Below are 59450 nucleotides of genomic sequence, written 5' to 3' on the forward strand. Positions count from 1 at the left end.
GGAAGCTATGAATGCCCTGCCCTCTGCTATCCCCAAGGATAGCCCCCAAGCAACAGCTGCTTGGGCCTACGTCTGGAGTGTTGCTGAACGTCCTTCTGTCATCAGGCCTTCACTCAGCATGGCCACAGAGGGGGACTATTTACAGCCCAACACATCTATTTATACCTCTTTCCCCTCCACCCTCTTTGCTGCCCCTTGGCCGTTTCATTCCTTCTCACAGCTCCTGGAGACGTCACTGGGAAGAATGTCGCTATCTCCTCTGCAATGGGACAGGGATGCCAACACCAGCTTCTGCGGTACCCAACAGGGGCCTCAGTGGTACCCACACAGGAAACCTTGGCCGTACAAGGCAAAGATTGCCTCTTTGCAGGCCCTGGTGAGAACAGAAAGCCAGCAAAATTGACAGGTTGGGCATACAGCTAATTAGTCATTTGCTACTCTGCTAGGGATTAAGAGCAACAATTGATTGACTTCAGGAATTCAGGCCCCAACCAAAGGATTAGGAATCTGGACATTCCCAGGAAATGGCAACATTTGCCTTGCATACTCATGTATCTTATTATCAGGGGAGGGATATATACCATTATAAAGTTGGGGTGGGGGCAGGCCACGCATAATCTTTACTTTTAGTGAAGTGTTAGGATTTGAGCAAACACAAATTCATGAGTTTAGCAAGGGCTGGGAAAAATACCAGCTAGCTTCCTCATGAGGCCAGCCTGGCATTGGCTGGCTGGGGGTGGGTAGTTCATAGAATCATATAATAGTAGAGTTGGAAGGGACCCTGAGGATCATCTAGCGCAACTCATGAGGAAGCTAACCCACATTTAGTTGGATAAATGGATCTTTGCCACATGTGTCTACTCTGTTACGGTTTTAGACTTGCTTTATTTTATTTTTTTGCTGTATTTTGAGTTTTTCACTGTTTTAATCATCTTCTGTGTGGCTTGCCTTGAGATGCTTCTTTAGAAGATGATTAATAAATCAATGGTGTTGGTATTTAAATTACGGAGGGGCAGGTCTGTAGGCATTTATAGCAATGCAAAAAGATCTTGTGAGATTGTTGGGAAAGTTGCCATTTATGTCATCATATGCATAAACTATTATTCTTAGTTAAAATGGGTTTAAATAAAAAAGAAGTAAACCAGTAGATCTGAAAGGTCAGGAAATGTATAAGATAAAATCTTGGTTTCCTTTGCAAACCTCAAATGTATAGTGGATAAACACAATGACTATTCAACCAAAGCAGCAATACTCTGTTAAAATCTTTTGCAATCCATTTGTCCCTCACAACCAGCTCCACTTTATCAATATGTAATGGTTTCTTCTGCCTCAGGTCCTAAATGAACCTGACTGATCTTGGGTGCTATACAGTGGTACCTCAGGTTACATACGCTTCAGGTTACATATGCTTCAGGTTACAGACTCCGCTAACCCAGAAATAGTACCTCGGGTTAAGAACTTTGCTTCAGGATGAGAACAGAAATCGTGCTCCAGTGGCGCAGTGGCAGCGGGAGGCCCCATTAGCTAAAGTGGTGCTTCAGGTTAAGAACAGTTTCAGGTTAAGTATGGACCTCCGGAACGAATTAAGTACTTAACCTGAGGTACCACTGTATACCTTGCATTGCACTGGGGGATCCATTTCTCGTTCTGCGTCCATTAGCAAGATGTATTGACAGCTAGGAATGCACACACCTAGGTTGTCATGCAAAACATGTGGTAAAATGCCCGGCTGAATTCACTTCATGTATTGTTTTAATTTGGGGACACGGGTGGCGCTGTGGGTAAAAGCCTCAGCGCCTAGGGCTTGCCGATCGAAAGGTCGGCGGTTCGAATCCCCGCGGCGGGGTGCGCTCCTGTCGCTCGGTCCCAGCGCCTGCCAACCTAGCAGTTCGAAAGCACCTCCGAGTGCAAGTAGATAAATAGGGACCGCTTACTAGCGGGAAGGTAAACGGCGTTTCCGTGTGCGGCTCTGGCTCGCCAGAGCAGCGATGTCACGCTGGCCACGTGACCCGGAAGTGTCTCCGGACAGCGCTGGCCCCCGGCCTCTTAAGTGAGATGGGCGCACAACCCTATAGTCTGTCAAGACTGGCCCGTACGGGCAGGGGTACCTTTACCTTTTTATTGTTTTAATTATCACTGGAAACAGGACTGCAGAGTAAACTCATCTATTTGTCTCTTTTGGGTACAATGTTATGTTAGAATGCCTACCTGTATCAGCCCTGCTGTTAGGTCGTGTGAGATGCTCCTCTCAGGAAGCTGACTTTGAGCATAATGGAAGAGATGGCAGACTTTGGGCTCTCTCACTCCATTCTACAGCATTGTTGTGGCACCCCCTGCAGCCAATGTCATGCTACTCTAAAACCACCTCTGATAGAAGGGCAGAAAATTGTTACATTTTAATTTATTATTATTGCTGTTATTATATTCCCAGGGACAGGCATTTGTGGGATTTTCTGCCTCAGGTGCCAGTTTAGGACACTATGCATCTTGACTTGACCGGAGATGGGTGCCATTTGTTGTTCCACCTCAGGCAGCAAAATGTCTTGGACCTGCCCTGATGCCCAGGTTGCTTTGTTTTTAACTCTGTAGTTGTCACAACACTGTAAGCCTCTTACATAAAAAAGGAGACTTGCCAGCGCCAGGCCGTTTGAGTGAGTCACTGAAGATGCTCCTCATGTTGGGTTTTTTTTTAGGCTGATTATTGCATGCGGTTTGATATTTTATTGCTGCACATGTTCCTACTAGTTTTACGGTTGAATCTATTTTTAAATATTAGATTTGTTCTTTATTTCTTATTTATGGGCACCTAGGCCTTTTTTGTGATAGTTCTCACTGACACCGATTAGCAGCACCTCTATTTTCTCTGTCCATGGCGGCCATTTTGCACTGGAACCCACAATGCTTCTACCAATAGCGGGACCTAATTTGTTTATTTATTTATTACCTGAAAGAACACTGAGTATACACTTACAGGGTTACTGGTTTTATTTCTAATCTAACAAGGCAAGGCTTTTTTAAAAAAAGAAGCCCAGAGAGGAATCTCACATGATCAGCAGGATTCCATGAGCCATACAGGTTCCCCACTGGCCAAGGCAGAACGAAGGGCAGCAACCCCCAACAAGTAGCTCACCTCCCCACCACTACCGGGTACCTATGGTTACTTGAAGGAAAAGCATTTTCCACATGCAATTAATACATTAATAATAGATTAAATTAAAGCTGCAGACCTAAGCATTCTTACTGAAGACTCAGCTCAAACCAATAGGACTTACTTCAAAGAATATATTTAGGGTGGGCCTTGCAACTTGGCCCTGCCTGTGCCCCCATCATTTTTCCTCTTGCACCACCACTGCTTCATAGCTATTGATGCCACATCTTCTGCATGCTGAAAGGTCGCAGGAAATGACCTACATTTCTGCAATTTTTAGACAGGCTTTCCTTGCATGCTAGCTCATGTACACTCTACACATGCTCCAGAAGCCTCCTTTATTTGCATTAATAGATATTTCAAGGTTGAGCCACAGCAGTGAAAACACATTCTAGGACTCATGTAGAGTCTACACACATAGAAAACCCCCGTGAAAATGCTTTTAAAAAAAAGTTTTGAAAAATACATTTGAGTTTTGCATAGTTCACTGTCACCATTTAGGGTCACATTTGTATATTGCACTTTACAACACATTTAAAATGTATTTGCAGCGGTGTAGATGAGTCCTGAGAGGAGATTTGATAGACATCTTCAAATATCTAAAGCAGGGCAGTCCAACTATTCATACCAAATGGGCCACAAAAGTACTTCGAAACAGTACCCACGGGCTGCACACTATAGCTTTGCTCAGGAGGGGGTGGCAAGGTCAAAATTTGACACACACCCCTGCCACCCTCATGCTGTCTTCCCAAAGCTGGATAAGCAAGGCACCAGGATTTGGGCAGGAGGGACTAGGCTCTGTCGAGGTCAAATGTTGCCAAGGGCTGCCCTGACCTAAGGGCTGTCACATGGAGGATGGAGCAAGCTTGTTTTCTCCTGCACCAGAAGCTAGGACTTGAACTAAAGGCTTCAAGTTACAAGAAAGGAGATTCCGACTAAACATCAAGAAGAACATTCTGACAGTAAGAGCTATTTGACAGTAGAACAGACTCTCATGAGAGGTGGTGGACTCTCCTTCCTTGGAGGTTTTTAAGCAGAGGTTGGATGGTCATCTGTTATGGATGCTTGAGTTGAGATTCCTGCATTGCAGGAGGTTGGACTTGATGACCCTTGGGATCCCTTTCAGCTCTACAATTCTATGATTCTATGAGCCCTGGTTATGGTTACACTCTTAACAAGACAGGAATACTCATGACAAATGGCACATATGGAATGCCTATTGGGATAACACTGTCTGATAGTAAGCTTTATGGAGTTTATTGCCTCTTTAACACATTATACCAACAAATCAATCTACAACTTAAACTGCAAATTCTGTCCTCCAGAAGGGTTCTCCTCTGTCCTTTCTGCTCAGCTTCCCTCTCACTCTGGGAGGAACCAGCTGCAGGGAGATAGCCTGACCCTCCTGGCCTCATTTGGAAGGTAATTAATACTTGACACCACATTAGCAGCACCTGGGCTTGACGGAGGGAAAGGTCAGGCATGCAGCCATTTACCCGCAAAGACTTCCGAGCAGCCGCCTCTCTTTGCCTGCCTGCTTAATTTGTTTACTCACTAGGATGAGATTGATGGTTGAAGGACAGATTGGAGGAAGATGCCTCCAGAACAGGTCCAGGCATGAGAGACAAAGCATTCCATGTGCCCACTTGCATGCTTAGAGTATAGGTCAAAAGATTTCAAGACCATTTCTAAGTGCCAGAGTGATGGTTAGAAGAGAGCAGTGCCTTCAATCATGTACCTTACTGAGCCTCAAGCACTGGTGAGCCATGGCTTACCCACCTCTATAAATGAACTGGGACAAGTTACACAATAGACTTTCAGGTGGACATAATATATTTGGCCTTCCTCCTCCCACCCCCCAAAAAATCAGGCACTGCTTCTGACCACTACATGTCATGCAACATCTGGGGAACATCTGGTCTGACTTCTGTTCCAAACTCTAATCTGTAGATACCCAAAGTTGAAATGTCAGATGGGCTGATTCAAAGCTTTGTGCCCTTTCTGCAGTTCTAAAACATATTCATACAACTCAAAAGATGTTGCTATAGAAGTTAGGAATCAGAATTCCTAGCTCATGGCTCTTCCCACTGACCCCAATATACTGTATATTCATTTTAGCTACAGCGAGGAGCCAGGAGTCTTGGTTTCCAACAAAAGTTCTTCAAAAGGAACATAAGAATATATGAAGGACCCTGCTTGATTAGATGAAAGACCCATCTGTCCAATATTCTGTTTTTAGTGACCAGCCTATGACCCATGATAAGCCTACAAGTAGTATATGAGTGCAAGAGCACTATCCTTGCTTGTGCTCACCAGCTTCTGCTCTGGCATTCAGAGACATAGTGCCTGATACTAGATGTTGTGCACAGCCATCATGGCTAGTAGTTACTTGTAGCCTTATCCTTCATGAATTTGTCTATACCATTACTAAATCGTATAGCACATGTAGCACTGTAAAGCACATGCTATGCTTCCTATGGAGCGAATGCAGGCTTGTGCCATAGCCGCGCGCAACCCCTCCGGCAAGGAGAGGCTGCACGGGGCTAAAGGGGAAGCCAAAACAGCGAGCGGGATCCATCCCGCTCGCTGCCTTGCCTTCTTCCATAGCTGCGCGCAACCCCTCTGGCAGGGAGAGGTTGTGTGCAGCCTGTACGCTGCTCTTCGGGGCTGGGGGGGGGGGGGAAATATTTTTTTCCTTGATTTTCCCCCCTAAAAACTGGGTGCGCCCTACGGTTTGGTGCGCCCTATGGTGCGAAAAATACGGTACTTCTTTTGCCTTTCCTGGATCTTGTAACATTCAGCTTCACTGGATGACATCAGGTTCTAGTACCACGAGAAAGGGAGGAAAATCCCCCCCTCTATCCACTTTCTTCACACAAGGCATAATTTTATACTCTTATATCATGCTCCCCCACCCCCATTCACCTTTTTCCTAAACCAAAGAGTCCCAAATATGTAATATTTCCTTGTAGGGAAGTTGTTGGACCAAATGAATCTCAGGATCCCTTCCAACTCTAGAATTCTATGGTTCTGTTATTTCCTTCCTCTAATACGTTCTTTGATTTTGCTTGTTTGTTTTTTTTATAATTTTTATTAAGGTTTTCAAAATATTACAAAAAGAAAAAAGAAAAAGAAAAAATACAAAATAAAAACAGTTAAAAACAATTCAATCTTTCCATGTCTTATCTTTCATTTGCCTGTTCCCCGGACCTCCTCACACCTCCCTTTTTTTGTATCCAGTTCAATTAGTTGGTTCAGCAAATCCTTTCCCTCTTTGTTTTTATCCTAATCTTTAGTCTTAATATATTATGACTTTAAATTATCACCTATTAACAATCCATTTTTGCACATCTTTTTAACATTGCTGCTGAAAACCACTTAACTTCAATCCATCATCATTCTAACATTCATTAATTTTGCAGTATTTTTGTAAATAGACTTTAAATTTCTTCCAATCTTCTTCCACCGACTCTTCTCCCTGGTCTCGGATTCTGCCGGTCATTTCCGCCAGTTCCCGTTCTTTGATTTTGCTTGTTAACCAAGCTGACGTCCTCTTGGCCTTGGTGCTACATTCTGGCTGAACTTCGGTTTATTGTGGTTTTGAAGAATGAACAAGAATTCTGGGGAGATTTGACCCTGTTTACTTTCCCTTTCAACTTTCTTTTTACCAATCCAGTTTTCAAAAGAGAAAATTTCTCTTTTGAAGTAATGTGTGACTGTGTTTGACTTTCACTGTATATGACTTTTTTATATATAAAAAAGCAATTGTCCACTTAATTTGATAAAACTGTGGTCTCTGTATTGTCTTTATATCCAGTCCTGTGCAAAAGCCAAGTTTATATATTTATTTATTACTTTTGTGTCCCATGCTTTTCCAAGATAGAATGATTAACTGAAAAGCAGCTATGTAGAAGTGAAATTTTCATAATGTGCAGCTTTTCTTAATACTGGCATGACCAAATTCCCTTTTCCCCACTTCTGTGAAAGGGACAGAAATCCTTCCCTCCTTTGCGTCTGGCTACCCCAAATAAGCCACACTACAGTCTATCCACCTTACCGCCCTCTCTGCCCTCTGGGGGTGGGTCTCAGTGGAACTATCAATGTCTGTTATTGGGGTGCTTTGCCCGTAGAAACTAGGTGCCTCCTCTTTTTGACATTAAACAACTCAGCTCAATACAATAATACTCTCCTGGCAGGACACAAACTCTGTGTGCTGCCAAAGAGCTGTTGACAGAGCATGGCCTCCAGAAATAGACCCCAGGAAATTTCCATTCCTGACAAGTCCAGATGTGAACAGGAGTTGTTGGGTTAGCATGGGGATCCATCAGTGCGTGGATGACCAGAAGCAAAGGTGAACAAGGAGCTTGTTTGTCATTTAGAAATTGCATATTTTGCCCAGGTGTACAGGTGTGAAAAAATCTGCACCTGCTGAAATTCTCTCTTCTGCACAGCTCTAAAGGCTGTACTCCTCCAGTCACCATTGATTAGACATGCAACTGGGAAGTGGTTATGTAGGCTCTCAGGCCTTGGCTGGCAGCTTCATTTTCTCTCTTCCATATTTTCTTCTGAATTTTGAAGCGACTAGTAGATTTAAATGTATGTGGGTGTGTTCGCACACTTGTAGATTCCTAACAGTTCACCTGGGTCCTCTCATCACAGCCAAGACATGGGTGTGTGGGTGGAATCTATGCATGGCACCTCAGTCCCTTTGCCAGTCACACCTAGCACTGAAGGAAACAGTTACATAAACATAACAGTCATTATCTCAACATAGCCCTGTTCTGAATGCAGATTAACTGTTCCAGCCGCAACACTCAGTCCCCTCCAGGAGGTGCTCTTCTTAAGGCACAAACCCATGATCCCTAGAATGAGCCTGGAATTTGGCAATGGTAGTTCCTTTTACATGGGACAAAGAACAAGGGAGCATTTATGTAGAACAATATCTTCTTAATTTACCTGCTGAAAGGGGGACAGAAAGCATCAGCTGTGCTTCCTGCTTTCAAAGCAAGTGGTATAAGATTCAACATGGAACTTGCATGGAAGAAAATCACTTAATGCTTTCCAAGATTTCCTATATCTGTTTGCTATCATTACATCAAATACATGAAATGGGAAGCATAACTCATGCTTTCATTATCCTGTAGGCAGAAAACATGCAAAAGAATGCACAAAGTACATACAAATGTGCTTTACAACAGGGTGATGCATTCCTGCAAAACAGCCCTGACTTTATTCTGCTGACCTTTACTGTGAAAAAGGATGGATCTTGTGACAGAAGCACACACTTCCACATCCCTCTCTTATGGATGTTGAGTTGGATCCAGACAAAGGGCTTATCCACACTTATCTATGTTTAAAAGCTCCACTTTCAAGTGCTTTCCTTCCTTTCTTTTTGCCCCAGAGCTTTCACTGTGAAAACTGCTCTTTGGTGCTCAATCGTCACAGTTGTCGATTTGAGTTTTCAAAGGATTGCCATTTGCTCCGATTAAGCTTTAAGGAGAGGGTTTTCATAGGGAAAGCTCCAGAGTAAAACAAGTGGGGGTCATTTGGAAAATGGAGTTTTAAAGCACGGATGGTACCTGGAAAGAGCAGAGCAAAGGTAAGTGTGGATAAGCCCTTAGTTGCATTTAGGTCCCACTGAAAGCAATGGGCTGCATTAGTCATGCCTTAAATCCTATATAGACTTCAATCGACATTTTCAGTTCAGTTCTATAAATGTCCAGAAAGTGTGCATAGGATCCAAACCACTGACCTCTTCTTGTAAACAGGTTTCAGCAATTAATCTTGTGAGCAAAACCCCTATCCACATAAAGACTAGAATGAGATGAACTGTAAAGCACATGCTATGCAATTACTTTAAAAATAGTGTGTGTTTGGATTTAATGGCATCAACCTGCTTTATTTACTGTATAAATACAAAAGCCATGTATTCAGTGTCAGTGTTTTTCAAGCGTTATCACTATTTTAAAATGACCATTTGAAATCACTTTATGTGGCTCATTGCTGTGGTGCTAATGCCTGACTATTTTTGTAATTCTTGCTTCAAAGCTTAAAGCCCCCCCCCCCAAAGCTTGCCTCCCCAGCTGTTCCAATTTTTAAGTAACCATGAAAAGGAGTGCTTAAGCTTGGTTCCAGATGCATAAGCCAAGCAGTTGCGTACTAAGAAAGTCTTTCAGCAGCTGTGGAATTTTAAAAAGCACAAAGAGATCCGTTCAAGGATTTTTACTAGACCGAAATGATGGCATGCGTTAAGTGATTAGCTCATAACCATCTCATCACTGGCAAATGATGACATTTGATTTGAATACCTTGCTCTCTTGAAATGCCTTGCCTACAATGTAAATCAAATAGTGATGAAATGGAATGCAGAACATTGCAGGGAAAGAGGTCTGTCATCTGCCCATAAACCCTGAGATTCCCTTTCGCCTCTATTGAACTAGTTTCCCTGGAGATGGCAGTTGTTGCCTAGTGAAGGGCATAGGAAAAGCGGTAGCCACAAGAGTTTTAAACCTTCTGCTGTTTGAAGGATTGGAAGCAAGATTAGGTAAGACAGAGGAATGGAGGACAACTATGGAAGCACCTGAATTGATGGGGAAAGGAAAAGATGGGTTTAAAAAGGTGGACTTTGAAGAACAAATAAAATGAGATACAACTGCGCAAATGAAGACACATGGAAAAAGTAGTCGCTGACTGTGAGAGGACTGCTTGAAGATTTGCCAGAAGACCAAGATTGTCACCACAAACAAGTCTATAAAAGGAGCTTTGGAGAGCAAATAGGCAAAGTCACAGAGGATAAAACGATCACTGGCTCCTAGTTTTAACAGCTATATTACCTCCAGGATTAGAAGCCGTATGCTCTGAATATCACTTGCTGGGGATAAGGAGTGGGAGAGTGATGTTGCTCTCATAAGCTACTTGCACGCTTCCCATAGGCATCTGGTTGCCGCTGTGAAAACAATCCTGGACTAGATAGGCTCTTCATGTGTTCTTAAAGTTCTGATATTTATTGGGAGGAGATGAATGATTGATATATAAATATATACAGTCAATCAAATATTCAAGTTGGTAAGAAAGGCAATACAAGTTACAATTCCTCCACAGAATTCAGGAAAGACCATTAGAAAAAGTAATGTATAGATATCCTGCTGTTTTTCCTAGAATTTTGGCAAAGCATACATTTATTTAATTCGATTGATTCGTACCCAACCTTCCTTCTAAAAGTACACATATTTACGCAGACAGAAGCGTTGCCCTCAAAGGCTCAGGAATTCTGGTAGGTCATGGTGAATCACTTTATGTAGCAGGATGAGGGACAGGCAGACCCTGAAAATCCTTAGAGAAGCACAATCCTTAATTACCTGAAATTCTAGGCCAAGTTACTTTATTTCTTACTGTATTTCAGTACTACTTTATGAACTGCCTTGACAATGGAAAGGCAGTATTAAAAAAACAAAACCTTTTATGTAAATGATGTGGATTAGCCACTGCATGACATGCAAAAATCAAAATTTTTCCTTTCCATGAAGAAATGTCAGGGAAAGCTAGACCTGGTCATGAAACCTCTGGTCATAAAAAAACGGGTTGCAACCTTAGGCTCAGTATTGCATTTAAAATATGCTTCCTGTTCATTACCAAAAAAATTTTATAGGGTTAATTAATTAATTAATTAATTAATAATAACATTTGCCCCCTATAAAGTAGAGAAAGGTATGTTCACATGATTCTCTCTTCTGTGCTGTTCTTTTGTCTGTACAATCTGGATTGAGGGTAGGATTTTTTGGTGTTGTTTAATTAATGTGAAACAACAAAATCATATTGTGTATATTCTTTTGAGGCATTTTACTAGATTTGAAATTTGTGGACACAATTTGCTTCTTTGTTTTAACTTTCATATGGTGCCTGAGCTATTCGGGATAGTAATAATCATCCCTATAAACAGCAAACTTAGCGGTCCCATGCTTTGTTAAAAAAAGAAAATGACAAAGACAAAAGGGGACAAAAGTTTCAAAAGAGTGATGAGGAGTGGGAACTCTCTTACAAGAAACAAATTCTAGAAACACTAAAAAGCCTTGACAGTTATGAAAGGGGAGGAACTGGCAGTTGGTGACAGTTGAAATAAACAACAGTTGATTTGAAAAACTGCAGCTACCTCTTCAGAGCCATTGTAGATTTTATGAGAGAAAGAGTGTTACACACTGAACTTCCATCCAGTTTCTAACATGAGGAAAACATAATTTCAGAAAGTAACTGCACAAGGAAGAATGACTAATGAGAGACAGAATTTGGAAAATAGTTGAAACCATTGTACATCTCAGGAAAGAAGAAACATAAGAGAACTAGGCACCGGCACTTAGAAAACTATATCTGAAGAGTATTTTGAGAGTAGCAATTGTTTGGAAGAGAAATTGTAGAGAACCAGACTGGATAAAGAAAATAAATGAATGCAACTGCATAAATAAAAAATATGTGAAGGGGGAAAGTATTGATAGTAGAGTATAAACTGAAGAAAATTAATAATTAAGAATTGAGAAAAATCACATAATAATTTCAGGGAAAGGGAGCAGCAGGGTATCTTGGTACTCTCCTCACAGTACCATGGCAACCATTTTGTGGCAGTACCCACAGCATTTTTATCAATATATGAATACTGGCACCTCAGGTATTTTTTTTACCACCCCCCACCCCATGGGGGTATTTTTAAAAAACATGGAAAGGTGTTCACATAGTTCACTATTCCACGGTAACATCATAAAAAAACAATTTAATTATTTATATTTGTTTTTAGACTTCATTGATTTTATATGCATTTCATACTGTTTTACATTAGCAGTATAGATTGTTTTTCTTTTTTTATTAAGCTGTCTACACATTTTGTTAAATAAAATATAAATAAAACAAACCCAGGGATAGAAAAGGACAAAAAGTGCTCAGTTCAAGTCTAGTTAACAGACACTGATGATATTCTGATGAAAACTAGCATAAAGATTTGGGAGTGGGGCATTTATTTGTGGGGAACGTATTTATGAATGTTTTTCAAAATAAAAGTAATTTGCCAAGCATAGAAAAATATGAGCAGTTGTCAATGGTTCATATAATATAGTGAAAGGAAACAGAAGGAAGTAAAAGGAAACAGAAAGGAATCAAAATGAGGCATGAGGAGAAAAAAAATCATGTAAGTATTCCTGAAAAGTATAACCAAATCTATTTCAATGCATACCCACCCACCCTACCAATAAAAGGCAGGAACATAAAACAAAGGGGAAACAACCCTCAAGTTATTAATAACAGACCAAAGGAATGCCATAAAGAGGTGTGAGGGGAAAAATAAAATGGGAGGATTTCTAAAATAGATGGAGGAAAAATATGAAACTCTAAATGAGCACAGAAATGCTAATGATAGACAGTTTGTACACTACAGTGAAGGGAACTGAGGGAATTAAGGCAGCTTATAAACAGAAAACTGAAGTATAAAATTGGCAGGAAAATACCAAAAGCAAAGAAGAAGATACTCAAGGCACCAAGTAGATAAATCAAACAAACAAAAAACCCAACAGTTTAAGTTTAATTATACAAAAGATACAACAAAAACATCTGAACAGATTTGTGCTCATTGGGCAGAGCTGAGAAACAAACATACAGAAAATAGCAGCATGACCGTAAAAACTTGAGTGTTCCAGAGCCCTTCAGTGTGCGAAGGACATAATGAGTTTTCTATAGGCAACTTGAGACACATGTGCCAGCAAGGCTTAGCTCACCCAGGAGGCATCTGTCTCAGACAGCACAGGATCCATAGGGGCAGCAGATCTGGCCTCCAAGGATGCATTGCTTGCAGCTGACACCATGGCAGCAGCAACAGCTGTGGCGTGCTCCTTGGAGACTGGAACATTTCCCCTATGAGAACAGTGGTGATCGGATGCTGTCACCATGGAAAGGTAGATAATAGAGGTGTAACATAGCATTTGGTCTCTCTGGGAATCCATTTCAAAAACCCTTTAATTACTTTCACCTTACTTTTCAGACAGTTATTGTCTCCCAAAGCAATAAAGAGAGAGAGGTGCTGCTACTAGGCTTGCAAACTAGAAAGACACACAAGGGAAGGGAGTGGAAAGAAAAGGCAGAGAAGAGAAATCAGTCCCTCAAGGCCAGAACAAAGCACAGGGCTAAAAGCATTTATATCTAGTTTGGGCCAGGCTCATCTTCCCTTGCCAGTGTTTTGCCTCTAATTAAAGTTAGTGGCTCTTTTTCCTTTGGACGATGGCTGGGGCCAGTGTGTTCTTTCCCCTTGCCTCTTGAAGTCCGAGGGCAGAAGCAAGTCCTTTGCAGCTGCTCCTTCTCTGGACGATGGATGGAGCTAGGATGGTCCCCTTTTACAATGATGTTCTTTCGGGAGGCAAAGAGAGCAGCCTCTCAGTAGCCCGTTGTTCCCTGACCATTGGCATAACCATAGTCCCTTCAGCTCTGAGGCTTTCAGGCAATTGTGTCTCAACACAGAGATCAGCGTGTCATAACATAACAGGCTTATAACCTGTGCTATTTGATCACTATTTGAATGTTCTGTTAAATTAATAGTAATTTAATTACAATTACTATTTAAGTGGCAGCTGCTGACCACTGTGAAAACAGGATGCTGGACTAGATGGAACTTTAGTCCAGCATTCTCTTTCCCACAGATGCCATTGGGAAGCCCACATGAAAGAACATGAGGGTAACAGCCATCTCCTACTGTTGTTCACCAGTGACTAGTATTCAGAGGCAGCACGGAGATTGTGCCTAGTGGAAGATGATAGCCTACCCTTTTGTGTTTTATAGCTGTTAAGTGTGCAGGAATAATCAGATGAAACTTTTCACAGCACGGAAATCAGCATTTACCCGCTAACATCTGCATGTCAAATTCCTGTTAAAGCTACAACAGCAGGTCCTGGGCCAGCCTTTGGGAAAGGTTTATATACATCTTTTATCCATAAAAATAATGATGATGATGAAAACAACTGAAATGTGAAACCATGGAATTTGCAGTGACACTGTAAAATCTGTCAGAATAGGCACAGATTTTTTTGACCTACTTGATGAGGTTGGACTCATCAAGGCCCAGTTTTAGCACTTGTTTTGAATTACATGGCGTACCTTAGAACATGTTAAGTAATATTGAAAAATGAGCATGGACAAAGTGTTCTCCTTCATCATATTTATGAATCAGATGCATCTGATGAAACAAGCATTACCTACTAAATCCCATAAATCAGTCAGATTTTAAGGGGCTATCATAGGACTCTCTCCTCTCTTGCCTACAAGTAACCACAAACATCACATCTCCATCTAGGTCAGAGGCTGCAGCTTCTCTCCAAACTCAAATTCCCTATCTAGAATCTAAGCATGCAGAATAGGTTTTAATTTCTAATTCTCTGTTGCTGGCTTTGTTTAGTCCTACAATGAAAATGATTAGCTCTACATACAAACCTGAGCACATGAACCTGGTCTCTTTAACCACATACCGGTAATTAGAAAGAAAACTAGAAGTCAGCAATAGGCAGGAACTTGGCACACATTTTCCAGAAGGTTAAACTGATGTCTTTGTTTTATTGCAAAAAAAATTAAGGCTTCTAATTCTTGGTGCAAACATTTTTCTTATTTTTGCTTGTAAAAGGGAGAAGCAGCTAGACTACCTTGTAAAGTAGGGCATGTCCCAAAGCTGCAAATGAGCAGGACCTCAGCCAGCCATTGTAAATAGTTGAGGCAGCTGCTGGGATGGGCTGGCCTAATGTTACAGGGCGGGTTTATGGGATGATCCCCTCTCACCACAAATATCTCAAGGGGCCACAGAATAGGTCGCACTAGGGGGTTGGCTCTTAGCCCCATCATTTTTGCAGAGTTAACTCAGACACCACATCCTGACCTTTGCTTTCACTCCTTGACTCTGCTTGGATTATGCTGGGCAAACGCCAGGTTCATTAGCTATTTATTTGGGGAACATTTGGTTTTCTTTCCTCTGGTTCAGTTCCAGCCAATGCTTTCCCCGGTGGTCAAAGTCATTGCACCAGTTCTGGGACATGTAAATGGTAAATAAGAGAGTGCCTTGGCATATGTGACTACTTTCCCCTCATTACCAAGTAATCACTGCCAGTTCCCATTTCTGGACTGAAACATACAGTACTTGTTCCTGACAATTCTCTTTTGTGTATTTTGATGTCGAATATTCTCTGTGATCAAATATATGTTGAATATTCTCCAGATATTTGTTATCTATATTTGGCACATATTGATTTCAGTATCTGATATCTGATGAGTGATAATTTGATAGATGACATGCACTGGTATTTAAAATCTGATAGTATTAATATTCAGTGTTGTGTCACAGTGGTTTTCCATTTTCTATCTCAAGGGAGCACTCTCACTGCCAACTTGTCTGCCAAATCAACTGCATATTACTAAGGATTCTGGGACTTGTTTTAATGCTGCCAGTTAACGTAGACCAGTGATTTGGGCCTTACCATTGCTCACTGTGAACTCATTGCTCACTCCCCTATATGTATTGCTGAGAAATATCAGTAACATTAAGTATGCTGTCTTTCAAGAAAGCTTATAGATGTTGCTAGAGCACAACTTCCATTATCCCTGACTATGCTGGCTAGGGCTGACAGGAACTGGAGTCCAACAACATCTGGAAGGTGGCAGTTTAGCTACCCACTCCTGACACATAGAGAATCTTCAGGTGTAAGTAGTTAGACATGCAGGAATATCTAGTGTATTGCACACCCACAGCTGTATGTCATGAATTAGGAGTTTCATAGGAACCAGCCAATCAGTGTTGTGCATTGCCAACTTCTGCTGCAGTCTCACAAAACAGTCTGCTCCCTCTAAGATCAGGCCTGGAGAAAAAAAATGTTTGATTGACTAGAAAAGGACAATGTGCTTTCAGAGTAGCCCCACCACACAGATAAAGAGCATATCTGTGGTTGAAATTACATCTGAACTGCATATTTGCTTGCTCCCAGTCTGTTGTCACTATACAGTGCTGTCTCTTATTACTATATCATTCTAGAAAACAAAGTCCTCTCACTGTAACACAATTTGAGTTTCTCAGAAGCAGCTCATATATATGGACAAAATAATCTTTTACAAATAAGAATGGTTTTCTGTTAGATAATCCAACTTTCTTTCCTAGGATATAAGTTTTCTGATGAAGCGTTATGTGGTTTAAGGAGCATTGAACTAAGATGGGCTAGCTAACCACAGGGTGAAGTAGATGTGATTTTCAGTAAGGCACTTTCAGAGTCAGACCAACATTTTCCAAAATAACTAAATATATAATGGCAATTCAGCCTCTTTAAATGCAGATCTGCCCCAATCACATCGGTAATTGATTCTTGTGAGGATCTCTACCCCACCCCCATCAACTGCTTGCCTAATTGCAGCCCATTCCTCAGATACTATGTCCAATCTGGGCTTATTTCCAATACTGGAGTCCAGTCAAGAGGGATTCACCTCTGCTCTGAAATCTCCTTTGCTCTTCCAATCAGTCTTCAACTCCTTTATATTTGATTGGGACAGGTTCACATTTAAAGAGATGTGTTTGTCACCATCCTCTAGTTTGATAACTTTTCTCTATACAAATATTTACACACACACCCCTTTTTGTGCATATTTAAGTAAAGCCCAGAGCTCAAGGCATAGTTGCTGCATGGTGTAATTGTCAGAAGGCCATGGTATAGTCACCCAATACCACTTTCTGAAACTAACCCTTCAGGAAGCAACGGAACTTTTGTGAAACAGTGTCCATGATTCCGCATGTCACAGAATTGGTCTAGAAGGATACAATGGTCAATAGTATCAAAAAACACTGACAAATCCAGCAAGAATAAAGGTCCTCTATCCTGACAAAAGCAAATTCTATCCCAAAACTCAGCCCAGACTGATGACTGATGATAATAATCAATTTCCTCCAAAAATGCCTGGAGCTGCCAGAAGTTAAATACCCCCTACACAGCACCTTGCCCCAAAAGCGGGTATTTGTGGCCAGATAGTCATTTTTAAGTGAATTAGGATTCAGGAAAAAATTATTAAGAAGTAGCTGTACCACTACTTATTTTAAAGTAGCAGTCCCCCCTCTGTACACCTAGAACTGCCCCCTTCCCAATCAGCATCCCCATTTAACTCATATTAGCCATGATGAGCAAGTGGCTCACTGACACCATTGTTAAAACATACGCACTTTCTTTCCCATCTACTGTGAATCCAAGGTCCTTGCTTTAATTTATAAAGCCCTGAACGACTTACACTAGGTCTAGGGTACCTCGGCTGCCTGAACGCTTACATCCCAGCTCAATCACAGAGATAATATGCAGGAACGTTGTTGGTGTCTTGAGTTGTTGAGACTCACTTGATGACAAGTAACTGAGTCTCTTGTGCCATCAGCCCAGTATTGTGGAATGGAATAGTATTGTCAACAGAGATTCAGCAGCTGCCTTCTGTTTCAACTTTTAAACGCCTGCCAAAAACATTTCTTTTCTGTCAAGTTTTTGCAGGCTATTAAGAACACATCTTTCCATAATAGTTTGCTGATTTCTGATTTTCACATTTTTATATGGATATTACCATATGATTTTAAAACATTATTGTTGAAAACAGCTCTGATATTTATTATTATTATTATTATTATTATTATTATTATTAATACCCCGCCCATCTGGCTGGGTCTCCCCAGCCACCCTGGGTGGCTCCCAACAGAATATTAAAAACACACTAAAAGTTTAAAAACGTCCCTAAAGAGGGTTGCCTTTGGATGTCTTCTAAAAGTCAGATAGTTGCTTATTTCTTTGCCATCTGATGGGAGGGCATTCCACAGGGCGGGTCCCATTACCAATTTTTTTTTTTTAATTTAGTTATTTTTTTAAAAAAAACAAAAATAAACTAAGTAAGTTTAAGAGGTACAGCTATAAGCACCTTGTCCGTGGACCTCAAAAATGGAAACTGATCATGTACAACTCCTTATGGTGGTGAGCCTAGAAAATGTCACAGATAGTGAGTGATTTGCACAAGAATTCATTATTTGATGTTTAAAAAGGTAAAGGTACCCCTGCCCGTACGGGCCAGTCTTGCCAGACTCTAGGGTTGTGCGCCCATCTCACTCAAGAAGCTGGGGGCCAGCGCTGTCCGGAGACACTTCCGGGTCACGTGGCCAGAGTGACAAAGCTGCATCTGGCGAGCCAGCGCAGCACACGGAAACGCCGTTTACCTTCCCGCCAGTAAGCGGTCCCTATTTATCTACTTGCACCCGGGGGTGCTTTCAAACTGCTAGGTTGGCAGGCGATGTTTGATGTTTACTTATCATTTAATGACATCATTTAATGCTGAATGTTTGAAAGACTTCCAGTTAACGTACTGTTTAGGAGATGATGTATCAGATCTAGCCATTCAGTCTGATCTATGGTGGCTCTTTTACAAATACAGTAGAAGCCACCATATGGTTTTGCAATCACTATGTGAATGTGTGTGAATTCATTCAAACTCAGACTTATATCCTCTGGGTGTGAAGTTAATTTGTAATCTTTCATGTCTAAAATCATTTTATTTTTATCCCCATACCTGTCTACCTTCATCCCCATTGCCAAAAGTTCATCTCTCTACCTGGGCTGCTCACCTCTTTGGGCTGAGGGTCCTGGGCCTGAGCAATACCCAGCCTCTCCTTGCCCACACAGGTGATGAGCTTGGAGTTAGTTCTGGCACCGTGAATTGTTGCCATCACCTCGCTGCTCTCCCTTTGCTTCCCCTGCCTAACTTTGGAAGCCTGCCCGGCTTGTGTCTGAGCCTGTGACACATGTTGCCTTCTTCTCACAGTGGGAGAGATTAGAATGAGCCAGCTCTCACAGGCACAACTGACAGGCTGAGCAGAGCAAAAATCTGACTGTTTTGCAACGCTCTGCCCACCCAGTGTACACAGCTTGGGCCAGAGAGGAAACAGCTCAGCCGGCACCAGAAACGATGACACCTGGGCAGATTGATGCCATAGGACACGAGAAACAAGCAACAACAAGAGAATGGTCTGTTGTTGTGTTTCCACAAAAGACTTCTACAGCACCAGCTCAGAAGTGCCTTCCAGATCAAGGTAAGCTCTAGGATACAAGGGGAACATATACCTGCCAGTCCATGAGGTAAAACCAGCATGAGCTTGCAAATGTTTCAGTTGCACAGGGCTTTAGATCTAGCAGGAAATTGTTTTGTGCAACTCAACAAATTGCATGTTCTCAGAGTGCTTGCAGAGGCTTAACATCTCAGACAAGTTCTTCAGATATCACTAGCAACAGTTGGGCCTATTTTAGCTTATCAGATTTCTCTGCAGAAAGAGTAAAACTGGGTTAAATTAAGGGTGAGGGAATTATGAGCTAGTATTTTTATGCCGATGTAACCGTCTGAATGCTGGAAAAGACTTAGATGCACGAACAGCACCAATCCCACAATAACATCCTCTGGAAGCACATTTAAATAGACATAATTCAGGATTAATTCAGTGCTATTCATGTTTGAATGTTGTAGGGTAAATGGGGACACAAATGTGTCTTTGCATTTCCTGCAAGAAAGACTGTTCCTGTAGAAAATATTTGCATGGTGCTTTTGTGGTGCCTTTTCCCTTACTGCTTTCTCACCAGTGTAAATGGTTTGCAAATGGCTCATAATTTTGTAAGTGTTGCAGAACACATTGATCATGCATTATGTTCAGCGTGTTCATATATGTTCTCACATTCTGTGCATGGCAGAGATAATCGTGATTACACTGTGGAAAACCTTTGGAGCTTCCCAGAAGTGATGTTTCATCAACCGTCCTTGCAATGTACATTTGTTCAAATGACTTCTCCAGCGTTTTATACAGATACAGCTCCGTGGCCAAAACAAATGCATGTTTACTCAAAGAAACTCCAACTGAGTTTGATAATAAAAGCTCTGAATATGTAACAGCATATCAGTGGGAACATTTGATTGTATGAAAATTAGGTAACAGATGCTGCTTGATTATTAACACTATGTGACTCAGAGTCATTTTAAATAAGTAAATTCAATGCAAGTTCTAAATTCTAAATTTCAACTGATTAAGAATATCGGTGCTTTCAATCTCACAATTATGATCAAAACAGGGCTTTTAGAACTCCAGCCCCAAACAGCATCTGGACTGTAATTTAAACAGAATAATTTAAAAGTTCCACTGAATGAATTGGTTATGTTAAATGGTCTTTTATATTTCTCGTCTGTGACCATAATAAATCAGTTCAATCCAATGGTCATTTAAACACCCCCTCTCTCTGCAACGGTCACTGTAATGCAGGAATATCATAAATATTATTTTAAATATCACGAATTGGTAAAGTATATGGCAGTGCAAATATATTTCACACATGCTACCTTTATCTCTCAGCCTTTATTTCTATACTTTTATTGTCTCTTTTACAATAAAAACTCCCTGAGGCAGAGACCTGATAATTGTTTTTCCTCTCTCATAAATTGACAGTGAAGGACCTGGGTGGTGCTGTGGGTTAAACCACAGAGCCTAGGACTTGCTGATCAGAAGGTCGGCGGTTTGAATCCCCGCGACGGGGTGAGCTCCCGTTGCTCAGTCCCTGCTCCTGCCAACCTAGCAGTTCAAAAGCATGTCAAAGTGCAAGTAGATAAATAGGTACCGCTCCAGAGGGAAGGTAAACGGCATTTCTGTGCGCTGCTCTGGTTTGCCAGAAGCGGTTTGGTCAGGCTGGCCATGTGACCTGGAAGCTGTACGCCGGCTCACTTGGCCAATAAAGCGAGATGAGCGCTGCAACCCCAGAGTCGGCCACGACTGGACCTAATGGTCAGGGGTCCCTTTACCTTTAAATTGACGGTACATAATAATCATTAGCAGTAATAGTAGCAGCAGCAAGAGTTTGGCCTTGGGGCATACAGAGGGAATCTTCCTTTCCACAGCTCAACATAGAGCTTGTTTTCATATTACAGTTCTAGTGCAAATAAACTATTAGAAAGAATCATATGATTTCTGTGGAGCTCTTGTCAGCAACAAGTTTAATAACCATGGCATTTTTAGTGGTGGTGATTGACGGTGGCAAGCAAAGCACCCACAGCAACTTCGCAGAGGGATTTATCACTTCATACATCTGCTTTCAAGCTCTTTCAATATTATCTTTCCCAATGGTTTAATGGTTGTGTTTTTTTAAAGTAACTCTTTATTTGAACTACAGTTTATTTTCATCCTCCCCAATTATTAAAATATGTGTACAACACTTTAGAAAGTGTTTTAGAGCAAATTTGAAACTTGCTCTTTCTAGTGGGTACCATTTCAGCAGTCTTCCCCCTGCCAATTATCATTATTTATATTATTGAATAAATATATAACTAGATAGATAACTAAATATATAGGTTAATACTGTAAATATCTGCAGCCCTGTAACATTATTTGTAATGAAAGTGATTCAGTGGCTTACATTAAAATAAAATAAAATATATCACTCTGACTTACATAGGTTTTACATCCTTATATAGACACATCTTGTTTGATCTCCAAATCATGATATATGAAGACGACAACTAGACATTAATTTCTAAAAAGAGAGGTGCTGTGACTGAAGACTTTTTGGCTATTCCACCTTCTTAACTTGAAAGCCCTTGTCCCTAAAACCAGATGCATCAGGACTGATTGAGGCCTGTTTGAAATCTGCCAATATTCAGAGCTTTTCTCTTCTAATTGATTACTTCACATCTTCAAGGGCTGAGCGCCAGCATTTAAAACAGAGTCCATGGCTTAAACTAGATGAAACTTGGCTCAGAGAACTCCCATAGGTAATAGATAGCTTGAGACTATGCTCAATCATCAGTTGACCATGTGTGCGTTTGTTTGCATTCCTATGTACTGCATTTTTATCCTGCACTCCTCCAAGGACCTCAGGGTATTAAACATGACTCCCTTCTTTATCCTCACTACAACCTTTTGAGGCAGGTTAGGCAGGGGGAGAATGAATCAATGAAAGTCACTCAGCAAGCTTCACAGCTCAGCATTAATTTTCCCGTGTCATGGTTCAACACACTAACTACTACTAATCCAGACTCTGTATTTTCCAGTGGAATTCATTCACATACCAGCAAATTCAGGTTGCCTTATTATAGTTGACTGGGAGGTCTTGAGCAACAAACCTTCTTCCCCCAAAGATCGAACTTTTTGCTATAAGGAAAGTGATGAGGAAACGCACTGGAAAGTGTGAGGCAATACTTGCTTTGATGTGTCATCAAACCTCCCCCAAAACAAATCAGAATGAATGCTCATTAAATAACCTATGTCATCTAATTTCCTTGCAAACAAACAAAAACCATATTTATTTAAGATATTTATATTCCACTTTTCGGGCGAACCTCACAAAGAGCTTTACTTTAGATTGTTACTAAAATAAACATCTTTTTCTAAAAACAAACCGCTTAAAGTAAATATTACTGTCTGTTCAGAAGAAGTTGCAACTGCTTCTTCTCTGCTCCCTGCAGGGCAAGATGGTCTTTCAGAAGCTGCTGTGGTGACAGGTGGAGGCCACCACTGGGAGCCGGATGGAAGCAGTTCACCAGGCTCTTTCCTCCTTAATTGTAATCAACCCTTTGTGGCTGTGCATATTTAGAAGCCCAAGCAAAAGTATATCCATGGCGTTAGGCATTAAGTTTCTGCCTTAAGCACAACAGGACAGAGAAGTGGGGATGGAATTGTTTTTTTGAAATTTACTCCCAATTGAATGTTTAACCCCCCCCCAAAAAAAACACCCAAAAGCAAAAGTCAAATTGCATGGAAGACTCCATCAACAAGAGAAGATTGCAGGGGAGGAGAATCCTGTTGCTGTGGGACGTTGTCAAAGCTAAAAAGATAATTGGGATATGGGAGATGGATTAGAACTTATTCACAGAGGATAAATCTATCAACACCTACTAGCCATAGTGGTTAAAGCGTAATTTATCCAGTCGTTTGACCTGAGACAGCTGAAAGCTGAAAGGGAACAATGGTAGAAGGGAAAACTATAAAGCAAGAGAGGTGATATGTTTATCTTGGAATGGCTAAGCTATTAAAAAACACTGAAGAGAGCTTTCTAATTACAGCGATATCTTGTTCAGGCTAAAGAACAAAAAGGTTCGGAGCAAAAGAGAAGTTTCATGTTCAAAGAACCACAAGCTGGCTCTCCTGTGGTTCTTTGATCAAAGGAAGGAGGGGCTATGTTAACTGAAGTTATAATACAGAATCAAAAATTAAATACAGAATCACAAAATATTTAGGAGTAGATCTTTAGTTCTGGCTACGCAAAAGGTAAAAGAGCTCCGTAATCCCAACCTTAAAAGAAGCAAGTTATGAAAAAGTCTTCTCATTAAAATGTTAAATATTATAATATAAAAATTATCTTGCTCATTTTTTCACTGCTTTGACTTGAAGGAAGGGTGTGTCTTTTCTGTCTGTGTGTATGGCGGAAAAAAGCCATGCTATTTATAATCCAATTAGCACAGTCCTTAAATTTGTTCTAAAAATGATTGTTTCAGATTGAAAATATGAACACAAACCTCTAGCATCTTTCCATTTTGTTATGAACACCTTCACCCAAGCCACAAGCATCTTGTATGCTAGAGAAGAAGGAATATTTCCTCTCCAAGGGTTCTACTCTGTTTACGCAAATGGATCGAAGAGAAGAGCTGCAACTGAGGAAATCATGGAGGAGAGAAATTTTGTTCCCCCTACAAGAGTTTATCCAGTCATTACAGTTTTTTCTGTGGAAAGTCCCAGCAGACTTAAATTGTGAAGGGGAAAGGGAACCTCAAACTGGAAAAATTACATGTGATGCAATTATGACTCTTCCCCCTTAATAATTTTTTCTGGTTAGTCTACTGCTCCTGGAAAACTGCTGCCCTAGGCAGCCATCTGTGTTATCTATAGGGTTGGGGCAGTCTTTGTTTATTGAGTGGTGTGAAGAAGTCAGGGCTCCTAACTTCAGTGGTGGGAAGGTTGGTTCTACTTGTTCATTGGTGAAGGGGAAAGCATGCTGTGCAACTCAGTGGTATTCTAGTCATTATTATTAGTTTTGTGTTCCAGTGAGCCTTGGTACTGAAACACCAGGCAAGGTTCTGGTGAGTCCTGGATGATAGTAAGCCCGGATCAGATCCAATACTTGGTTAAAAAGCAAGGTGGATTAAAAAGAGCAATCCATGGCAATAGATTTTTCAGAATCATTTACAGACCTATCAGGCAGTTTGCTTGCACTCCCCCCCCCCCAGTGGCCATATATTTTCCCTGTGGGCTTCAGAGCTGGGCCCACTGAGTGTGAGATTCTGTCTCAGCAGGAGCTCTAATATCGCTGTGCAAGGGCAACCTGGCACCCAATACCCTATCAGCAATTTCTCACAAGGAAAGAGCAAACACCTGCCCAGGTCTGCAGGGCATTCCCTTCCCTCCTCCTGCACCATGTTTGCTGAGTGAAACTGAAGCTAGTGCCCTATCGAGATCTGCACTGTCTATCACTATCAGTTTCTTAAAGAGAGAAAGCTAAGCAAGGTTTAACTTCTAAAACCAGAGGTGGTGGGTATTCAAGCCGAGCTGAACTCCCTTCTTGATTTATAGGTGTGAATGGGCTGCTCAGAGGTGAGGGAAAGGCTCTCAGCAAATTCCTGGCTTACAGCTTGTTTATTTCCTCCCCCCCCCCCCCCTTATCTGAGTAGCTCAGGGCACAGTACTGTACTTGGTTGTGAAGCACCTACCACACAGCACAACTTAGAGTGAAAGACAACCCAAGATCACCCAGTCAGTTTTAATGCTGACTGGAGATTTAATGTCCTCAGGCCACCTAGCTTTCTAGCCACTACTTACAATGTTGCTACCCTAGTTACAATTTTTATGGTACTGATTGCAATGTGGACTACCAGAGCTGAGGTCCTAGCTTGGAAAATTTTTGACTCAGGATTCCATGGCTGTGCACAGACACACATAATCTGAGCAGTGTAAATGTACACTCAAAGCATTATATGCAATATAATCTCTCCCTATATCCATTTCATGGGAAACCTGTACTTCAGGTATGCAGCAAAGGCCAAATTTGCAAAGCCCTGGTTGACTGAATTCCCTTTCCGGAATATTTTTCAGCTGCTTTTAAAAAATGTTCTTGACAGAATAAATATGCAAGAGAGGCTAGTGGTGGGGAACACAGAACACAGACTGTCCGAAGCATGGCAAGAGAGGGCAGAGAACAGGAAAAGACCATCACCATTTGATTTAGAGGCTGGACATGTGTCATTTGAAGGGCAAAGGCAAAGAGAAGCAGATCTCGGAATGAAAAAAAGAAGAAGGAACCTGCTTGTCTTTCTAGCAGTGCATAATAATGTAGCAGTGCTCTGTCAAGGAACATATGAAATAATAAAAATGTGTCTGAATATGTCCAGAGTGCCTTTTAATGACTTTTTAACAGCCCAGGTTTATTCCCATATATATTATGACTTCCAGGAAATTGGAGTCCCTTCTGTTTTTAGAATTTAATAACAGATCAATTCCCCCAAAATTACAATGCTTCTTTGCAACCACATTCCATTAATGATAGCTTAAAATGTATGCCACCCACCGAAGGAGTATTTTGGCATTTGAATATTAGAGGTTGCTGCTGCTGTATTCTTAGGGTTCAAATTGTTCAGTCCTTTCAGGCACCAATCAGCAGCTGGGGGAGTGGTGCAGGAAAAACAACTTACTCCTTAACTTAAAGAAAACAAAAGAGATTATTGTGGACTTTAGGAAATGTAAATTGAATATTCAGCCAGTGCGTGGAACAGGTCTCGGTGTTTCGATTTCTGGGAATGGAGTTGAGAGATGACCTAACCTGGGGAGAAAACAGCAAAGACCTGATGAAGAGAGCACAGCAGAAGTTATATTTTCTGAGAATCCTCCGGAAAAACAATCTCTCAAAGGACCTGTTGATGGCATTTTACCATTGTACTGTGGAGAGTGTATTAACTTATGGTCTGTGTGTGATTTGGGAGCTGCACGGCCAGGGAAAAAATAATGCTGTCCAGGATTGTAAAGACTGCAGAGAGAATAATTGGGTGCACTCTTCCCACCTTAGATCAAATCTATGCTGTCATGTGCCATGAGAAAGCTGCAGAGATAGCGCAGGCTAGTACGCACCCCGGAAATGATCTCTTTCAGCTTCTGCCTTCTGGAAGAAGGTACAGGGTTATAAAGACTAGGACTAGCCGCCTGAGAAACAGTTTCTACCCAAATGCAATTCTGGTTTTAAACACAGTATAAGGAGTCTCTATAGGGGTATATTGTATTTTAAAATGGGGGTTTCAGAGTTTTTAGGGGGTTTTGAATGTCTTATGTAGATTTTTCAATTTCATTGTTCCGTATGGGACAATGACAATAAAGATATCATATTGTATCGTAGGTGATGCAGTGATCGATGGTACCCAGCAAAGCATTGCCAAAAACATTTTTTAAAAAAACAACAACCCAAAACAATCCTGTCAACAGAAAGAGTTTCAGTACATCCCCAGTTGGGTAATATTTCCCCCCCCCCCCTTACTACACTGTCTGTGGATCAAGAACATCCAAATTAAATTGGGGGTGGGGGAGCACAGGCTGCCACTTGAATGAGAATGTCATCATGTGAATGAAGCGAAAAACATACACACAATGGGATGCATCATATCCAGTTTAAACTGCTGTGTTCACCATCTTTCTGCTATGAGTCACACCAGACTGCTCAATGAACAACTTCTCTATAGCTTCAAAAACAACAGGGAATTATTTACTGGAAGATGAAGAAGAGTTTGGCTGTGAAGGATAAGGTGATTACTTAAGGGAGGGTTTTCTATGCCATATATGGTTTCTTGGCTGTTGATGAGTTAGCAGCAAATCCCTGTGCGATGCATGCCCATGCCAATGTGTTTTACGGTGCCTAATATGCAAACTGACTCACCGCTGTCTCTCCCATGTTTATCCTCCTAAACAACGTATTCACCAGAAAGCTGGGGAGAAAACACTTCACCCCGCTGACTGATGAATCTCCCCTCTATTTTCTAAAAGGTGCTCGTTGTTCCTAGTTGCTATCTCATGATGACCAACAACTGTGAGTATCTAGTGCACTGGCCCCAAAATGGGCCTGCTGTTTGTGTGCCTTTGGTCTCATGAGAAGCATCCCTGATTTGAGGGGGCCAGGCTTCTACCCAGAACACCTGGTTGCCCCAAATATTTTCCGTTTAAGTTTAAATTTATGATAGACAGCTTTTATTAAAAGAATGAGGCCTTGCCCACCACCTTGCAAGCCATACCTTTTCAAACTCCTGACCTGAATCGCTCAGCTTGCTCATGATTCCTGCTGGTTTAGGGTGGATCGGAAACTAGCCCTTATCATACTTAACGTGTGTGAGTGTGTATCTGCTTTATTTAGTAATCTTGTAATTATGTTTTATTATATTTTTAACCTTCTGTTTGCTGCTTGAGCTTTTTAAAAGGAAAATAATGATGAAAACGTTTTAAATCAACAAACTAAATGACCGGAGGAGTGGGACACCCAGAGACCGCAATAACACAGCTGCAATAACTGTGAGCATGACAGGGGCTTTAGCGGGGCAAGGGTAAGGCAACTTATTTAAAGGTCTTAAATATAAGCAGGTAAAAGCTTCTAAACTTAGGGGAAAACACCTGTATTTAACTCACACATATGCGGTAATGATGATTCAGCGGTACAGATATTTGATTTGGGGTTATAAGAGCTTACGCTAATGATGTTAACTGTGGTACCGGCACTTTACAAACACCACATAATATTCATTATTCACCTATGAGAAATCAATATTTTAGTGCAGCAGCACCCATTCTCCAGAACTCCCAGAAAATTAATATTGGTCAGGTACCATCTTTGTACTGTTTTCAATGTCTGCTAAAAACTGTTTTTAGGCAAGTCTACCCAGACGTACTTTTATTATTTACATTTGTTTTTAAAACTGGTTTTATTGACATTTTAATAATTTTATTATGTCTACTGTTTTTAAAGTCTGTTTTTATTGCTATTTTAATTCATATTTTATATAATTTCATGGAAACTGTTAGATATCTACACATAAGTTTTGCTAAATAAATAAAGGAAAGAACTGAATTTACTGTTTTGAAGAAAATTTTTGAAAATCAAAAGATAAACGGCTAATATGCAAAATTTGTACAATTTTTTTTAAAAAAACCTGAATAGAAGCCACTATTCATAAAATGTGTTGAATCTTTAGATTGGCACAAAAACTAATGAAAAATATTTTAAAGTTTTTGAACTATGACAGTTGTGGGGGAGGATAAGAAGGATCTTAGGCTGCTGGGAGCCCAAGTATTAGAAAATAATAGTCTCCAGTGAGAGAAAACCAAACCCAGGTAAGATATAGCCCTGAAACTTCCCACTGTGTGGGATAGTGGGGGAAAAACACATTTCATTCAAAAAACCAAAACTCTAAAGCTGATTTGAATTAGTGTGCAAGTTTAGCATGTCGTTAAACTTTCAGAATTCCGATTAGAAATTTCGAAATGCTCAAATTTCAGTTTTAAAGCCAGCTGTTGAAAACCTCTTAATGCTGGCCACTAAATCTTTTTAATATTCTCACTGGTAAACCTTTTAAAACAAAATTGGCTTTCATCTTAAAAATAAGCAGTTTGTAAATCTTTTCATTCAAACATGATAGTAAGCGCTGCTCCAGGTGTTCATTTTGTTATTACCCTTTTCTATAACAAAACGGTCCTATGTTCCCATGTTTTTCTCATCAGGGGTCAGCAGAAGCAACTTCCATTTTATCCCTGTAGTTTTGATGGTGCTATTTAAGTAAATTTCAAATGTGAAATTGCATGTGCTCAGAATATTCCCCCTCCCTCCCTCCTCCTCCTCCTCCTCCTCCTCCTCCTTGTCAAACTCCTTTTGTTTATTTTTTCACTCTATACCATATCACGAATGCAAAAGCAGATGTAAAGTACAGAATAGCTGGGAAGGGGAAATGTTAAATGTGTGTGTGCTTCGTATTCGTAATCGAATGAATACCTACGGCTGTCTAAAAAGCACAGAGGAAGGTGGGGGCTTAAGACCATAACACAAGGGTCAGATTACCTAGCACCGCTTTTACCTTTCTTACTGCGGTCCCAGAGCAACAGAGCTTTGCATTCAACACAGCACCCCCACCCCGGCCAGTTTTCCCTAGGCACTGTTCTGACTCCCTGAGAAAGTCTTTCTGGGATCTCAAACTGCAGAGTCATCTGCTAACACACAGGCAAGCGGCATGTAGGGAATGTCCTCCCGTGGTGCGCGGGATGGTGGAAGGATGCCTCTGGCCTGGCGCGGCTCCAGTTCCCAGCCTGCTGCTATATTGGCTCCCTGCTCCCATTGGTTATCTAACAACCCCCCGCCCGCTGCCTCTTCTCCTAAGTGCATACTTCCCTGAGTGCCATCCTTCGATAATAAGAGATTCAGGAAGCAAACCTGAATCGCGCCTCATTAAAATCAGGGGCAACTGCACCAAAACCTTCCCTCATGGGGCTGTGCAGGATAAAGTGTTCAGTTTCTGAACAGAAGACAGGAGGAAGAACCTCAGGCTAAGCTTTAAGAGAGCCCTGTGTCCTGCACTGCACAGGGGAGGATTTGAAGGGCTGTTCATTCCAAGTTGTGTTTAAAAAAGATAAATAAGAGAGCATGAGCATTAAAGTTATCCATCAACACTAACTGGACAGCAGATGGGGAGCCAGACATACAGTTCACATTCTCCCTCGCTGTGGTGAGACGTATTTTACGGTCTATTTAAATAAATAGTGATTGTCACTAAATTTGCAGCCATACTTACGCACGTCTTATGAAAATGTGTCCTCTCCTCACCTCTTTTTTTGTGGTTCATTTCCTCTTATTTGATGATGGGTAAATGGATTGCATAGCTTGCTGCTGCTCCACCGCTTGTTTTATCTCACAGCAAGACCACATGCCATTTCCCCCAAAGAAAGCAAAGTCAAAGTCCTCAACAGTTTCTTACCTCAGGCAACTGCGACATCTGTTGTCTCTCACCTAAGTTACCGTATTTTTCGCTCTATAGGATGCACTTTTTCCCCTCCAAAAATTAAGGGGAAATGTGTGTGCATCCTATAGAGTGAATGCAGGATGCGCGGCTAAGCCCAAAGCCAGAACAGGGAGACGGAGTGCTGTGCAGTGCTCTGTCTCGCTGTTCTAGCTTGGGGTTAGCGGCACAAAGCCTCCGCAGGGCAGCGGGGTGAAGGCCGTCCCCGAAACCAGAACAGCGAGGCGGAGCGCTGTGCAGTGCTCCGTCTCGCTGTTCTAGCTTGGGGATGGCTGCGCAAAGTCTCCGCAGGGCAGCAGGGTGCCTTCACCCCGCTGCTCTGCGGAGGCTTCAAAGGCTGCGCTCCGGGGGCTTCAGGCAGCTGTCCGCAAGCCTTTGGAGCGCAACGGGAACTCCTGCTGCGCTCGGAAGGCTTGCGGATAGCTGCCTGAAGCCTGAAGAACCCGGAGCACAGCGCGAACTCCCGCTGCGCTCTGGGGGCTTCAGGCAGCTACACACAAGCCTTCAGAGCGCAGCAGGAGTTCCGGCTGCGTTCCAAAGGCTTGTGGATAGCCGTCTGAAGCCTTGAGAGTGAGAGGGGTTGGTGCACACCGATCCCTTTTGCTCTCCAGGCTTCGCTTCACTGGAGAGGTGCTGCACAGTTTCCCCTCTCTGCACAGCGCCCCTTCAGTGAAGCAGGAAGAGAAATGGAAGGGGCTCCGTTTCTCCTGCCGTTTTGCTGAAGGTGCGCTGAGCAGAGAGGGGGAGAATTTTTTCGCCCCTGTTCTCCCCCTCCTATGGTCCGGTGCGTCCTATAGAGCGAAAAGTGCAGGATTCCCCATCTTCTGTGCTCTTGCAAAAATAAATAAATGAGCCCAGCCAAACTGAGGGGAAAGGGGGCCTCTCCCCTTACTCTGCTGTTGATGTTGGAGGTCAGCCTTCATAGAATCATGGGATGGGGTCATAGAATTGTATAGCTGGAAGGAACACCGAGGGTCATCAAGTCCAACCCCGTGATGTAGGAATCTCAGCTAAAGCATCCATGACAGGTAGCCATCCAACCTCTGCTTAAAAACCTCCAGTAGAGAGTCCGCCACCCTCCAAGGGAGTTTGTTCCATTGTCAAACAGCTCTTACTATTAGAAAGTTCTTCCTAATGATTAGTCTGACTCTCCTTTATTGTAACTTGCAGCCATTGGTGCAGGTTACAACCCTCCAGAGCAGGAGAAAACAAACTTTCTTCATCTTCCAATGGAATTTAGAAGACTACATGTGGATTACAGAGAATTAGAAGACTACATGTGGATTACAGATAATTTTTTTAAAAAATTACCATTCCTCCTTTCTCTCCACAGGCTCTATTCATGAGCAGAACACCACCTCAACTGAGGCTCTGGAAGATATTGAAGACAATGAGGAGCTCATAGAACAGCTCATGTGCATCACCTCAGACACCTTACCCCAGCTAGAAGTAGAGGAGAAATACGACATAGCCAAGGAGCTAGGCAGTGGCTCCTATGGACATGTTCTGCACATCCAGCATCGTGAAAGAGGTAAGAGTGTGAAAAGGGCAAATTCCATGCTAGGGATCATTAGGAAAGTGACTGATAATCAAACAGCCAATACCGTAATGCTGTTACACAGACCTGTAGCATGACCACTTGCAATACAGTGTACTATTCTGTTCATCTCACCTGAAAAAAGTTCAGAAAAGGGTAACCAAAATGATCAAGAGGATGGAACAACTTCCCTATGAGGAATGACTATAACATTTGAGGCCTTTTCGTTTAGTGAACAAGAGGGGAAATGATAAGAGGTGTACAGATGTACCTTGGAAGTCGAACTGAATCCGTTCTGGAAGTCCATTTGATTTCCAAAATGTTTGGAAACCAAAGTGCAGCTTCTGATTGGCTGCAGGAAGCTCCTGCAGCCAATTGGAAGCTGCGGAAGCCCCATCGGACATTCAGGTACCAAAGAACATTCACAAACTGGAACACTCAATTCCAGGTTTGCGGTGTTTGGGAGCCAAAACGTCCGAGTACCAAGGCAATTGGCATCCAAAGTACAACTGTATACAGTTCGTGCACTGGGTGGAGAAAGGACATTTTTGTCCCTGTCTCATTATGTTGTAACTTGGGGATATCCAATGAAGCTGAGTGTTGGAAGATTCAGGACAGACAAAAGAGAGTTCTCCACACAGCACATAGTTAACTTGTAGAATTCACTCCCACAGAATGGCCACCAATTTCAATGGCTTTAAAAGAGGATTAGAAAAATTCTTGGAGAAGAAGTTTATCTAGTTTACTAGCCATTTTCTGCCTCCACTGTCTGAGTCAGTATGCCTCTAAATATCAGTTGCTGCGAATGGGCTTCCTATGAGCATCTGGTTGCATCTGTGAGAACAGAGTGCTGAACTCGGTGGACCTTTGGACAAATACAGCAGGTTCTTCTGATGTTCATAAGGGCCATGCCAGCCCACAGGAGGCAATGTGCTGTTACAGCTGGGGACCAGAGTACCAAAGTCTGTTATTGAATATCAGAAGCTAATAAACCGTAATATTTGGATAATATTTGGGATACAAAGGGAAAATGCAAGCTGCAGAACTGTGCCAGACAAGGAATACATGGGTTAGTTTATGCAAACCATATTGGCTGAACAATGTGGAAAGAAGTACTGAGCCATTAAGGGCCACAGACAATGCAAAAGAACTGTCCTTCTCTTTGCCCCTCACTCCCAGTGAGAATTAGGGGAGGGGTGTAGTATCACAGGAAAATTTGTCCTTTTAGAAAGCTAAAGGTTTGTTGGGAAGGAGTAGGACAGAATTCCATGGGCTGCTATGGAGGAAAGCAGGAACACGATAAGTAAAAGTTGCTGCGGGAAATGGGATGTTAACCAGATTAGATTGTGGTCTTGTCTTGAGATTGATCCTAGTCTTGAAGAGAACCTACCCTCTAGTACTGCAAACATGCCCTGGGGCTAACGCTTGACTTAAGACCTGCCTGGAGCTGGCTCTGCTGCAGCTCAGCCCAAGCTGCCCCACTGCCCTCTTCTAGTTCACTAAATCCTGTAATTAATTAGCTGTGTCATCCCAGGAGTGTGGGCAGCTGCCAGCCAGCAGGTGCTGTGTTGGCGATGCCAAGTGCCTGCAGCAGTCCAAGTAGCAAGCTAGCCAGCCTCACAGCTGTAAGAATAAGGAAGGAGGTAACCATTCACACATAAATGTAGAAGAGTATGTCACTGAACAACAGATTCAATCCCAGTCCCAAACCCAGGTTAGGGACATATTATTTTTTCTGTTACCCAGACGAAAGATCTTCCTCACCATTTGAAACTAGCTTTGCAGTGCCCCCTGCTGGGGAGACAATGGTATGTAGCAGTTAATTTCTGAAAACAAGTGTGTTGCCAGAGTTTGAATTGCCCTCCAGAGCTTCTGACCTGAGTGTTCCTTCTCCCAATCCAAGGATGATCAGCTTCTAAAGGCTTACAGGTTAGCCGCTGTGTGAACTGTGTTATCGAGGTACAATGCCTGGCGCGTGCAGGTATCAAGTACTAAACAGAAGATTTATGTGTGACATGGGCACTACTTTTGGTGCTGTGGCACCAGGCACCCACTAATGTCCAGCCGCTGACATTTTGTTGTTGTTTGCAGGAACATCGATGGCTCTGAAGCTGATGTCCAAGGAGCGGACAGGGAGGCACGAGTTCCTGCGGGAATACTGTATTGCTCTCTGCCTCTCCTCACACCGCGCCCTTCTCCGAACCACTGGCATTGCTTTTGAGACATCTACACATTATGGCTTTGCACAGGAGCTGGCACCAGCTGGTGACCTTTGTGCCATCCTGAATTCAGGGGTACGAAGTGGGATGGAAACTTTGTGGGGCCTACAAATGGGAGAGTCTCAGCACAGGTGGGAAAGTAAGATTTATTTTGTGTATAGGGAAAGATTAAACATGCAAGCAATTGTAATCTAAAACTCAGAGTGAGCCTGCAGTGTAGCTCCAGCTTCCTCCTGGCTCTAATATGAATGGCTGAAACACACCCTAGCACATTGTTGTCAAAACTTGGATCTCCAGCTGTTTTCACCATCCCTGACCACTGGTCCTGTTAGCTAGGGAGACACAAGTTTGGGAAACATTGCAGCCTAGCATATTAATTAAATGCTGGTTCAACTGGCCACCTTTTTGTTCTTTAAAGTGCCACAGTACCTTTCCCCATTTTTATGTTTATCCTTTGCCTTCAGTGCTCCAGTGTTAAGCAGCTGATGATAATATAGCAAAACTGTTCTAAGGTTTGGGGGGGGGAGGTGTCTAGGTGACATCATAGGTACCACTAGCCAGGCAATTACATCTACAGTTAGCTTCTTTCAATGAAAGGTCCATTTGCACTTGACTCAACAATGGTCCCATTCCTCTGAAAGATGGAGGCTGGAGGGTAATCCTTTTCAAGAGGTACTGCTCATATTTACCCCCTGCTCTCTTTTCTCTTTCTCAACAGGAGGGCCTTCCTGAGGTACAGGTGAAGCGGTGTGCAGCCCAACTGGCCGAGGCGTTAGATTTCATGCATGGCAAAGGCTTGGTGCACCGGGACATAAAGCTGGACAATGTGATGCTTTTTGACAAAGATTGTCGTCAGGTGAAACTGGGAGACTTTGGCCTCACACGAGTGGAAGGCACACAAGTGGCTGCTATGTCTGGCACTCTGCCCTACTCCCCACCTGAATTGTGCCTTTTGGAAGGCACTGAGACTTTGGCTCTAGACCCCAGCCTGGATGTCTGGGCCTTTGGCGTGCTACTGTTCTGTATTTGTACAGGTTGCTTCCCTTGGGATGTGGCCATGAGCCCTGACCCTCAGTTTGAGGAATTTGGCATCTGGCAGAACCGCACGGTGCCAGGGGAGGCTCCGGCCCTGTGGAGAGGCTTTACCACCCATCTCTTGGGTCTGTTCCGCCGCCTAATGGCCATTGACCCTAACCGCCGCAGTCCTGCTGTTGAAGTGCACAAGTACTTAGCTCTGCCTTGGCGGGTGGACAGCTGTGGAGGGACACAGAGTCCTCAAGATGAACCTCTGAATACAATGGATTCAGGTGCCTTCTTCAATGACCCTATTGGGGGCAATACTAACCTGGGCAATAGATCTCAGGAGAATTGTCCAGGGGAAATACTGCCTGAGCTAATTCTCTGTGAGAAAACCCACACCATTCAGAATGGTCATAGCCCTGGAAGCAATCCCAGTCCACATGAAGCCTCATGGCTAACTGAGCCTGGGCTCCAGCCCTGATTTTAGATAATCCTCTTCCATGAACATGCTGAAATGAGTTGAAAGACCCAAGTAAGGGAAATAAGACTTAGCAGTAGTTTGTTCAGTATAATGCCATCTCTGCTATTGGTCAGGTTGGATAGAACTAGCTAGTCAGTAATGGGTGATCTACTCCCTGCCAGAGAGATAGTGTGTAGTTGGGTAGCAATGGTATCAGCAGAACAACCTTTATTTCAATAGCAGGAACATCACTAGAGAAGATAACGGTTGCTTCCTCTTTAGCTGGATTAGCTGGAAATGCCTTCCTTTGTTCACTTACTTTTTGTGGAGCATCTAGGCAATGTCATTATTAAGGTGTTGCAGTCCAGAATTTTCTGTATCATCTCACCATGATTTTTTTTAGACAATTATGACAATTTTAAAGAAATAAAATATGATCGCTGGACCAGCCTGCCCATGAGGAACAGGCAGAGTTCTGTTCCAGCTTCTCACAGCTCCTGTACCTTTAAAACAGGGATGGCTAACTCAGGACCACCAGGCCTTCAAGTCCACAACCTGATTTGGAAATCTCGCCTGCTGTTTAAGGAGCAGATGGGGCACTTAAATCTCCAGATTGAGGCATAAAATTCCTCTTCCTTCTCTTTAGATCCACCTATGGAGAGATAAAAGATCCCTCTGGCATCCCTTTAGAGGAGATATCTGGAGAGCAGTCATAGGAATCATTTCTCCCTGATCTTAATGCTCAACACCACAGTGCTGAGACTGGAGATTATCGCTCTACCTGATATTTAAGAGTAAAAGGCAACATGCCCACCCCTCAGTTCAGTCATAAGGTGGGGAAATGCTGAGTCTTAATCTTAAAGAGCAAGCAGAAGGCTCATATCCAGCCTTAGCACTGTGATGGCTAGCATTAAGATCAGAGAGAAGTATAGGATAGGTTTTAGTGGGTAGGAGAGGATATATTAATTGCACTTTATCCCTCTAGGCCATGTGTATGGGGTGAACAGAGTTTTAAAATCCCACCCCAAACTGAACAATTAAAAGAATAGGAATTAGACTGTAAAACCTTATTTTTAGCAAGTCCAGCTATGAAGTAAGTTTGCTCTTCTTTCTTACCCTGCTCAATAAAGATTGGGCAACAACTCGGAAAGTAAGTTAAAAACTATAGCTTGTTTACTTATAATCTAGCATTGGTTCAAGCAATGGTAGCAGTAAAAACTATGCAAGCAAAATACATTTGTAGTATAAACATCTTCAGTTATGCACCTCAAGCTGGCGTAAGTAGAGGCATATCTGCATCCATGGCTGTCAAAGGGAGAGAGAGGAACAGGAAGTACTGCATGCTCCTTCCTCTCCAGGAGAGGGGGGGGCAGTGGCGTAGCGTGGGGGGTGCAGGGGGGGCCGGCCGCACCGGGCACAACATCTGGGGTTAGGGCAAATCCACAGGTTAGGGGGCGCAAATCCACGGGTTAGGGGGCGCAAATCCACGGGTTAGGGGGCACAAATTACTTGCCTTGCCCCGGGTGCTGACAACCCACGCTACGCCACTGGGGGGGGGGGATGACATAACACAGAGCCCTCACTGCCAATTTTAATTTGGTGGTCTGAGTATCTGTCAGCAATACAGCTCTGTGGACATAGCCCCTTCTCATGCTAACTCAGCAAGAATATGTGTTTGTTAGGTTTTGCTGCTATCTCCCACAAGATTCCCATGGCTGCTATTTAGAGCTCCAGCACTAGAGTAGTGTGGATGGAAATGCTGTCCTTAACTTCACATAGTCCAAAAACAGCTGTAGGTTCTTCTTTGTCAAGAGGATCTTTAAAGCAGTGTCAGTGAACAGCTTGGCTTTTTTACTTATGGCAGACTAAACTGAAGGCTACAGGGAGATGAAACATATCCCTATAAATTTAAGGCTTAAAGTTTCAGCAGTTCCTCTTTTCAGATCTTGTTTTGCCCCCGATTAGGGGATTGGTGCTAAATAACCTATTAATTGCCTCTTTAATTTACCATTCAGAATTACCCAAATGTCAGCTTCTGTTATTGCTTTAATTACTAGTTTCCTTCTGTTATATTTATTCCCACTCTCCAAATAGTGCTGTTTCACCAGTAAAGAAAAGAAAAGAGATCAGTAATCAAAACATCTTTCCTCAGAAACAGAAATTGTCAGTGGAGCAATTCTGAGAGACTATTCACGGGGTGATCATTCATCTCCCAGGTGCAATTAATAGGAACCAATTGAACAAGCTGAACTGCAAGTAACAAACTTTTAACTGAATGGGACTTTCTTGGGGGTAAATATTATATGAGGATCTTGGCCACAAAGGAAGGGTGTTGCTGCATGATATAGTGCTATATTAATATGCTGGAAACTCCATTTTAATTACCCTTTCAACTATTTAGAGAAAAAGCAATACGTCAGCTGTACCAAAGGACTTTAAAAGCAAAGAAACCAGAATGCTTTATGTTTCCAGCAGACCAAGACCTGAGAGTAAATATATGGATTTTTTAAATATGGTGAATGCAGGAAAAAACGGTTTGGCTTGTTAAAATAATGAATTATACAGGATATTATATGTATATTTATTGTACTGTATGGTTGATGAAATTTCTGTAATAAAATTGTTGCCAAGAAAGAAGGCTTAATTCTATGATGCTTCTGCACACTCAAGTGTAATGCAGTGTTTGTGTAGGTTAGACCTCAGAGTTTGTGTACATTACACACAAGCAGGAAAATATTTGACAATAATGCTATCCATGATATAACATTCTTTCATTTACATAGAAATAGGACACATCCGAGTAAACAAAAACGTTATGTGGGAACAAGATTTAGCAGTGTTTGTGTCTGTATGTGAACTCTCTTGGTTTCTCTGGTCAAGACTCCATTAAGCTTGCCTACATCTTTTCACAACTAATTATTTTGCAAGATAAGAAATAAATCTTGTTGGGCAGAAGTTTATTGGATGCTCACTGCATAGCCAAGTTGGACAACACAGAATACTTAAAGCTTTGGTTCCTCCCCACCACTGTGTTGCTTCAGTATCTTCCTCAACCTATCCCAAAAGGCAGCCTGGGCAGCTGGCTCCTGAGGCCAGTCTAGATACGCCTTCCTCTTCACCAGCTTTGCCAGACGATGATAGGCTGAGAGACGGTATCTGGAGATGTGCTCCATGAACAACAGGATCAACGTATCCTCTTGCTCAGCCACAAGACGGTATGTGGCCAGGGTCATCTCCAGAGAACACCAGGAGCTGTTGAGGGCATGGTGGCTGATAACACAGATGGTCTTGTAGCTGCTGTAAAGACTCTCCATGATATTGTCCACAATGGCCTTGCCCACCACAAAGTCCCGGTTGTGGAGACAGAGCTTCAGGAAGGGGGGTCCCTTCTGCTCCAGATTGGGCACCAAGTGCTGCAACACCCACTCCTGGTCCTGACTGCTGTAGGACACAAAAGCATCATACTCAAACCTCTGGCCTTTTCTGTTATTCAACAGTCCATGCCACCATGCTCTCAGGATGTAGATCAGGAAAAGAAGCTCTGAGCCGCAAGTGGCTTTCAGGATAGGGAGTGAAATAAGGAGGAACAGCACTGAGGAGGTTGAAACAAAAAGGAGGAAGCCAACATCCTGACTACAGTTCTGCTCTATGAAAGACAGATAGTTGCCTTTCTTTTCTCTCCTTTGGACATCCAGACAGTCTGCATGCTCCAGCCCAAATACATAAATCTCTTTCCTTCTGATGGCCCAGTCAATGAGCCAGGCACTTGAGCAGTCACACCTGAAGGTGACGCTGGAAAAATGCAAGTAGCGGAGAGGCATTTGTCCCAGTATTTGATCCTGAATGTCACTGTCAAGTTCCAGGAAGGCCTCCTTCTCTAGCACGAGTTGCTTGAGTTTGCACTTTCTTCTGAAGAACTTTGCTGAGATGTACCTGATGTTGCTGTTCACCATTCTCAGGGCCTCCACCTGGGGCAGATCCATGAAGAGGGACTGCATCTCTGGCGCAGAGGAACCGTAAGGTACTTCAGGCAGGTTGTGCACCTCAAGCAGTTGCAGCTTGGACAGATGAGACATGTTGAAATTCCATTCAGTAGATCTTGCTTCTAACTTATACTTGTAAACAAGCTGCTCCAGCACAGGGAAAAGCAGATGGAGGGGCTTAGAAGAATCACATTCCAAAGCTGGCTCCCAATGCATCAATCGCACATTGGGGAAAAATGTGTTATGAGACAAGTTGTAAAATTCAAAGCAGCCACTTAGAGTCATATTCTGCACTGAAGCAAAGTCAGACTGTGGCGGATTGTATAAGGCAATTGATGAAAAATTTTGCAATACAAGACTTTCTACATTTTTCGCTGAGAATCTCAGGGTTTCTTCCCCTTCCTGAAAATATGGAAAGCCTATTTGGAGTTCTCTCAAAAAAGCCAAACCCTGGAATGAATCACTTTCAAACTGTGTGATGGGATTGCCACACAAGTCTAAGGAAACCAGGCTGGACAGTTTATAGAAAGAGGCATTTGCAAGGTTGCGTAATCGATTGTTTCTCAGATTCAAAACCTTAAGTTGGCCAAGTCTAGAGAAGGCAGATACTGGAATGTTCTCAAACCCACAGTCATTGAGTGAGAGTGTCTCTAAGTATGGCAGGCAGGAGAATACAGTAGATTGGGGACTTTTAAATCTGTTACCAGAGAAATCAAGAATCCTCAGCCGGGAGTTAAAGTTCATCTTCTCATACTCCAGTGGGCAAAGGTTCCAGTAAAGATTATTTCCAGAAAGATCTAACAGCTGGAGATTGAAGAGCTTATACAGAAGCAAGGGATCTACTTGCTCCATTTTATTATCCTCAAGTACCAAATTCTCCACAGAGTAGCAGCCAGGAAGCTCTTCACTGTTGAAGTTTTTGTAGTAATTCAATGAAAATGACAGAGATCGGAGAGAGAAACGGGAGGCCAGAGCACAGACCTGAAAAGTCTGGTTCTCATGCATGTGGTGTGTCTTCTCCAACGAAAGTGCATCAAGTTCTTTTATTTCTAAGGATAGAAGCTCACTGAGGGCCAGAGAGAAATGGCTCAGCACCAGGGACTGAAGTGAGCTTTTGTTCTGAGAATAAAGACCCGTTCTTTCCTGTGATTGAGAAGATGGGACCCTAGAGCTTGAGAAGTTAGGATGTTGCCTCAGATTCAAAGAGTGGGGAAACCTCCCTATTTCACAGTTATCTACAGATACGTGAGGCACTGACTGTAAAGATGGGAAAATGCTGAACAGCTCTGAAAATTGGTCTAAACAGCATCCAGAAATGGAAAGCGATTTTAAGTGACTTGGAAGATTTATCCCTCGCTGTCCTGTGAGATAGATGCCCTTCATGTTCAAAGTCTGCAGTTGCTCTAATTGGTGGAAGGCTTGAGTTGGGATGGAGCTGTTGCTGCAGCCTGTATCTGAGTGGTGGATTGATAAGTATTGTAGCTTGTCCAGGCCCAGGAAAGCCCTGGGTGAGATAACAGGTGTCTTCAAGTTGATGCTCAGGTGATTAAGTTCTGGAAAAGACGAGAAAGCTCGTTCATAAATGACAACACTCCCGGAGAGACAAAGGGCACTCACCAGCTCAGGAACAGTAGCCAGATCTTCTTGCAAGGAGGTGACATTGCTACAGAATGCAACCAGACCCGCATCTGAAGCAGAGAGACAGAGGGATAGGGGTTCAGATGTGTGTGGTCGTAGCCAGCCCTCAGTGATCTGACATTTGCTGGTGAGCGTCGCCTTGCAGAAAGGTGGGCTCAGAAACAGGAAGAGCAGGAAGATGCTGGCCACTCTTCTTGCTTCCAATTTATTCCAGCAGCTCCTCTGAAAAGGGCTTCCATCTCTCTGAAAGATATTTGGGAATCATACATTGTCCATCTAGTGATCACTGTTTGGTTTTTTTAAAGAGGTACTTGCGGTGATCAAAACTGCCTACTGTTTGACATGCAGACACTGGTACCTGGTATTCTGCAATTCGCATTGGGGAATGCAGGGAATCTTTTCACAGAGGCACACTTTTTATACACATCTCTAGTGTAATGTCAGCAACATTAAAAATCTTGACACTTGTTTAAAGCCTATTTAGTTATCATGATAATTCCCACAATGAACTCTGGAACTGAATTTTGGAATGAATGCTAAGTGAAGGCTTTGCTAAAGCTTCTGCATCTCTTCAAAGAAGAAATACAGTTCCCAGAATCTCTTTGCTAGGGCAGGTAAGTGCTTGAAACTATTTTATATGTGGAGTGTTGTCACACTCTTATCAGTTGGTCTACTCACTTCACTTTATTCTGAAGCCTTTTAAGAGTCTTGAATTAATATGTATACATTTGGATTAATATTAGAGATCAGGTGCATACAAATTCACTCATGTATCAAAAAGCATGGGAATTTGAGATTAAGGTGCCCATCTTATGTAACATGGAAACATTAAATATGTACCACAGTTTTATATATTGTACTTGTTGCAACTTGGCTCCGTGAAAACAACCTTTACCTTGGTCTTTCCAGCCCAATTTTCTTTCTTTAAAGTTTGGGGAATAACTGACCTTGTACTGTTGTTGTTTAGTCATTTAGTCGTGTCCGACTCTTCATGACCCCATGGACCAGAGCACCCCAGACCTTGTATTAGTATCCCTTAATTATTGAGGGAAGCCGTTTTGCCCTTGCTCCTGAAGTTTCCTCAGTACCTGGTGGCTGCTGCTTCTAGCAACAGACATCTCAATACATCTTTAATTCTGCCCTGAGTTATTTGTATAGGTGAATAAATGGACAGGTTCTCCTGTACAGCTTCATGTAAAGTTATGCACAGAAAGGCAACTTCCTCACACAATTCAGGACATCTTTGTTGATGTCTATAAGGCAGCACTGTGTTTACCCCATGTGGCATGAATGTCAAGACTTTCTTTCCTGATGGCCCATATTTAAAGTCTAAGACCAGCATTAAAACACCCACCCACCACAGCTATAAAGAGTTCATTAGGTAGTAGAAAAACACTGGTACAGCCTTATAAAATATATGCTTTCTATCTTATACACAAATTTGGTCCTGCATGTATGAAAAAGCAATGTAACCCTAAATAGTTAAAAGCAAGTGAATATATTAGAATGACAGTGTAGGGCACTGTTGAGCATTGCTCAACTCCCATTAGCCTCAGCTAGTATGGCCAATTGTCAGGGATAGGACCTGTACTCCAACAATATCTGGAGGGCCACAGCTTCCCTATCCCTGCTTCGCAGGAACTCTCTTTGTATGTGAAGGCCCACAAAATGTCAGTTGTATGAACCATGGGAGTGTGGCTGTGCTCAGCCTACTCCCACATTGTGTCCTGGGCTGACCCATCTTCAGGGCCGTCTTTAGCATATGTGCCACCGGGGTGCACAGATCCGCCCAGCGCCCCCAAATTTAGTCAATTTTGCGTGCACAGCACTGTTGAGAATGACAAGCGCTATCATTGAGTCTGACAAGCGCGCCGTTGTGAATGACAAGCACCGCCGCTGGCGTGGCGCATCTTTGGTAAATGAGCGCACAAAGTCAAATGTCCTTTAGTGAAACAGTAGGTATACATTTCGGTAATGCCTAGGAATATATGTATTCTGTTTTTCTAGCTTGATTAAAATTCTTTATTATTTCATAACAGGTAGATAGTTAAGAGCTTAGGCGGCTTCAGCGACAGGTGCCTGGTGCCCCCCTGAACTTGGCACCCAGGAGCCCCGCACCCCTTGCACCCCTGGGTAAAGACAGCCCTGCCCCTCTTCAGTACTGTTTATGCATTTGGTAGGTGCAACTTACCAAACTCATGACCTGCGATGTGGAGGTGGGATGAATATGTGTGGACCAGCTCTCTTGGCTCATGCAATTAACATTATGTGGGCCTGAACACTCAAATAGGAAACTGGAGAACCTGTTGCTTTGCCCCTTCTTTTTCAGTTACTCATTGACAAAGTGGTGATAATTTGGTGGGTTTGGGTGAAAAACTGAAGCGGTTGAGGCACCTCAGACACTGTGTGTATGAGACACGGCTTGAATCCTGTCCCTGGTCTAATCACTTGGTGCACATCCTAGAATCATTTTGAAATATGACCCAGCAGGAGATGAGCAACTATTGTTCCATGGCATTGTCACCATACAGACCATACCATATGCACACAGAGATAAAGACACACTCCTCTCCTGAAAATCACACCATGATGTCCTTTACCTCTAAGATGTTCATTTGAACCCTCTAACAATACCCATTCAAATGGGGAAAAGTCAGCTTTTATCTGTGTGGGTTCTCCAGGTTGCACAGAATACATTGCTATGAAATTATAAGCCCATTGAAAACTAACCTAGAGAAAAGGGGAGAAAAAAGCCAGTTAGCAGTACCTCTTTGCTTCGCCATCCTGGTGCTAGAACTGCATGTTTAGCCATTCTCTTTTCCAGTATTTCTTTCCCTGCTCCTCAAGCTAACTTCTCTCCCTAAGTCTCATACAAGTAGTATCTCTACTGGATAAACTTAGTTACAAAGGGTATAGCAGATCTCACTACTCACTACTCCACTTCAGGACACAATTCCTCTTTCACTCTTACTACAAAGCTGCATGCAACTTTCACATGCAAGTTAAGGCAGTAATTTAAAAACTGGAACTCTATGCAGAAGTGAGAACTTACTAGAATTGTGCCTTTCCTACTTCCTCATCTAGAAGAAGCCTTTTTATGTGTTTTCCCTTTGCAAACCACAACTACATGAAGCGTCTTTGCATGTTGCTGCTTAGAGGTAAGTGACTTATGAACAATGGTCTTGCACACTTGTGGATGGGAATCCCCGCACACCACAGGTTGTCATTTGGACAGATCTCATGGGGCATTCAGCTAGGAACTGTTATAGAATAGAAAGGGTGGAAAAGCTTGGTGAAGAACAATGCTCTATAACTTGGGCTTGGACAGTACGGCCAGATGGGAGCAAAGGGTTAGGGATGGGTTGACATGGGCTTTGCATGTAAGCAAGCTGTGGGAAAACACTCTGAGATGAAAGAGTGGTGTTGAAGGAAGCCTCGATATAAAGGAAGAGCTTCTTTGCAGTGGCATGTATGGCTTAGGGACGGAACTGGGAATAAGTCATTAGATTCTGGAAGATGTATGAGGCAATACCAGAACTTCCCTTGCCCTTTCTGAGGTCCCAAAGGAGGACTTCTGGGTGACCCTGAAAGAAGTTATGTACTGTGGCTGTCACTCTGGACCTATTTAGACACCCACTTTCCTAAGGAGCAGGAAGTTTCATGAGCAAGCCGTTTCCTTTGGAGGAGAGATCGCTGGAAAAGCACTTTTGCTGCTTCTGGCTGCTCATTTCTCTTTCTAAAGGAAGATTATGGTTCAGTGCCCCAGGATGGTTGCTTGACTGCTTTCCTCAACAGGAGCTAATGATAAGGAGATATTTGAGGACTGACAGTTGCTTCTACATTACTGGAACCACCATCCTTTGTTTACGCATTTTTTATGGCACATCTGAACAGTGTCACTGCCATAGTGTTGATGTCTAGTGTTTTCCTGTATGGAATATTCTTTTTCAAATGCAATTAGTGACAATGTTGTTCTGCAAGAAAACACAATTGCAGGACCAACTGCTGTTGAGGATTTTTAGAACTCCCGTGCCTTTAATTCTAAATATCCCATGTGCAGGTCTCACCCATTTCATTGATTTCCGCTTTCTCCTGATCTGTAATGAATCGGTTACTGGTTTCCTTGCATATGTTTCTTTCTGTTTGTAACAAAATAGTACAATTTCACTATTACAAAAAGAGAGAGAGAATAAATGAGCAGTTGAAACTTCCACCCTTCATAGGGGAACAGAAACTGGTGCTGGGACAACTAAGGGTTTGTCCACTCTTCTGCTTATCCCATGCCTAGAAAGTGTGGGTCCAAGCAGTTCTTCATTTATCCCATATTTCTGGGCATGGGTCTGACTGATTTTCCATTTGCCCCACTGCTTTCCTCTGGAAAACCCACTGTTTACCTCTAGATTGAAGCAAATGTCAATCCCAAGAAAGCTTGGTTGATGTTTGCTGCAGTTCAGTGGTATGCAGTGGCTTTCCACAGAAAAGCTGATGAGCTTTAAGAAAGACTATTGAAGATGCAACTAAAAGGACATTTACCAATCTCATGGCTGTGATCAAGAGAAAGAGTTAAAATGAAAAGGACTTGCAGTCAGCCCATTTGCAATTAGGACCAGAAAGGGGATCTGCCAACCAGGACTTAATTGTGAATATTATAGAAGGTTTTTTTAATTGTGTGGAAAGGGATGCGTGTTGATGAATAAAATGTAATATTGCATTGAGCTGTGTAGAACTTTTAATTTCACCCATGTAATTATGGGAAAGCAATGTCTCAGCAGGACTGAGGGGCTCTAGTATAGAAACAATTTTTTTGTGTTTTAAAGAGCATTACTAGAACTTGGGAAAATTACACCTCTCCAGCTCTGAGAATGGGGAAGATGTAAGGCATCTGTTTCTGAAGAAATAGTTTCTCTTTTTCATTTTGCAGTTTTGAAAGAGGGAGACTATGTGTACAGAGTTTGTATTTGGAGTCAGTTAAGAGTGGGGGGGTGGGGGGCGGGGTGCAACCTGGAAGGCTGCCTTGAAGGGATCCTCAGGGATCTTCTGCCTTGTGATTCTTGGCTTCCAAATACTGTATACATTTTCCATACATTGGTAAATAAAAAAAGAAAGTGCTCCAAACATTGTAAATATTACAAAAATGCCTGTGTTCTCTCACCCAAAGGTACTCAAATCTAGGTAGAGATGCCCTTGGAACTTCTCATAGCCTGGGGGACTCTGGGGTATGCAACACTATTTTTTTGTAATATTTGATTATTTACAAATATACACAGGGATATGGGGGGGGGGGAGAGACCAAAGAGGTGATTTGCACATCAGTTCCCTAGAGACAAGCAATATGCAGCCAGCCCTGACTCCCCAATGACTGCTCCTCTTAACCAAACAGGAAAGGTATTCGTGGTTGCTTAATTAGTGTCGTTGTTTCTTAATCTGCCACACCTACATAAACAGATCATCAACTGGCTATCAGGTCCTATTAAGCCAATAACTAACATACTATAACAGGAGTGAGGAACTTCAGGTCCAGTGGCTGAACATGAGCCTCCAGTCCTCCCTATCTGGTACTTAAAACACTCTCCAGGCCACACCCTTCATTGGCTCTGCTTCACAAGGCTTTTGCCTGGCTAGGATTGTTCTTGAGCTCTGATAATAGCCGCTTACCTGAATCAAAGGTGAGTGGTGGTTGCAGCCTCTTTGTAGCAGCTGGCCATTGGGTCCTCCTCTGGTCAGCTGCTATGAATGGCAGTATAGCTCACCAACAACAAATGTGAACTGCCCAATCAGGAGTAGGTTGGGGGGCAGAGCCTGGGCAGTGGACCAGAGTGTGGAAGTCTTCATTCTGGTCCACCCCCTGGAAATATAAGCCGACTTCACCCAAGTATGATGCATTGTCTTGTCCCATTTGTTTAAATGTATTGTTGCCTTCACTCACATTCAGTGTGGGGAGCTGTGAGTGGGTCTGCAATGCCTCTTGCTTGTCTGGATGAAGGATAGAGCTGTTGGCAGGTGTGTGTGTTAAACTAGACGACTGTACAAAGGTTAAAATTTACATTAGTTGCCCCACCCATCACTGGTCCTTGGAAGGTTGCCCAGAATGAAACATCCACCACTCAAGTGCTAAACTATTAAATTTCAAACTGTGTTCAAAAGAACAGAGATCTCCTGGGCTTCTTTGAAAGCTGATTAGATTCCCAAGCTTTCATAGAGGAAAGATGACTAATGATGATGGTGGTGATGATGATGCTGAACAAAGTGAACTCAAACTGTTTGTTTTTCTTTGCCAGGTTACTTGGCACCTCTAAGGTGATCCAAACTCTTCAGCTGTGGAAAGGAGGCCAATGCAACAGAGAGGAACAATGCTGGCCATCTTGGTGCTTTTTTCCTTGGGACAATCGTTCTCTCTTGCTTTGATGAACCTAAAATGCTATACCATTGAAGGGTCACTGATGCCTTATGTGGTGCGTCGCTTTCCCAGCTGCTCTCCACCTAATAGCACCAGGCTGATAGTGAACTGCCAGAATGTATGTTCCTTGCCAGAAGACATCATCGCCGTCCCCAAGGAGGTTGAAGCACTCTGTCTCTCAGGGGACATTAAAGTCTTGGAAGCTCAAACCTTCCAAGCTTTTCAGGAACTCCACTATCTGAGACTCATAATAAAGAAGGATGTTGTTATCTCACCCAGGGCTTTCATAGACTTGAATAAATTGCAGTACCTTTTCATCGTATTCCAGAATCTTCAGTCTTGTTCCAAACTCATTGACATTTGTGAAACCTTCTTCCCTATGCCCTCCCTTCAAACTCTGGTCCTAAGTGATGTCAGTCCCACAGGAGGAGATATAACACTGTCTCATCAACTCCAACTGCTCTCTGTTTCTAGATGCAGCTTGAAACACGTTTTGGAGCTGCTCCACTTCTTCCTCTCATTGAAGTCATCACCTCGAGGGTCTGTAAAGCAACTCATGCCAGATTCTTTTTCTTCCTCTTTGTCTCAAAAGCAGCATCCTAGCAGCTTGGCTCCTGCTGTCCCTACCTCATGGTCTCAGAAAGAGGGAAAGAGTCCTGAAGGCCAAAACAGATGTTTTCTCCAGAACCTAAGATGGAGCTTTTCCCCTCTGACTCTGGGTGAGATCCTAATATTAGCATTAGAAATAGAAAAACTTGACTCCCTTTCACTGGAAAACACCAACCCAAGGTTCAAGAGCCAGACCTTCCCAGTCTGTGATTTGGCTTCCCTTTTCTCCCTCCGTTCTCTGTCACTGTCCCGGATATTTTTCAAAACCTTTGATGCTGTAAATTATGATGCCTGTCGCTCTCTGGAGAAATTAGCACTTGTGCGGAACCAACTAGAATATGTAGATTCTTTGATTCTATACAAAATGCCCCAGCTCCAGCTTTTAGATCTTTCTATAAATAACCTCCACTGGGGCCTGTGCCCACCAGTGTATAAGAGGATGAATTTCACCTCTAAGCTGCAGATTATGAATTTCTCAGGAAATAATGTCAGCAACCTCCAAGCCTACGCCTTTTCCTGCCTGCCATATTTACAGGAGCTCTTACTCTATGCCAGCAATATTAAAAGGATTGATTCAATGGCATTTTCTGGACTTCATCAACTTAAGGTACTCAATCTGGAAGACAACTACATTATTCATTTGACAAATCATTCCTTTTCTTCCCTCTCCACGTTGGCCTTCTTGAACCTAAGGCATAACCCAATTGAAGTGCTGACAACATACTTCTCTCAAGGTCTCAATATGCTCAGAGAACTACAATTTGGTTTTATGAATTATGGTGACCTGGATGTGGGCTTTTCAATCCCTGGCCTTGAAAGTCTTGAACTTCTATCCAAATCCAGAGTTAGATTTAGAAGACAAAGCATGGAGATGTTTTCCACTTTGGAGAAATTAACACTCAAGTGTAATCAGCTTGAAGTGGACTCATGCAAATCGCCCTCTTTCCCCAAAGTAAAGGAACTTCATTTGTCAGGATTCATTTTTTCCTGTAATACCTCTAGGCCTTTTTTCCATGATTTCCCTCTCCTAGAAAAACTTCACCATAGTGTTATCGTACAGGGTTCTTACAGGGGACACTTCAACTTTTCCCATTTATCAAACCTAAGGGTCTTGGTAGTTTTTAACCTTGCAGATGCAATTAAAGATATTCCTAAAGCTGATGCCCAGTATCTCTTCCAGAACCTCACTCACCTGGAGGTATTGCACTTGATGGAATCGGGCCTGGAATATGTATCCCCTGTTTTATTCCGGGACATGAAGAGTTTGCAGCTTCTTGTGTTGCAAAGTGAATTAATCCTTACCCTAGATGCTAGCTTTCAGGATCAAATGGGGCAACTAAGGTACTTTTACCTGAACACAGGCAACTTTGGGTGCTACTGTTCCAATGCCTGGTTTGTCAGCTGGGCATCAGGAAAGAAAGACCTTTTTGTATCTATTGTACACCCACTGAGGTGCCAGCAACTGACAACGGCATTGAAATCTCAGAAGTTCTTGCAATTTGTTGAGCACAATTGCATCCTGAAGGTAGACTTCATTCTCTTTATGGCCACTTCCTCTCTGATCCTCTTCCTCATGTCATTCCTATTGATTCATGTCACCTGTGGTTCAGAGCTCTTCTTCCTCATCTACATACTACGAGGCTGGTGGCATAGACTGTGTGGTGAAATAGGGAAAGGCAAGAGGTTTGAATATGATGCCTTCGTGTCTTACTGCAGGCAGGACCAGAATTGGGTCCTTCAGAACCTGGTACCCAACCTAGAGCGCAATGGTCCTCCCTTCCTGAAGCTCTGTCTACACAGTAGGAACTTTGTGGTGGGCAAGGCTATTGTGGACAATATTATGGACAACCTCTACAGGAGCCGAAAGGTCATCTGTGTGATCAGCCCACACTCCCTGTGCAACCATTGGTGTTCTCTGGAGTTGAGCCTGGCTACGTACCGACTCTTGGCAGAACCAGATGACACACTGATTCTGGTGTTCTTGGAACGCAGGTCCAGGTATCAGCTTTCATCTTACCATCGGTTGGCCAAGCTGGTAAAGAAGAAGACCTACATAGACTGGCCTGAGAAACCAACAGCTCAGCTTGTCTTTTGGGATAGGCTGAGGAAAAGTCTTAAGCAGCCCTGTGGTGACGAAGAGGGGGCAATCTGAAGAAATTGCTACTTTAAATCTCTGAACTGTAGTTATAACTGCCAAATCTGCAAGATTAGGACATTTATTCTATTCAGGACCGTCTGTCATTTCCCCCATGCCCCCCCCCCCCGAAATAGCTTCAAAGTATTTTCTATATAATGTTTGCTCCATATTTGTTTCCAATATTTCAAATGAAGATATAGTTGGGATAATGCCATGATTACTTAATAATGCTCCCCCTACCCCTTTCTTTCCTGGTGTCTTTTAGCTCTTCTCTGAAAAAAAGGGTAGTTGAAACTTTGCTTACTATTTTTTTTTAAAAAAACGATTAAAAAATCTTAGATTTTGAAACTGAATACTGAATTTGGGTAGAATCTATAACAAGATCAGGCGAAGCGAAGCTAAGGGCCAGTTACAATGATCAGAGTAAAGTGAAAACAAAAAAAATTCCTTCCAGTAGCACCTTAAAGACCAACTAAGTTAGTTCTTGGTATGAGCTTTCGTGTGCATGCACACTTCTTCAGATACACAGAAGATCTGAAGAAGTGTGCATGCACACGAAAGCTCATACCAAGAACTAACTTAGTTGGTCTTTAAGGTGCTACTGGAAGGAATTTTTTTTGTTTGTTTTGACTATGGCAGACCAACACGGCTACCTATCTGTAAACAGAGTAAAGTGGTAAAGCTTGGCTTGGATGAGACCTCTTCAGAGGGACCAATGAGCCTTTCTCCTATACGAAGTACCCTAGGGAATCAGTTATTTGTACTGGAGATAACCTTGAAGAAAATTAATTTCTTAAACAGTGTCATGCGCTTGTTATCTCTGAAAACACACATCCACAGCTGTTTCCCCTCTCCCAGCCAGTGTTCCAGAAGTGCACCTCACAAACAAAGATCTAGAGAACCTTGTAAAAATAAAAGCAGAAAGGAAAGGAGAAAGCTTCCACTTCCACACCTCTTCTGCTGCAACCCTTCATGTGAGTTGCTTAATGTGGACAACAAAACCTGAAGTGACATACTCACTGTTTTGTTTCCTGGAGATATGGGAGTCTTACCTCACATATGAGAAGGCCTACTGCCATCTTCTGGCACAAAATAGTATAAAGTCTTTATTAGCAAAGAGTGGGCAAGAGGAATGTTTGTCTCGCACAGTTTCAGTGTATCTGAAGAAGTGTGCATGCACACGAAAGCTCATACCAAGAACTAACTTAGTTGGTCTTTAAGGTGCTACTGGAAGGAATTTTTTTTGTTTTGACTATGGCAGACCAACATGGCTACCTATCTGTAACTTAAATTCTTTGGTTCATAGTAAACACTTGGTAATCTCCCCAGGCCTTGTCTGAAGTTGTGCTATGCCAAAATCTCCCCTCCATTTCCCCCTCCAACCTCCTGTGAAAGAAGTTTCCATTTCCGTCCCTTTGCCAAGGCACCTTTGGATTTGGGTGGGTGTGGGCTTTTGAGCTTATCATTTCAACTAAAGGTGGTGAGAGTGGGGGCATCTTTCCAGTCAGTATTTCTTCACCATTCTGCGACCTCCCTAGTTATGTCTGCTTCCAGACCTGGAAAAGACTCACAAGAGGAGTTACCTCATGTCTTCCTCCAGGCTTTAACTGTAGCATGGGAACCTGGGAAGGATGCAGAATGCAGTGCACTGGTGATATGATTTGTGGAAGAAAAGAAAGGACTCCTTAGTGTTACAGGAATTTTTATAATGATTTGGGGTGGGGTTGCCCCTCCAGCACGCAGTGTCCCCCCCCTTTGTTCACAAACAATGTCTCCTCAAAGCACCACAATGCACGACCAACGTTGTTCTGCTCTGGGAAAAGATGGCTACTGAAGGGGGGACTTGGGAAACTGGTAAAAGACAACCATAATTCCTGAAACCTGGGATCAGGTACACAGCAGCCTCCTGCATAAGAGATAATCACTGGCATCCTAGCAAATGGGTGCCAGACAGGTAGTCATCCTGTGGACAATAGATTATGAATGGATTAGATCAGGGGTCAGCAAACTTTTTCAGCAGGGGGCCGGTCCACTGTTCCTCAGACCTTGTGGGGGGCTGGACTATATTTTGAAAAAAATAAAAATGAACGAATTCCTATGCCTCACAAATAACGCAGAAATGCATCTTAAATAAAAGCACACATTCTACTCATGTAAAAACACACTGATTCCCAGACCATCTGCAGGGCGGATTTAGAAGGTGACTGGGCCGGATCCGGCACCCGGGCCTTAGTTTGCCTACCCATGGATTAGATTCTTGGTCAGGACAAAGAGATGTGATTAACTTGGTAGGGGAAACCAGGAACTTGTAAATACTTTTTTTTGTCTTACTTGATAGGTATGAGGTGGAGGTCAAGGGAAAGATGAGGGCAAACCTGATGCTCAGGTTTCTGTCACCAGACTCTCCCAATTTGTGATGAATTTGTGATGTATGCACGATGTAATTTTAGGAGTGTTGTGGGTATCTTTGTAAAACTGATAAAAATGGGATTCAGGTAGGTAGCAGTGTTGGTCTGACACAGTAGAAATAAATAAAAAAAGGACTAGAGACCAACTAAGTTTGTTCTGGGTACAAGCTTTCATGTGCACGCACACTTCTTCAGATAAGTGTGCATGCACACAAAAGCTTATACAGTGGTACCTCCAGTTTGAACTTAATTCGTTCTGGAGGTCCGTTCTTAACCTGAAACCATTCTTAACCTGTGGTAACACTTGAGCTAATGGGGCCTCCCACTGCTGCCGCGCACCCGCAGCACGATTTCCATTCTCATCCTGAGGCAAAGTTCTTAACCCGAGGTATTTTTCTGACTGACGGTTGAATAAAAGGTTGTTGATGATGATGATAACCCGAGGTACTTCTTCCAGGTTAGCGGAGTCTGTAATCTGAAGTGTTTGTAACCTGAGGTGTTTGTAACCCGAGGTACCACTGTACCCAGAACAAACTTAGTTGGTCTCTATGGTGCTACTGGACAATTTTTTTAATTTATTTTGATAAAAGTGGGAGCCATCCTTTGTTCTGGGCTTCTTCCTGCTTCACCCAGTCCTTTAAAATAAAAACCAGGCCCACTGGCTGCTGTTTTGCTTCTATATTCCTGGCTGGTGTCTTTGCTTGGCAATCCAAGTGAGCCCAAGGATTTTCCTACAACATTGGCCACCTCAAAAGTAAGGGTAGGCATGGCAGAAACAAGAACCCTGCTCTCTACCCACGAGAATTTGACTAAAGTTTCTTTTCCCCTTTGATAGGTTTCTTTTCTCATTGATCGATGGAGAATGGTATAAAACAAACCACACACAACTGTAGGAGAATGGTTTGAGACAGAACTAGTTTGAATGGTAAGCTGGAATTCTGTGCAGTTCTGTCAGGTCTATTCCTTGGGCTGTGCCTCCACAAAGACATTCATGTTGATGTAGATCATGGATTCCATGTGTGTGTTAGTGTCACACATGAGCACCTTCCATTTTATGCCTCTGAAATCTATCTCGGTGTTTCCCATCCACACTAGTAGTGGGTGGTGCTTGATGGGATATATTCATCCTGAATGTTGTTGCCTCCTGCCCTCGGTTAGTACTTTCCCACCCAAAGTCCCAGAAACCTGAGGCTAGTTGTGGGCATTTGCTTAGCTGGGTGCATGGCTTTAATTTTTAAAAAGGAAAAAATACAAAGTTTTCCAATATACCACGTTTGCATAAAAACACAGTAAAAAAAAGAAAGAAATGAAATATGTGCATTTCTCAAGGCCAGGCAACAATTTGGAGGAGCTGGCATGAAAAGCTGTTGTTTCCTTTTCCTCCCCCTTTCTTTTCTCACCTTACCCTACTGGTGTCTTTGTTTGACAATCCAAGCCATCCCAATTTCTGATTTGATCCCAGAATTTCCCGCTTTCCCTATTTTCATCAGAGAAATGTGGGAGGGTATGGAGTTATGTGACCCTGGAGCCAAGGAGATATGCAACTATACAATCTTTAGAAGACATCTGAAGGCAGCCCTGTATAGGGAAGATTTTTTAAAAATGTTTAATGTTTTATTATGTTTTCATATATGTTGGGAACCACCCAGAGTGGTTGGGGCAACTCAATCATAAGGGCAGGATACTACTACTACTACTACTACTACTACTAAGATGATGATGGAATAAGACATCTCTATTTTCATCAGAGAAATGTTGGAGGGTATGTGTTCATCACTTCAGAACATCTATAACACCAAAGTTACAGAAAGAGAGAACTTTTGTTCTGGAAAGAGTAAGCTTATTTAATAATGACTAGTAAAGGCCCTTCAGCATAAGGCTAGTCAAGTCTTTGAGGGCTTCTCCAACAAGGAAGGCCAAGAGGTGTGTGTACGTGGCACCATCTAGTAGAAGACCATTCCCACTAAGAGGGGCCCTTGGATGCACAGGGGTGTTCATTCCCACTGTTAATGGCCGGTGTGGCTTTGGATGCTGATAGCCTGGGAGTGAAGCCAAAAGATTCCGGAGCCATGAGCTCTGAAGAGATGACCTCAGAGCACAAGAGGCCCTGTCAGTCGGCAATGGCAGCAGCTGGCTATACTCAGCTGGCAGTTGAAAAAAGGATCCTAAAGGGAGTTGCTAGTCTGCCCCCATAGTTCTCTCATCTTCTCTCCACCTGCTAGGAGGGGAGGTGGGGGGAGCTGGTAAAAGGGTAGGTGAGGGGAGAGGGCCTCACTGTCCATTGGAGATGTATCGCCAGCAGGAGGTGGGAAGAAATGCTTCAGAAAGGGGATGCCCTGTCCCATCTTCTCTGAGGTGAACTTAGGAATCCGGTCCTAAGTACAAGGCTATGCTAGCTATAGAAGGCCATTTTTAAAGGGCTTCCTACCACTACATGTTTGAAACACTAGTAGTTAAACATCTACATCACTCTTACCCTGAGCTCAAGTCACCTGTGGAGCTGCAGGGAAGCATTCTGGTCCCATCCGTCAGCTAAGGGATGCTTGAATTGTGCGATTTCAGGATTTGCATATTGCGGTCTGTTGTAAACTGCCTTGAGGCCCATTCAACCAAATGACAGGATATAAATCTTCTCACTAATTAAGCGAAATCCAGTTAATATGTAGATTAACTCCACCCCTTTCCCCTATACAGAAATAAAATAACATTCCCATGCCACCTCAGCTCATTCTTGTCTTTTTCATTCGACCATCATTTTAAACAACTAAACTAAACAAAAGCGCACATAATTATTTCTAATATAACTTATCAATAAAACAAAACTTTGGAAGGTAAATTTAATTCTCTATAGATAGACCCACACACCTATATGTCACTGTTGGGCTTTAGGATTTGGCAGATACCATCACCCCACCAAATGGATGAAGGTCAGTATAGAAATTAATAAATAGTTATAACAGCCTGCTCTTTACTGCTGAATCAGAGCAAATGTCAATAGGGTTTTCCATGGACTGACGTTTGCTCTGATTCCGTGGTAAAGAACAAGTTTCCATTTGGGGCAAATGGAAAACCACTCTTGGACCTGGGCCTAGTAGAAAGCACTGGACATGCAGAAAACCTCTCTAGAAATCAGACAAGCAAAGTGTGGATGAGCCCTACATAAGGACCATAAAGACCTGGTTTGAAATCTCCTTGCAGCCATGAAACTTGTTAGGTGATCTAGGGCCAATCCCTAACTCTTAGCCTCACCTATCTCACAAGGTTGTTGCGAATGGGTGGGAGGAGATGGGGCACACCATGTATGCTACCTTGAGTTCACTGGAAAATGTAGAGCTGCCTTAAAACTGAATAAAAATGCTGGCCCATCTAGTTCAGTGCTGCTTACTCTTACAGCAGATCTTCAGGGTTTCAGATGGGAGTCTTTCTGAGTCCTACCTGGAAATGCCAAGGCACAAACCTGGGTCCTTCTAAATGCACAGTATGTGTTCCACAGCTAGGTCATCCTCCTGCCCTTGTAGAAATGACAGGCTATAAAGAATAATAGAAGCCTTCCATGCCTCACAAAACTACCCCATATTTTCTCCAGTGTTTTCAAGCCTTTTACGTTGGTGTAACTGTTGTAACCTTGGAAAGCATCCAACAGGAAGTTTGACCGTACGAGATCCATAAAGATGCAAAAGAAGTGGATGCAGAACGCTACCATCTCCTGCTCATTTTGGTGAATCGTGTGCAGGAGAACTTCCCAGTTGGACACTGTGCCTCTTTGACCATTTCTTGGCTTGTTTCCCTATCTGCGTGCATGTTTTGGACGTTAGTAGGGAAACATTGCATTAGATGTGATTACAGCAGGAGGAACAGAGCACCAGTCATCCCTTTGAACTATATCATCCCCCACCCCCAAGCCTGGGCAGCTGTCGGGGTGACACTCTATCCAGATCATTCAATGGCTAATTGAAAAGCTTAACAATGACCTCAGCTTCTGATGGATCAACAAATAGCCACCGGACTGTTACACATTCCTTGCTGTGATGGAGTTAAGCTGCCTGAACTAAACTGAAGATTTTGCTGAGTCTCGGCACATTAGATGCAGTTTGAGGAAGGGGCAATCGTGGTGGTGCTACCTATACTGTCCGATTAAGAGTTGACACAAGGGAAAGAGATCACTGGGAGCAATACAGAAAATGGAAGGACTAGGAGGACGTTTCCCCTAGACCACAGAACACCAATGGAGATGTTTCTTGATATTTATTCATTTTTATTTTATTTATTTCATAAAATTTATACACCACTTGACTGTAAAAAAACAAAACCAAACCAAAAAAAACCCTCAAAAGGTTTATTAAATAATAAACTCATGAAAAAAATCACATGCATACTTTCAAATACTAAAACAGATTATAATTTATGTAGTTCAATTTCCATCCTTCTTATTTCTGAAAGGGGTCAAAGGTGGGTAATAACTGCAAAACGTGCTGCCGAACCAAGATAAAACAAAATAAAACAAATAAAACAAAAACTTCCTGCCATAAAATTACGCCGCGTCTGTTTAACCGAGTGCCAATCCAAAAAGAAATGTTTTAAAGGTGCCTGGAAACAATAAATATTCAGGCTTTTCTGGATCTTTATGGGAAGCTTATGACTAAGAAGTGGAAGAACCATTCCTGCTTCTGAATACATGCTAATAGCCCAGTCTTCAGATTACTACTTTTTCACACAGCACATAGTTATACTGTAGAATTTGCTCCCCTAAAGGGATGGCTACCAACTTGGGTGCCTTTAAAAGATAACTATACCAATTCATTGAGGGTAACGCATTCAGTGGCTGCTAGCCATGATGGCTGTTTTCTATCTTCACTGTCAGAAAGCAGTTGATGGAAACCACAGGAAGGAAGAGTGCTGTTGTGCTCAGACCCTCCTTGTTTGTTTCCTGCAGGCAGAGCCATAACTACGGGGGGGGGGGGGGGCAGGGCGGGTAGCCATTTTTTTGCTCCAGGTGAAGACTCTAAAGGGGCGTCATTGAAGTTCCAAGCCTGTATGTGTCCCTGTGTGTGCATGCGCAAATATGCATGGTGTTGGTGGTGCCAAACTGGGTCTTTGATCCGGGTGAAATAAAACCTAGTTTCGCTCCTGCCAAAATATTATTATTATTATTATTATTATTATTATTATTATTATTATTAATAATAATATTAATATCCCGTCCATTTGGCTGGGCTTCCCCAGCCACTCTGGGCTGCTTCCAAAAAAATATTAAAATACTATAATACATCAAACATTAAAAGCTTCCCTAAACAGGGCTGCCTTCAGATGTCTTCTGAAAGTCTGGTAGTTGTTGTTCTCTTTGACATCTGGTGGGAGGGTGTTCCACAGGGAAGGTGCCATTACCGAGAAGGCCCTCTGCCTGGTTCCCTGTAACTTGGCTTTTCGCAGTGAGGGAACCGCCAGAAGGCCCTCGGTGCTAGACCTCAGTGTTGGCCAACAAGAAGCCAGATGTCAAAGAGAACAACAACTACCAGACTTTCAGAAGACATACTGATCAGAAGACATACTGATCGCCGAAGAATTGATGCTTTTGAATTATGGTGCTGGAGGAGACTCTTGAGAGTCCCATGGACTGCAAGAAGATCAAACCTATCCATTCTTAATGAATGTGAGAACAGGATGCTGAACAAGATGAGCCACTGGCCAGATCAGGCTCCTATCATGTGCAAAGAAAGATAAAAAGAGAGCCAATATAAGAAAGCTTTCTTTTGAACAGAGGATGAAAGAAGGCATTAAAGCTGCCAAGAACTTCCAGAGGATCTGTTTATCAAACATTCATCCTATTTTGTTCACGAGGAGATTAGAGAACGCCAGCCATTTATTGAGCACTGATCCTGATTTGTCTGTGGGGAGGTTAGGCAATGTGGCATCAAGCAATCATTATCCCACACTTTCTGGTGCATTTCCCAGTCACTTTTCTCATTGCAAAAAGTGTAATGTGGGGACGGGTGGGGGATTTGTTATGCAAGTGCTCCAAAGCTACTTCAGTTGCACAACTTGAATATGCCAGTATGTGACTGTATTCTACCTGAAAATAGCAACAGCTTAGAAGTGCTCAGTGTCAAGCACAGAGCTGTGGAGCTTTGAAAACAAGAAGTGTGAAGTTTATGGAAGACATTCTGAGAGTCAGTGTAGGCAGACGGATAGCATGACTATAGTAATGGGAGAAGCATCAGTTTCATAGATATTATAAATTTCCCCAGAGAGGGAAGGCATTCAGGGATTGATTCAAACTGGGGCTCCTAAGCCCAGCTGCACAGAATTCTAAAATGGTATGAACAAAAACAACATCTCTTTGAGCGCCACGGCAATAGATAATAGGCAAGTACACAAAGCCAAGTTTAGCATAACAAGAAAAGAAGAATATTATGTGGGCTAATCTAGAAAAGATTTGGACAGTGGCCTATGAAAATTTTATATTTTGTTAAAATCAGCCTCAAAGATGCAACTTGACTCACAATTAAAATAACCATCACAAAAAGAGAACCAGGTATATGGTGTGTGCCCTAAAACAGTGTTTCCCAACCGGTGTTCCGCGGCACACGAGTGTGCCGCGGAATGTTGCCTTGTGTTCCGTGGGAGGGAGGCGGGCGACTCGGGCGGCGAGAGGTGGGGCGGCGGCGGCGAGCACGCGCGGGGCGGCGAGCGAGCTCCCTCCCACATCCCATCGCCGCTCGCTTCGGCCGGCCTACTGGAGCGAGCGGCGATGGGATGTGGGAGCTCGCTCGCTCGCCGCCCCGCGTGTGCTCGCCGCCGCCGCCGCCCCGCCTCTCGCCGCCCGAGTCG

The 59450-nt window shown here is 42.7% G+C and overlaps 3 protein-coding genes across 6 annotated transcripts; 2 read left to right on the forward strand and 1 right to left on the reverse strand.

The window, feature by feature from the left end:
• The first annotated feature begins 18986 nt into the window (after positions 1-18986).
• Positions 18987-36821, forward strand: LOC114582476 (putative serine/threonine-protein kinase SBK3). 3 transcript variants are annotated; one of them, XM_077917216.1, is made up of 5 exons: positions 18987-19250; positions 22655-22750; positions 31548-31745; positions 33843-34045; positions 34689-36821. In XM_077917216.1, exons 1-5 carry the CDS (start codon positions 19127-19129, stop codon positions 35469-35471), a joined length of 1404 nt encoding a protein of 467 aa, XP_077773342.1. In that variant the 5' UTR covers positions 18987-19126; the 3' UTR covers positions 35472-36821. The 3 variants fall into 3 exon arrangements, with proteins under 3 accessions (XP_077773342.1, XP_028559371.2, XP_077773343.1); XM_077917217.1 differs by lacking the exon at positions 22655-22750 and adding an exon at positions 23684-27249 and having other exon boundaries at positions 19096-19250; XM_028703538.2 differs by lacking the exon at positions 22655-22750 and having other exon boundaries at positions 18990-19250.
• Positions 36822-38390: 1569 nt separating this feature from the next.
• LOC114582639 (toll-like receptor 11) lies at positions 38391-43923 on the reverse strand. Its single transcript, XM_028703812.2, has 2 exons — positions 43839-43923; positions 38391-41314 (listed from the first exon to the last, which is right to left on the reverse strand). The coding sequence occupies exons 1-2, from the start codon at positions 43881-43883 to the stop codon at positions 38453-38455; spliced, it is 2907 nt and encodes a 968-aa protein (XP_028559645.2). The 5' UTR covers positions 43884-43923; the 3' UTR covers positions 38391-38452.
• A 167-nt stretch (positions 43924-44090) lies between these two features.
• Positions 44091-50423, forward strand: LOC114582640 (toll-like receptor 12). Of its 2 annotated transcripts, none has more exons than XM_028703813.2 (2): positions 44091-44229; positions 47350-50423. In XM_028703813.2, exon 2 carries the CDS (start codon positions 47404-47406, stop codon positions 50227-50229), a length of 2826 nt encoding a protein of 941 aa, XP_028559646.2. In that variant the 5' UTR covers positions 44091-44229; positions 47350-47403; the 3' UTR covers positions 50230-50423. The 2 variants fall into 2 exon arrangements, with proteins under 2 accessions (XP_028559646.2, XP_077773341.1); XM_077917215.1 differs by lacking the exon at positions 44091-44229 and adding an exon at positions 44344-46287.
• Positions 50424-59450: the final 9027 nt, after the last annotated feature.

This window comes from Podarcis muralis, chromosome 13 (genome assembly GCF_964188315.1).
Source record: "Podarcis muralis chromosome 13, rPodMur119.hap1.1, whole genome shotgun sequence".
In the NCBI taxonomy this organism is placed as follows: Eukaryota; Metazoa; Chordata; class Lepidosauria; order Squamata; family Lacertidae; genus Podarcis; species Podarcis muralis.

Excerpts from the sequence above, each read along its gene's own strand:
- LOC114582476 (XM_077917216.1), top strand. The coding sequence starts at position 19,127 with ATGACACCTGGGCAGATTGATGCCATAGGACACGAGAAACAAGCAACA. Across the intron at positions 22,751-31,547 it reads AGGCTCTTTCCTCCTTAATT|GCTCTATTCATGAGCAGAAC; the intron begins GTAATCAACCCT and ends TTCTCTCCACAG. Across the intron at positions 31,746-33,842 it reads CATCCAGCATCGTGAAAGAG|GAACATCGATGGCTCTGAAG; the intron begins GTAAGAGTGTGA and ends TGTTGTTTGCAG.
- LOC114582639 (XM_028703812.2), bottom strand. The coding sequence starts at position 43,883 with ATGGCTAAACATGCAGTTCTAGCACCAGGATGGCGAAGCAAAGAG. Across the intron at positions 41,315-43,838 it reads CAGGATGGCGAAGCAAAGAG|AGAGATGGAAGCCCTTTTCA; the intron begins GTACTGCTAACT and ends AATATCTTTCAG.
- LOC114582640 (XM_028703813.2), top strand. The coding sequence starts at position 47,404 with ATGCAACAGAGAGGAACAATGCTGGCCATCTTGGTGCTTTTTTCCTTG.